The sequence below is a fragment of the Pogona vitticeps genome, chromosome 2 (assembly GCF_051106095.1).
Source record: "Pogona vitticeps strain Pit_001003342236 chromosome 2, PviZW2.1, whole genome shotgun sequence".
Taxonomy (NCBI): domain Eukaryota; kingdom Metazoa; phylum Chordata; class Lepidosauria; order Squamata; family Agamidae; genus Pogona; species Pogona vitticeps.
This window is the reverse complement of record NC_135784.1, coordinates 96447693-96519781: the sequence shown is the minus strand read 5'-3', so window position 1 is coordinate 96519781 and position 72089 is coordinate 96447693. Positions and strand designations below refer to the sequence as shown.

Here is a 72089-nt window from a genome sequence, read left to right as displayed (position 1 = left end):
TCTCCCTGGGTTGGGTGAAGTGGGGTGGGGGCGGTGAAGAGGGAGGCTGAAGGCAGCCCAGGGTAAATGAGACTCAAGTCACTGGAGCTGATGAAGGAGGTGTGTACAGGGAGGTACCTGTGAGGAACTTGAGGGACACACAACATTTCGCAATCACAATCAACTTTTAAAACTTTGACCCATGCCTATCCCCTGTCCTGCGGCCACCAAGCAAATGTGGCTGATAGCAAAGGAACTTTAAAGTTTCTCACTGGCAGTTACAATGGAAAAGTTCTTTAAAAATATGCATATAATATATATCGGTGTCGAAACCGTTTGCCCCGGTTCATTTTCCTCGTTTAATTTAAACAACAGCCGGAAAATAATACTTCAGCAGTCGCTGCCAGGTGTTTTATTCCACACATGGAATTCCAGGAACTGACTCGCTAGACTCGGATGATGCTGCCACGCGCTTTCTACTGTAAAGAGAGTTCACCCGAGGTTCCCGCTTCCCCCGTTTGGCCAGCAAAACTCTCAGGTCGGTCCTCTCCTTCCCTCCCTCCCCGCCTCCGGCGTTTCGCCCGAAGGTCCCAGGGAGCGCCCTTTCCTTTCTGCCTCGCTCCTCAGGGACTCGGAGGGAGACCGCGCGCCAGGGAAGGGAAAGGAAAACGCGGCGGCGGCGGCGGCGGGAGCCACACGTGGCGGCTGAGGCGGAGGCGTCAGGAGAGCCCCCCCCCCCCCGCCAGCCCTTCTGGGGCCGGTCGGCGCGGCGCGGAGAAGAAGTGGCGCTGGCCAAATTTTTTTTAAAAAAAAGACGAGGGAAAAAGTCCTTCGCGGGTGAAGTTGAGAAAGAGAGCCCGAAGGGGAGCCGGGCAAAGAGGGGGGTCAACAACCGGCGGCGGCGTCCGCAGCTCCCTCCTAGCAGCAGCTCCTGAGGCGCTGGCGCTGGGGGACAAGGCGGCAGGGTGCGCGCCGAGGGAAGCCTTTTCCGCCTGCCCGCCCGCCCCCTCTCCACTCCCTCAGCGTCCCCTACCTCTCTGCGGCGGGGGACTCTGCGGGGCCCCGGGGGCCAGGAGGAGCGCCCAGCAGCCGACGGCGAGGAGCGAGGCGAGGGCGGCGGGAGGACCCATGGCAGGCGGCGCGCAGCCGGAGCCCGGCTTTTGGAGCCAGCCTTAAAGTTCCCGGCAGGGGGCTCCGGCCACATTGGAGGGCAGCCGGCACCGCCCTCTCTTGCCCGGCGGCGCGGCGGGAGAAGCCCTCAGCAGCCCGGGCGCTGGTGGTGCTCCTCCTGGTCGTCGTCCTCCGCCTCCTCGCCCTGGCGCATCCACCCCGCTCTCCTCCGGCGCTCAGCAAGCGGCAGCTCTCCTCGGCGAAGGCAGCGCAGCGAGAGACTCCAGGACGCGGCGGGCTGGGAAGCGCAGGGCGTGCGGGAGGGAAGTCCGCCTGATTGACAGAGGAGGCGCCGCCGCTGCTGCCTTGGCCGCCCCTGCCGCTGCCTCGCCTGGCCTGGCCTGGCGGCTTCTTCGCCGCGGCCGCTCTCCCTGGAACTCGCCGGGCTCCCGCCGCCCTCTGGGACCAAACTCTGCAGCCGCCTCCCGTTACGGGACACTTTTCTTCAAGACGGCTTAGAGGCGGTTCCTGCGGGATCCTGACCGTCCCTGTTCCCCTCCCCCCCCCGCCGCCGTCAATCGACAAAGCGCTGCTGCTGCTTCGCCGAAGCGAGAGACCAAGAAGGGCGAGATCGCACATCGGATTGCACCAAAAAAAAGCACACGCGCAAACACAAGACACACAAACGCACCGCCTGGGTATCTTGTCAGGTTCTTCTTCTGGTGTTTCTGATGCACACTTAGAAAGAAACTTCATATAAATATTGTATACCTGAAGATCTTCCAAAGTTCAACTAGAGATGCAATCTGTTTGGCTTAATTGCCACCCTCCCCAGCAAAAAAAAAAAAAAAAAAGTATTATTTCATATGTCATTTCCTCACTCTGACCATAATGGTTTTGTTCTGTTACTAGAGTTCATGCCTGATTGGACCAAAGATTCTGGAATCCTTAGCATGTGGCTTGTAAAGGAATCCACAGCAGCAAGAAAAATCTCACCTGATTGCTTATTTCCTCTGCTTCCTGGATCCTTCCAGTTAGGGCTAGCCCTACCATTAGGGCAATGGGTCTCATGGCCTCAAGTGGCAGGTCCTGGGTGTTATAGGCAGCTTAGACCTGCTGAAACCCTGAGCAAGGAGGACCCATAATCTGGTCCTCAACCTGTCCTTGCAGGACCCTGTGGTGACAGCAGTGCTGGGCAGGCCCTAGCGGTTCATAATCGGTAGTAAGGACCATTGAATACAGGAATGCTTGTTTCTGGGTGAACTAAGGGCAGGCTGTAAGGATTTAAAAATGGGGAGGGGGGATAGGAATCAGGAGAGGGACATAGACATACATCTTATTAGATTCTTTTAAGTTTAATTCATTCTTTCTAATTTCACCATCTCCTACCAGCTCAAATCTATGTTTTAAAAAAGGACTACACATGGATCATTCCTGTGGCAGTAAAATAATTATATTAATGTGCAGCAAGGTACCCACAGAATCTCAATACTTGCACTGTAGACTAAGATTTCTCTTTAAGCTGAATTTGCCAGCATCCCTTATCAGCGTAATGGACAGCACCTTCTTTATTATAACTCGTCTTCTCCATTGTCACAAATGTTCCGGGCATGATATAGACAAGTTAAGGACCTGAACCATAGTTCGAAAGAGAGTCAAACCTGCACTTAAATTATTGACAGGGGAGGCTGGGAGAATGTAGTCATCCTAGTGCTGAAAGTGCTACCATGCATGCTACAATACAGTTGTCATATCTGCCTTCTGTGCACACTGAGCAATAAACAGTTACCTTTGGATTGAATGTACCTGATAATGATTCCTTTTAAACTTAGGCTGCATTCCTCACCAGGCATTGATATGTGGTTCCTTAGATGAGGATATAGTTTGTTGTTTTGCTTTTATTTGCATTTTTTAAAAATTCAAAGTATCTAAAGTATCTTATGTTGTAAGCCACCCCAAGTAGACATGGTCTAGAGGGGCATGGTATAAATGTAATAAATAAATAAATAAATAAATAAAAGTAGGATTTCATTTTTGAAAACACCACTTGTCTAGCATACATATATATTAGCAAACAACTATAACAAAATTCAGCGGAATATTTATTAGAGGAATCAGATTGTTTGCTTAAACTTACAATTTGGTAATGACAGCAATTATCTATCTTTATTATTATCTAAATAAATATATTATTAATATGACATGTTAACAGACAGTCGTCAAATATAATAAATAATAGATGATACATATTTATACAACATACTAATTGCTATATGTTAATGTTATACTAGATATTGATGATGATGATAATAAAATAGAGGCACTTCACATTTTTATAGAGCTTTTAATTGTTCAAAACACTTGTTGCGGTTTCTAAAGACTAATTGTTGTAATCTTTAAAATAAGCTTATACATAAAACATGTCAGTATTGTTATAATCTTCCCATACTGGAGATGGGTGTGCTGAGGGGGAGAGGCAGGCAGGCGGACAGACAGACAGACAGGAAGACAGGCAGAATAGCTTGCTGAAGGCTGCAACATGAGTTTGTGGCAGAAATGAGTTTAGACCAAAGTATTTCTAAAGGAACCAAATGTAGCCAAAGGCCTGCCTAGCACAGCATCCTATTTCCTATAGTGGCTCACAAGATATATTTTGGGAAACCCACAAGTAGGGTGTGAGGACAAAGTGTTGTCCTGCTGCTGTACTAGTACTCAGCAGCATACTTCTGCTGACAGTAGCTAGAGCTAGCGTACAGTATGATGGGTAGTCATTTAGAGGCTAGTCGTGGCCAGTTCAAGACACTCTGCTGACTGAAGCAGAAGATGGTGCTTCCATTATATACACAGTAACTGAAAGGACCTGCAGCTGAACCTTCTTTCATCACTGGCAATGAGATAGGGTCCTCCATAGCACCTGAGGCAACAGGACAGCTTGGGAAAAGCTATGATCTCAAGAGGAAAATCTGTACTGCTGTCCCCAGCACCCTCTGTCTCATGGTAGGGCTGGCCCTGTGACCAGGAAGCTAAGAATGGACAGGCTTTACCTTCAAAACCTGTCCATTTCCTCTTTTACATCCATCTGAGCTAAATTCCCTCATTCGATTTTGTGGGATCTAATTCCAGTTTCACTAAGGAATGTTTGAAGGTGCATATCTGTCCTGAATCTGTCACTGTTCAGTTTCATTTGATCATCTTGGGTTGTTGGGTTATGAGACAAGAAGAAATTCTCAGAAATGTAAAGCTCTGTAGCCTTGAACCTGAAGTCATTGAAGTACAGTAACAGAGGCAGCATATCTTGCTGTGTGACCTCCCAGAGATAGAAGATTCTGGTACCTGTGACCAATAGAGGGCAGAGTAGATTATTCAACACTCACTCAAAGCATGTTCATGTCTTAGGCAGAGCAAAAAGCAATCTAGTCAAAGCACATAGCCAGATATCCCAAGGCCAATCAAGTTATTTTGACTCCTGAGGCAGAAAACCCCATAAACACCATTCCTGGTCTCTGGTGGTAAAATAATAATCTGTATATTTTTCTTAAGATAGAAAGATTTGAAATATAATTTTATCACGGGGGCACTAGGAATTTCTTGTATTGAGAAACTGACTACTGAAGATGTACTAAAATGAATGAATAACTACCAAGAAACCATAAAACACATGAAGCACAGAAGTTCAGAATCTTTTGGCCACCTAATGAGAAATGATTATTAATAGCTGAATGAGCAGCTGTGTAAATAAATAAATAAATGAATGAATGAATGAATGAATGAATGAATGAATGAATGAATGAATGAATGAATGAAGGGGGGAAAGAACTGTAAGGAGAAAAAAATGGATTTTACTGGATAAAGAAACTTGAAGAATGGTTCCAATATAGCACAACTTCATTGCTTGGCAATGCTGTATCCAAATTCATTATGGCTGTGACAACGGTATCCAGTTCCTGGTAAGAACAAAAGAAGGCCAGAGATTTGTTGCTTTTTATGACCACAAATATATTCTACCTCACGCAGCAGCCACACTGGGTGGATTACTTAATGTGTCGAAATACTGGCAACAATCCAGAGATGAGCATGGTTAACATGTACATGAAACAGGGATGAGCAGTATGTGGCCCTTCAGAAGTTGTTGGATTGTAAAGAGCCTAACCCTTCACATGCAAGTTAGGACTGATGGGAATTGTAGTCCAGTGACATCTGAACAGATGCAGAAATTGTTCAGCTCAATACGAAGGGATCCTGGGTGTGATGTGTGGGGAGATATGGTTCCCCCTTAAGTAGTTCCATCTCAGGAGCCAATACTATTTAAAATTCTACAGTATTTGCTATGGCATTAAGGTGCCAAAGACAGATCCAGATTAACTAGATTGTGAGCTTCCCTTCCACTCCCCCCATACTTACTTGTGGAAATAAAAAAATGCTATACTTACAGCTGAACAGTATTAAAAAGCTTTGTGAGAAAAAGAAGGAGAAGAGGATCTGTTTGTCATTTTCTCTACCCTTGACATTTCCAAGCCCTTTGTCCTTTCAATCTCCTTTTTTCTTTTGATGTGAGCAAGACGCAACATTGAGATGGAACAGGCAGGTTTGCTTGGAAGGGTGTCGCAAAACCCTTGGCCCAAAAGTGGCAATGAAGAAATGGCAGTAGCACAGCCCCAGACCTTTAAAAAGTAACTCTCTTGGACTACATCTCCCAGAATCCCCCACCAGGCATGACCAGTGGCCATGCTGCCAATGTTGTAGTCTAGATTAACATTTCGAAGCCCTGCTCAGTTTTCTCATACGAATGCCCTTTCATCCTAGACTCTATAGTGATAACACCACTTATTAACAATACAGTATGTTCTGGTGGTTGCTGAGAACCAGAAGGAAATGAATATATACAGACCATCAAAGCTGATATTTCAGTGGGATCATGTACAAACATCTTGGAGGAAAACTGGTAGTCAAGGCTAAGTTCCCAGTGCTCCACAAAACCTGAAAAGAGGATGGAGAAAATGATTATAAGTGTATGATCTAAAAACTATCAGCTACCTCTCCAGAAGAGACTGTAGTCCCAAAGAATACTTGTGAAACTGCAGGAGTGCATATTTAGAGCATAATGATCTCATTGGGTAGAGAGGTTTTGTGATGATAAAATGAGAGTTGGGAGGACAATGTGTCCTGCTTGAGCTCCTTGAAGGAAAGGGTGGGGGCTATAAATATAATAAAGTAATAAAATAATGTGATGTATGTAGGACTGATACCCAGTCTGATGCACTGGATAGAGTGATGGGCCACAACTCAGGCATCCTGGGACTGAATCCCTTCTTGGCCATGGAAACTCACTGGAAGGAGTGTGTGATGGGTAAAGCCACTCCTTAAATATCTTACACACCTTGAAAGCCCTGTTACGGTCAATCTAAGTCAGTTTTGACTTGAGGGCATATAATATGTTGACTGCCCTTGATGGCAATTACAAAACATTCAAATGTGCTTGTTACAATTTTAAATGGAGTGATATAAACCTTATTTTCCACTGATCTTGTATCAGCTGCATTGCTTGCTGACCCATTTTAACTCCAGAGCTCCAGCACCTATCCTTTTAAAATTTTGGAGTTTTTTTTTAAAAAAATGAGGGCCACCTCTGTGCTATGTGTCCTTTTCATAACAACTGCCCAAACAAATGTAGAACTTTTTTAATCACCTCAAACTATAAAAGTTGCTGTTTCACAAACCTACCTCTGCTCCTTCTTTTGAAACCTGAAATCTGTGTGCCTCAGAAAAATCAATAATTTCCACAAATTGCATCTAAGAACTATAAGTTATTTTTCTAAAATTTAAAAAATGTGTAGGATGAATTATTTAATTGCTGGAATTTACCTGATGTGTCCTGTCCACAAATGATCTGGCTGTGTCCAGTTGTTGCTCATTACTAATTTTGCCCTGGAACATTCTTTGACTATTGTTGATGTTTTTTTAAACTACTAGTGTGTCTCCTGGAGGCAAACAACTGTTGGAATTTTCATGCCCATATTGTATTTGTATTTACAAAATTAGAAAGATAAAGGCTTACTGATGGAGGACATTGCAATTATTTTCATACTTGAAGGCACCACATACCAAAAACATTGTATAGCTATTCTTAAGAAATGTTTAAAAATGTTTAATATGTAGATTTTCCCCCTTTAATGTTGTTCCTTTATTATTTTGTGTGTTTTAGTTGACTTTGTTTTTTATATTTTTGTGTTTAATAACAAATAAATGTAAAAAGAAAGTTCATATAACAACCCCCACTGAACCCACACCTATTTATCTGACACCTAGTAAGTATTCCTTCATTAAAAGCTATTGTGCCTGCAAATTGCAGGCAGGCAATTCTTATCATTTTTTAAAAGTTCTACTCATTTATTCATTTGAGCCTTAATACTTATAATGCCTCAAAGGCTAAACCGTTTTTAAAATAATACTGAAATTCTGGGTAGAGTGGGTGGCATATAAATTAATTAATTAATTAATTGATTAATTAATTGTATTTCTAGCCCCTTAGAACTCTCTGAAGTGTTGAACCTCCATAATAAAACAGGATACGCTATCAGATCTGATGTGTATATCATAATTATGGATTTGATTAGACCATCAAATTATCCCAGGCTGGATTAGAATAAATGTTCACTTTGAGTAGACTTCGGTCTAGATGGGCAGGGTATAAAATGAATAAATAAAGAAATAAAATATATCTGATGTGTGCTACATCATTTGGATCTATGTACAAGGATCAGTGAGTTTGGGGCAAGAAACCACACCAAACATCAATCAGCCCTATTTAGCCTGTTCCTCCTTTTAAAAGGCAAGGGGGAGGAGAAGAAAAACATAGCAAAACAAGAGTTTCCTCTCCATGTCCCTTCCTGTCTCTCCTGCCGTGGGAGAAATATGTAAAAAAAATTAGTTATTTCTAAGTGGCGTAGTGTCAATCAACCAATTCAGAGGTAGATTTTTAAAAGGATTTAAAAAAAAAAAAACCTTTGCATCCTCTTCTGTCTCTCCCTGTGTATGTGGAGCAGGAGGAAACTTTAAATTACTTAATAAGTGGTTATATCCCATACCATGTGGTCCCCAGGATCAAACCAGCTCATTCCCAAAATGGGCCAAACCACAGGACAAAGTATTGTCTGGTCACATCCTCTATTATACTTGATGTCGGTTCTGCATTTCGGCTTTGACCCTTCCAGCCTATCACAAATAATCCATGGATCACTTCTCTGGTCAGTATCCCTAATGTGTGAGATGGGGATGCTCCTTAAGAGCTTTCCTTCCAAGGGTCTCTCTCCCAACACCTCTCCAGAAAGATACATTTAAACTCTTTCACTGCTGTCTCTACAATATTTGGATCATTTCCATGGGCCCAGGTTAATTGTCCATAGCAAATGCTTCATCTTAATTTCCTCTCCATGTTTCATCTCCCATAATAGCTCATAAAATGTAATTGTTGCCTTATCATTCGTTAGCCATCTGTATTTAATGCTAAGTATAATTGTTATTTGATGACTGATACAACTCCCTGCCCTGTATTCCCACTCAGTTCCTCATGAGCAGCAGATTTAGTGCCATGATACGCGTTTTCCAGTTCAGTGGCGTATCTTGGTATGCACTAGAAATACCTGCTTTTCCTTGCCTAAATGTTCTGATGAATTCAGCTAATTGTTGATGGAGCCCTGGATTACCTTCTTCAGGAGACATGGCTCTCTGAGCTTGTTTCTCATTTCCAGAGATGTCTTTATTTGATCAATGAAAGACAGATACCGGTAGCTAGGCATCGTTTTTTAAATAGTTTATGAAAGATTTTGAATACAAACTTGGCATCCATGGGAGTTTCCCACCCAGCCTCAGAAAACTGAACAAAGCCGAGCTTGGAGAGGCTACTTTTCTGGATGACAGCACCCATAACTCAGTAGAAAGCAAATGGGTTTTGGTAATAGTACTGTAATTGTAAAAGTAACTTTTCCAAGCTGTGGCACTGGAGTGGTTTTCATTGAGATTATGGCAGTAGGGCAGTGAAAGGTTATATATGGCTTCTGTGATGTGGCTGGAAGGCTCTACACTTAGTGCTACATTTAGAAAAATCAGGATTTATTGCTATGGGTCCGGCAAGAGTCATTTCCCCACCCCACCCCGACCACAAGAAGGGAAAACTCAGGGACAGAATTAAGTTCTGCTATGAGACAGCATCCCCTCACATACATGGAGTAGTCTGATCCCTTTTTGGGGAGTTCTAGGCAAAAGGACGCAGCATCTAAAACTTCATTTCTACTAGGACAGGTAACAATGTGTCCATGGCAGCTCTCTAATGTTGCTTCAAGGCTTAGGGGTATAAAGTTAAGGGCTTTTCCAAAGTATTTGAAACCAGCTCCAATCACAACTGCATTATATAAATGACTTCCATTTCTCACATCACTGCTGAAACTTCAGCATTGTGTTGAAAGTGTTACAGTATCATGTAATTGTTACACATTGCATGGCTCTCTTCCTCATAGCAACATTTCTCATAGGCCTTTTCCTCAGCACCTGCATTTTTAGTTCTTGAGCCTCAGCTGTAATTGTGTTTTTTGTTTGGTTTTGTCAAGAGGAAGGGAGGTGATGGAAAGTTTGCCACAGAAAGAAATAACAATGCAGCTTTCAATGACATCAAGGAGCAACATACAGTGGAGTAATATGTATTAAGCTTGGCCAGATGATGGGGACAGAGTTTGAGCCTAAAATTCAGTCCTTACAAATTAAATTATGAAAACACAGGGATGCTCAGGAGCTCATATCAAGAACAGCCATATAAAAGATATATTATTTCTATGATCTTTTGGATTGATTCATGCCACAGCATTTTTTCTAATAGTGCCAGAAGAACAACACCTAGCACAATGACAATGCTGTGTTGCGTTATTTCGAGGGGACAGAACATTTACACTTTACATTTAAAATGCATAGGAGAAGCAAATTAGTGGAGAAAAATATACGTAGTAAGTGTGAGTGGGTGGATATGGCCATAGAGGCTGTGTTATCTGAGTCATAGGTCCATTGCACACAGAAATGGCTCCTCAGTGACCTTAACCGCTTTTATTGCTGCAAAAAATAACTATCAAGTACTTCCTCAGCTGTAATACAGGAAGTGCTAGAAGAGAATCAGCCTCCCAAATCGGGCAATCTCCTCCTTCATTTCTTTGGTAAGCTTTGTCCCTGTGTCTTCCCTGGTATCCTGTACAGTGGCGCCTCGCTAGACAGTTACCCTGCATGACAATTTTTTCACTAGACATTGACTTTTTGCAATTGCTATAGCAATTCACAAAACAGTGATTCCTATGGGGGAATTTTGCTGGATAATGTTTGGTCCCTGCTTCACAAACCGATTTTCACTAGACAATGATTTTGACAGCTCCCTCCACACTCGCAAAACGGGTGTTTTTGGGACCTAAGCTTCGCAAGACAGCTATTTAAACAGCTGATCGGCGGTTCACAAAGCGGCTTTCCTATGGCCTATCTTCACTAGACAATGACAATTCTTCCCCATTGGAACGCATTAAACAGGTTTCAATGCATTCCAATGGGGAAATGCTTTTCACTAGACAATGATTTCGCTAAACAGCAATTTCAGTGGAATGGATTATCATTGTCTAGTCAGGCACTACTGTATTTCCTACTGTGGCACCTCTGCTTGTCCCTTGTTGGCTTTCAAGTACTGTAGGTTTGTATACTGAAGGACACACAGCCAGTGTCAAGACTTAGAAAGGGCATTGACCTCTCTGGACATTGTTGTTTGTTTTGTTTTGTTTTTTTGCCCTTTGTTGTTCTTTTTTAATGATGGATTAGGTAAGGGCAGAAAGCTCAGAAGGCTCAGAAATGTAGGAAGGTCAGCAATCTCAAGCTTGCTAAAGAGGGAACATGAGAAACAGAATCTTATTGGCATTAAGAGAAGGGAAATAAGGCAGGAAATCAAAAGGAACAGCAGAAATTGATCAAGGAACCTCAGACTGATCATCCCGCTGCAGGTTTCCTAATGTATGTAGACATTTTTATCTAGGATCACCGCAAGCTGATTATGTTGGAGGATATTGAAATTCTGACCTTGTCTACATAAAGGTCTGAATACACTTGCAGCCTTGCTCTTAGCAGCTGCTGGAAAGGGAAAGGAAGAGGCTTATGTGTCATCAAAGCTCAATTAACTACTGAACTACATTATTGGTTGTTGTGGAATGGTTGAAATACAGGGGCCTAAGTGGAGAGAGGGACTGCCACTTTTTGCTATGGGGATGCCCCCTTTAGCCAGCTTTTTAAAGAAGCCTAGATATAGATAAAATTGTGGAGCCCTGAGTTTCACCAAAGGCCCCTCTTATCTCTATCTCAAGCAAGCACTGGCTGGGTGGGAATCACTTGCAACAGAAAAGTTGCTTCTTTTCCTGGCATAAACTAATAGGTTTAGCACATTTTTAGACAAAGCATTCCCTCAAGTGGTAAAAGAAATTTCCTCTAGCTCATGATTTTCCTCAATGCTGAGCACACAGGAGTTGTGTGCCCTTCCCTGTTATGGGAGGTAGCACTGTGCGCTCCACTTCAGAGCTTCAGAACCAAATGACACAGTTCACTATCCAGTATGGGACCTGCAGTTGTCCTATGTTTACCGATAACAACATTCAAGTGGTAGGAAAAGTAACCTCATGTCATTTTGATGCAGAAATCCTTGTTTGAGATCCACTTCTACGTGCAATTTCACAATTTCCTTCTCTTAGGAAACAGTTCCACCTAGACCATAATCAAACACTTCAGTCCAGCCATGACATATGGGTGTGCTGCCATTCAGGTTTGTGTACACACTCTATTTCCTGACCGCTGCTCGAATGACTGTTCCTGGGGCACCACAAAACATACCCATGTCGATGGCCATGGACAGTGCATTAGAGTGAACTGCTGGTGACCCTAAACAGTGAAATCTGGGGAAGTCCCCAGCACTCCTCCTTGCCCTTCTCACTGCACTATGCACAGGAGACAAGGTAGGCAATATGGTGTGATGAAAGATGGTAAGACAGAGTGGAGGGGAGGGTCTTGGACTCTGTACATGCCTCTGTGGGGGGGCACTCCTGGAATATGACTGAAGAAAATGGAAAGGGAAGAGAAGAGAAGGTCCTTGTGAATTGCAAATCTCACTAAATTATGGGTACGCAAAGCGCACATGAAGAAAGGGTGCACCATGGGGACAGACATTACGAGTTCATTCATACCCATCTCGTGTCAAAAATTAGCAAGATTTAGTAGAATACAAGGCTAGCATGGATTCCTTCATTGCACCTTGCATTTAGCACAATTTATTTTGTAACTGGACACTGAAAAGTAAACACAAATTCATTTGCTGGTCCAATTGCTGAGGCACATAACTCTGAGAGAACCCTTTTGTGGCAGGGAAAACAGGTTACTCAGTTAAGAAATAGGTGGCTTAAAGAAACCTTATACAGTAAACATTAACTGTCACCAGCTACCTTAAGTGCTATGTTACCATTGCTACAAATTACTGTTATTTACCTCCTAAACCACTGAGATTGTGGCAAGTTTTTAATCATGTCCGGTCTTAGTTATTTTACCAACCAACATCTCCAGCGGTGGAGTGTCCTGGAAGCTGCTCTTTAGGGACTGAAAGTGTTTACAGTGGGGTCTTGACTTGAGAACTTAATCCGTATTGGAAGGCGGTTCTCGAGTCAAAAAGTCTGTAAGTCAAGTCTCCATTGACCTACAGTGCATTGAAAACCGATTAATCCCGTAACAGGCCGTTTTTGTTCCATTTTGGTTTTTTTTCTGGTCTGTAAGTCAAATCTCAGTCTGCAAGTCAAACCTAAATTTTGCCGCTAGAGAAGTCTGTAACTCAAAAAGTCTGTAAGTCAAGCCGTCTGTAAGTCAAGGGTCCACTGTATTAATATCACATATTTGCTACTTTTGCATTGCTTCAAGAAGATAGGCAGGCATTGATTAGCAACTCGTGGCCACCGTCAGTGGTCCAGCCCCACAAATAACGTTTGCCACAGAAAGAATTGAATCTTTGCAAATGGATATGGACTACTCCCTTTCATTTTATTTAGTCCTGCTCTAGAAATGTTCTCAGCTGTCAGGGACTTTGGCAGTCTTCTTCAGTTCTCAGTGGCATGACATTGACACCAGATCTCCAGCATTCCCTTTCACTCATAATAATGTTGGTTCAGCTTAAAGTTATTTCTGACGGTTCCTCAAATTTTATTTTATTTGTTTACAAAAGTGAGAACTAGAGAATAGCAGGACAATATGACTGCTTGTATGTGTGCTGCTGAACAAATTTAATCTGTTAATCATCCTGCTGCTCATCGTTATCATTTCTAATGCATGTGGTGAGATGTAAATTATGCAGCCTTGCAAGACGGGCTTAAGTGACTAGCAAACTGAACATCTGTTCTGTAGGTGAACAGAACGGGTGCTAATCTTGCATTGCCGAGAGGAGCGTGCGTGAGTGGTTGTGTGTTGGAACTTTTCATATAAGTTTTGCAGAATGATCAAAAAGATTGCATAGAGCACACAAAAATGTTTGAAGAACTACAACAGTGACTAATCTTTAAGCTTCCTTAGGTACACCAGCTGCAAACATCAAGTGATACTTGTGTCACCTAAACAAAATAAATGGATTTTAAGGCAAATAAAAGCTAGGGATGATAGTTAGACAGTGGAGTGGAGAAAGGCTTTGAGTAAGTCCAAACAGAGTTTGGGCTTGGTAGTTTTGGTAGTTGGCTATGGTAATCTTGTAAATAAGGTCATAAAAGCCATCAATGTGTAAATTTTACTAGCCTGCTAAGGAGTTATTACCATAGGGGCAATGTGTGCAAAATAATGGCCAAAATCATCTTACATGGCTTTGCAAAGGATGTAACTTTTGGAGGAAATTGGCCAAGTCATGCAACCCAGTAGGCTACAGATGATTTCTACAGTGATTTCTTCACTTGGGTCAAGTTGTCTCTAAAAGTTATGCCATTTGTTTTATGCTAGCATAACTATGGAAGATGATTTGGACCATGGTTTCTAAAAGTTGCCTGCTATCAAGAAGAAAAAGGATGGAATAATATTCTCCTATTCTACCAGGTGATTTGACTTAACTGCATAAGGTTGAAAGGTACAAGGCTGTACAAAACTACGCAAAATGCCAGCTTTGGAATTAGAAGTGGATCATGTATTTTACCTCAGGAAAACCAATGCCTTCAAAACTATGTGCCCAATCAGTCAAACTTGCAAATGAAGCTCATCTTTGCCTGTCAATGACCAGTTAACAAACAAAAGTATAACAATTTGTAAAGTATGAAGGTAGATAAATCTGCTGCCAACATTTTTATTCTTAAGGGAGCTTGACTTCTAACGATGTGCTAACTGTATTGTGTAACAAAACCAATAAAAAGGAAAGCCCATACTGTACAAACAGCATGGAAAATAAATACAGTTGGCTGACAGAGGAATTATGGAAAAAGCTTGTCTATATGGAATTTCTCCTTCATGGATTGCTGCCTTGTCGTGGCGAAGGGGCTTGAGTAACTCAGAGAAGCTATGGGCTATGCCGTGCAGGGACACCCAAGACGGACAGGACATAGTGGAGAGTTCCGACTAAACGCAATCCACCTGGAGTAGGAAATGGCAAGCCACTCCAGTATCTTTGCCAAGAACGCCCCATGATCAGAAACAAAAGGCTAAAAGATATGACGCTGGAAGATGGGCCCCTCAGGTCGGAAGGCGTCCAACATGCTACTGAGGAAGAGTGGAGGACAAGTACAAGTAGCTCCAGAGCTAATGAAGTGGTTGGGCCAAAGCCGAAAGGACGCTCAGCTGTGGACGTGCCTGGAAGTGAAAGGAAAATCCAATGCTGCAAAGAAGAATACTGCATAGGAACCTGGAATGTAAGATCTATGAACGTTGGGAAGCTGGAGGTGGTCAAACAGGAGATGGCAAGAATAAACATCGACATCCTGGGCATCAGTGAACTAAAATGGACAGGAATGGGTGAATTCAGCTCAGATGATTATCATATCTACTATTGTGGGCAAGAATCCCGTAGAAGGAATGGAGTAGCCCTCATAGTCAACAAAAGAGTGGGAAAAGCTGTAATGGGATACAATCTTAAAAATGATAGAATGATGTCAATACGAATCCAAGGCAGACCATTCAACATCACAATAATCCAAGTTTATGCACCAACCAGCATTGCTGAGGAGACTGAAATTGAACAATTCTATGAAGATTTACAACACCTTCTAGAACTGACACCAAAGAAAGATGTTCTTCTCATTCTAGGGGACTGGAATGCTAAAGTAGGGAGCCAAGAGATAAAAGGAACAACAGGGAAGTTTGGCCTTGGAGTTCAGAATGAAGCAGGACAAAGGCTAATAGAGTTTTGTCAAGAGAATAAGCTGGTCATCACAAACACTCTTTTCCAACAACACAAGAGGCGACTCTATACATGGAAATCACCAGATGGGCAATATCGAAATCAGATTGATTATATTCTCTGCAGCCAAAGATGGAGAAGCTCTATACAGTCAGCAAAAACAAGACCTGGAGCTGACTGCGGTTCTGATCATCAGCTTCTCATAGCAAAATTCAAGCTTAGACTGAAGAGATTAGGAAAAACCACTGGGCCACTCAGGTATAATCTAAACCAAATCCCTTATGAATACACAGTGGAAGTAAAGAACAGATTTAAGGAACTAGATTTGGTGGACAGAGTGCCTGAAGAACTTTGGATAGAGGCTCGTAACATTGTCCAGGAGGCAGCAACGAAAACCATCCCAAAGAAAAGGAAATGCAAGAAAGCAAAGTGGCTGTCCAACGAGGCCTTAGAAATAGCAGAGAGGAGAAGGGAAGCAAAATGCAAGGGAGATAGGGAAAGTTACAGAAACTTGAATGCAGACTTCCAAAGAATAGCAAGGAGAGACAAGAGGGCCTTCTTAAATGAACAATGCAAAGAAATAGAGGAAGATAACAGAAAAGGAAAGACCAGAGATCTGTTCAGGAAAATTGGACATATTAGAGGAACATTTTGCGCAAAGATGAACATGATAAAAGACAAAAATGGGAAGGACCTAACAGAAGCAGAAGACGTCAAGACGAGGTGGCAAGAATACACAGAGGAATTATATCAGAAAGATTTGGATATCCCGGACAACCCAGACAATGTAGTTGCTGACCTTGAGCCAGACATCCTGGAGAGCGAAGTCAAGTGGGCCTTAGAAAGCCTGGCTAACAACAAGGCCAGTGGAGGTGATGGCATTCCAGTTGAACTATTTAAAATCTTGAAAGATGATGCTGTTAAGGTGCTACATTCAATATGCCAGCAAGTTTGGAAAACTCAACAGTGGCCAGAGGATTGGAAAAGATCAGTCTACATCCCAATCCCAAAGAAAGGCAGTGCCAAAGAATGCTCCAACTACCGTACAATTGCACTCATTTCGCACGCTAGCAAGGTTACGCTCAAAATCCTCCAAGGTAGGCTTCAGCAGTATGTGGACCGAGAACTCCCAGAAGTACAAACTGGATTCCGAAGAGGCAGAGGAACTCGAGACCAAATTGCTAACTTGCGCTGGATTATGGAGAAAGCCAGAGAGTTCCAGAAAAATATCTACTTCTGCTTCATTGACTATGTGAAAGCCTTTGACTGTGTGGACCACAGCAAACTATGGCAAGTTCTTAAAGAAATGGGAGTGCCTGACCACTTTATCTGTCTCCTGAGAAACCTATATGTGGGACAGGAAGCAACAGTTAGAACTGGTCATGGAACAACTGATGGGTTCAAAATTGGGAAAGGAGTACGGCAAGGCTGTATATTGTCCCCCAGCTTATTTAACTTATATGCAGAATACATCATGCGGAAGGCTGGACTGGAAGAAACCCAAGCCGGAATTAAGATTGCCGGAAGAAATATCAACAACCTCCGATATGCAGATGATACCACTCTGATGGCAGAAAGTGAGGAGGAATTAAAGAACCTTGTAATGAGAGTGAAAGAGGAGAGTGCAAAAAACGGTCTGAAACTCAACATCAAAAAAACTAAGATCATGGCCACTGGTCCCATCACCTCCTGGGAAATAGAAGGGGAAGATATGGAGGCAGTGTCAAATTTTATCTTCCTGGGCTCCATGATCACTGCAGATGGAGACAGCAGCCCTGAAATTAAAAGGCGCCTTCTTCTTGGGAGGAAAGTGATGACAAATCTGGACAGCATCTTGAAAAGCAGAGACATCACCTTGCCAACAAAAGTCCGAATAGTCAAAGCTATGGTTTTTCCTGTCGTGATGTATGGAAGTGAGAGCTGGACCATAAAGAAAGCAGACCGCCGAAGAATTGATGCCTTTGAATTGTGGTGCTGGAGGAGACTCTTGAGAATCCCCTGGACTGCAAGGAGAACAAACCTATCAGTTCTAAAGGAAATCAACCCTGAATGCTCACTTGAAGGACAGATCCTGAAGCTGAGGCTCCAGTACTTTGGCCATCTCATGAGAAGAAAAGAGTCCTTGGAAAAAACCTTGATGTTAGGAAGGTGTGATGGCAAGAGGAGAAGGGGACGACCGAGGATGAGATGGCTGGACAGTGTCTGCGAAGCAACCAACATGAACCTGACACAACTCCGGGAGGCAGTAGAAGACAGGAGGGCCTGGCGTGCTCTGGTCCATGGGGTCACGAAGAGTCGGACACGACTAAACGACTAAACACACACACACATATGGAATTTACTTTCATCTGTGGTAACCAAGCTAATTCTTAATAAAACTTCGGTTTAAAGGTCACTGTAATGTCTATTGTGTGGCACACGAACAGATGTTACAATTAGCATATTTGCATATTGTCATCCTGCAGATCCTTTCCAAATGATGAGCGGCTTTTGCAATTCTGAACCCAGTAAGGTTGCCAGGTGTCTGGGTGTTGGCTATGTTCTCAGGGAATTGCTTTTCTTCTCTGAGTTTCCAAGTGGAGAGACAATTCTCAGCACAAGCAATGATGCCAAATGGCAAAGTCTATTTTTTATGTAAGGTGTTCTTCAAGACCAGACACCTGTATCCACCTGTTCCTTGGCAGACGATGAAGGTGGCTGGCTGCATGAGGACTGTGTTTGCACATTAAAAGAGCTGGTGGGTCCATGCAGGTGGGGGCCATCACAACATTGGGAAGAAGACTAGGGCTGAAGCCTCTCCTTGCCATTTGTGAACTTATTGTTCTGCATGAGCACTGGCAGCAGTGGCAAAGGGCCTGGGAGTGGGAATGGGGAATCTTCTCCTGGGCTGGCAGCGAGCCATCCACAAGCCCGAGCAGCAGTGCAGAGCCTGGAACAACTCTGTGTGTGTCATGGGCTGTAACAAGATTGTGCAGCATGTGAGACCAAGTGGGGAAAAGAGCAACCGCCACAGTTGCTGAGCATAATTTACTGCCTTCCCAGCCACAAATGTACAAAAAGAGTTTCTCCCTAATATAGTGGTCCCCAACCTTGGGCCTCCAGATCTTCTTAGACTTCAGCTCCCAGAAATTCTGGCCAGCACAGCTAGTGGTGAAGACATCTGGGAGTTGTAGTCCAAGAACATCTGGAGGCCCAAGGTTGGGGGACCACTGCCCTAATAAGTCTAAGTTAATTGATTTGATACAGATCCTGAGCCCACTAACTCAATTTCCTTCCTGCCTGTCTCCACAGTGAGCTGGCCCAGGAACATATAATCATAAAATCATAGGATAATGGAGCTGGAAGGGGCTTATAAGGTCATAAAGTCCACCCGCATGCTCAGTACAGTGATTCATATCAAAATTTATCTGACAGATGGATGTGTCAGTTTCTCTTGAATGCCTCCAGTATTGGAGCACTCACCACTTCCTAGTTCCATTTCACAGTTAGGAATTTTTTTTCCGGTATTCAACCAAAATCTGGCTTCTTGTAACTTGTTTCCATTATTATGCCTCCTGCGCTCTAGAATGATCAAGAAGAAACTCTGCCCCTCTTCTGTATGACAATCTTTCAAATATTTGAAAAGTGCTATCATATCTCCTCTTCTTTTCTGAAGACTAAGCATGGCCAGCTTTGCCCCTTTCCCAACCCTTGTCTGCCCACCCACAGGAGCTGCCCCATTACATTACAGGGACTTGCCCTTCGTCTCAGATTTTGGGCATGAAATCTCAAAAGCTGGGATGTGCCTAACCTGGTAAATCACACATACCATCTTCCTTCCACAACTTCAGAGCCCAAGAAATTCTTTGCTAACAAGGCTTAAAAACAAATAAATCAAACAATTACAGTGAGGCTACAATCCTAGACAAATTTTGGGACTATGACACACTGAACAGGGTGGGTCACACATCTGAGTTTAGTGTAAAAATGTTAGCACACTTTTATGAACCAATTTGTTTTGTGAACCTGAAATAGGTGTGCTGGATGCCTACGTGTCACATGGTTTCATAGAAAAGACACTGCAAAAGCCTCTTGCTTTTACATGAAAGGAACAACTCCTACTAGAAGGGAATTGTTTGCAATGTTTTATGCATAGGATCAGACAAAGTATAATTGCTCCCATTAACCTCCGCATTTCATCCAGAATGTTTTACTATTCCACAGGGAAAATGGTATTCTCACATTACCAGAGTCTGGGCTAACCTGGTTATGCCAACTGCTTTGTGAGCTGCTGGATTCATTTTCCTTACAACATCTGGACAAAATTTGTACAGAGGAAAAGGCATGGCAAATAAGCTGCAATTAATACCTTTCTTTAATCCTTTTACCTAGTCAACTTGTGTGGGCTTGGCTGAATTTTTGAAGAACGGAAACTTAAGAATTCCCATCTCATTGAAATCCCTGAAATTTGCTTTAAACATTTATCCAGGGCCAAACTGGAACAAAATTCTTAGAAATTTCTAACAGCACCATCCATATACTCACACTCCTTCCCATCAATGTATGGAAGCAGTAACTTTTGCCATTATTATGACAAAAGTTGACAGCATTACTATTAAAACATTCTTTCAATGGCATTGCTTAAGGCTTTTGCAGTGGAATATTTTAAAACCTCCAGTGCTCTTTTTTTTCTCTTAAAGAAAAGTAATTGCTGAACTACTAGCATAAGAACACCTCCCCCACAAAATATGGGTCCTCTTCTTTGTTCATGTCATAAGTAATCTGATGGTGCTTTTGGATCAGCCAACAGGGCATTATCATTGCCTGGAGATGCTCCATTTCATCCACAGTCTTCACATTTTTTAGGGAGGCTCCTTCCATGTCCCCATGTTCCATATGGCTCCAATTGTACTGCAAAACAGCCAGGTTCAACTATCCCCCCCACCTCACCTATTTCTATTAATGTGGAATCTGAAAATCCTGGTTAAGCATGATGCCAGTGTCTAGAACCGTAAAGCTTAGTGCACGGCTTACCAAAATGGCAGGCAGTCTCTTGTGAGTATGCTCTTGAAGCCTTGACAAGGCAGGAAACTGTTGTGTCACAATCTTAACACATTGGAGCTTGCCTGTAAGCCAAAGTACAGCCTGAGTGAGGAATTGCATGTCAACCTGCAATGCACATTAGTTGCAGCCATGATTGGTGGTTGTGGGAATTAGGGCAAAGTCTTTTGATACATTCCTTTGCTCTCATGTTCCCACCCCAGTGCCAACCGTCCCCCCCCCCAGCTTCTTGAATTCTTTTTATTTCTTTTCAATATTTTCTGGTGCGAATTAGTTGTATCTCAGGATGTGTCTAGTCAGGGCAAATTATCCCATCTTGGCCCAGGGCAAATAAGGCTCAAAAAGATCACTTGCCAAAAAGCAAACCAAGCCAGAGTGCTCCTACTCTTACCAGAAAAACAGTACCTCCTGGTGATGATCCAAAAAAAGGTTCAATTTAAGACAGAAAAGGGCCAGGCTGGTTTGCAACCAGCATCATGTCACATGATTATGTGAAAATAGATTCTAATTCACCAGTGAACCAAAATAGGAGATTAATAATGATGTAGCCACTCTCAGTCTGCTCGTACCCTGACTTTAAAGTAAAGCTTAATTTTCTTCTAAGAAATTCATTTCTTAGGCAAGAGCATGCAACAAACAACACAATTATGGAGCTATAATCAAAGCAGACAGATGCATGATCAGGTTGTATAGTCAGGAGTAGCTAAGCCTCTTGGCTGTTAAATAGTCACAAGAAAGTTTCAATGCCTCTCCCCCACCCTTCCCCTTGGTGTAAGGTTTTAAATAAAAAAATATATTGCCTATCTCTGTTAAATTGTCCAGGTTGTAGACCTGGGTGGGCAGACCTCAGGCTCATGGGATCTACTTCAGTTTTCACTAGAATTCCATAGTCTGTCTGTTTACCAGAGCCAAATGGGAAACAGCAGTTTGAGTTGGCAAAAATCAGACTAAAATGGTAGATGGGGTGAAGGCTATCACCATTAATATCACAAAAGAGTTGACCTCCTTATTCAAGTACACATTATGCACATTACACATACAGCATGTTATATACATTATGGTATTCTTCTCAAGCCAAGTGCAAACTATATGTATATTATGTATGTGCATCAACCATCAGATTCAGTACAAACTTCCATTCAGCTGTTCAAAAAGAGCGTGATTCTGTTCAGTCATGGTGAGGATTACGATCTGTGTCTTTGTGTCCCTCCCAATCCAAACTGTAGAACTGCAGGGCTCAGAGTCTCAGGTTTATCATGGTTTTACAAAAAGCATTCTGAAACAGGATTGACTTGGTTGCAGAGTAACTGATCAAATCCTATCAATGTGGGCTATCTCTTGGAAATAGTATCCTTCTGAACTTGTTTTCAAGAAGAGGAATAGAGGCATTTTTAAAAAGACATGACAAGATACTCGGCAAATAAGAAATATGAAACAATTCAAATATAGTCATTGCCCTTTGTTTTTATAGCATGTTTTAAATTTCCTGGGAGACAGGGAAGTTTTAGATTTCTTCTGAAATCTTCTGTCATTGAAGCAGAGTAGACTGAGTTGCCTCCGTTGCCTTCTCTCCTCTCTCCCAGATAACCAGCCAGCTAGACTCCCATTTTAGCCTCCTTCTTCCTAGCCTCACCCACAAAAGATTCGCAAGATAAACAACATATGTGTTTCCTAACATAAAATGAGCCAAATTCTGGATTTTTAATACAAATGGCAAATGCCCAAGTTTGTTACTAGGGCATATTACTTAATATACTTTCCTCCTATCTTAACAAAATAAAATGATGTCCCAAAAGGCATTGAAGAAACAGAAAAACTGATCAGACTACAACAAATATGGGGGGGGGGATTAGGCAGTACCTGACAAACAAGTGGAAATCATTCATCAAAATGTAAATTTTTTAAAATTAAAATTTCATTCCTTAAATTTTATATCTGAAAATTAGAACAGCCCACCATTAAATGATTTCTTCCTCACTATGAAGATTCAGATCAACATGATGAGATATTTTCTGAAACTAAATTGTAAAAGTTACACCCATGCTTGGATCTCTGGTTACAGAGGCAGAATGCAGGCAAGCCCCTTACTCAGAGCTGCTCCAGTGCTCCTAGAGCTGTTCATGTTTGTGTCACCGTATCCTGTAATGTCAGTGCATTTTACTGTGCTTTCAAGTATGCCTATCACTGTTGATGAAGTTGGAAACCAAGGGTCACTATATAAAAATCGTGTCATTCATTTCCTTTAACATTTTTTTCTGTCCCTATCATCCTGCTTCTTGTAAACATTGTCAGTGTGGTCTGTGAATATAAGTGTCAATTTGGAGAGCAGTTTGAGTGGGACCATCTTTCTGTCCAGATCAATGGAAGCAGATTCACAACATAATGAACAAGTTCTAAGCAGCTCAGCTTGAACTTCCATTTTCTTCCTGACTTGAAAGCAAGATATTTTTTTAGGTCTTATTTTTTGTTGACAAACTGACTTGGCTTTAATTTATTTTTAATGTTCCATCAATCTCCTTTTCCCTGTGTCTCTTTCCCTTCCTTCTTGAAATGATCAAAAGTCACTGTACTATTGCAATGTATGTTGAAAGCTGAAGCAGAAGGAAAACATGGTTAGAAGTGATGGCACACAATAAAGCAATACAAGGAAAGTTTGTTCTCTTAGACAGAAAAACAAAAACAAGCAGTAAAAGGACTGCAAAATGAGATTTTCTTGTTGCTTTCTGTCTAGTCGCTTAAACTGGCACAGCCAAAAGACAATATTTTATGTCTGAGCATGCTTACACATTAATCAATGTAAACCAGCTTATTATACCCAGTGTGATGTAGTGGATAGATTAGTAATCTAGGACTCAGGAGACCTGGGTTTGATTCCCTGGTTCTGCTATAGAAACTCACTTTGGAGAGGAAGTGGAACTGGTTAAATCACTCCTTAAATACTCACTTACCTTGAAAACCCTATCAGAGTTGCTATAAGTCAAACAAATCCATTAAACCTGACCAGTCATTAAATACACACTTTTTTCCCTTTATAGCTTGGTACTCTAAGATGAAAATTGGGAAGAGGTATCAGCATAATATAGTGTTAAGCATGATCAAAGGTGTAGAAACTGGAGCTTTTTATTCAAAGCAAATAGTAGATGGTGTGATTTGGATTGGGAGCATGAGAAGGGCAAAATCCTTTACTGTGTATTCCATCTAGAGTGCCCGCCACACACATACTATTTCTTTTTTAGAGCTATTTCCACAACTATTCATTGTGTGAGAAACATCTTGTCTAGCTTGGTCCCTAAATCAGGCACATTTGAGATATGAACTCTCTTGTTGGCCATGTTGTCCTTGATAAACTGTGAAATGGAAGTATAGTACTAGAGACCTCTCTCAAAGGTATGAGTGGAATTGAGTTTCCCAATGAACTCAACATGACAGAAATTACTGGAGAAATTATTGTGTAACTGTCTGTCTGTCTTATTTGTAGTTAGACTTACTTAGACTATAGTTACTTCATATCCACTTACTCTATTGTGCCTGAAAAACACCTTCTCCTTCCTTTCTTCCATTTCATGGATAGGATTGTGAAGCCAGGCAAAAATGACATTTGCATTCAAAGCAATGGCTTTACCATTCAAATAAATCTGATTTAGGACCAAGCTAGACAAGATTAGGCCTATAAGGGCTCTGAGGCAAAGATAACATTTCTTAGTTTGCTTGCACCAGTAGAGTGTGGACAAGATCCACTTTGAAGTTCTAGGGTAAGTCTACAAGATTCCAAACAAACCAAAGCTCTCAGGCAGTGTGGTCTCCAGATATTTTTAAACTCAGTTCCCATTAAGACTTAGCAAATGTCACGAATTGTGAGATTCATCAACACCTGGAGGGTGAGATCTTCATTGCTTCTCTTCTAAACATGTGAAGACAAGAGTATGCTGGATAGCTCAATGTGGGTTCACCTACACTTGCTTTTTTGGAGTGGTAGGTATGGGCTAAATAAGGTCACTTGGGATCAGGTGGGGGTGGGATATACCATTTAATGTAATCCTCCCATCCAAATGGTGTATCGAAGCTCAAGCGACTCTGTTCGGTCCGGCTCCTCCCAATATCATGAAGTGGCTTAATAAGCAAGTCACTTCAGGATCCCAGCAAATCAAATACTTCCTCTGCTCCTCAGCAGAGGGGCGAGAGAGTGAAATTTCTTTTAAGACTGATTGACTACTGCTGAGAAACTGCATCACTTTAAAAAGGAGGAAAATTATATTGTCTTTGGTTTCTCAAGCAGCCCTTTAGACAAACCAAAGAAAATATTTATTTTGTTCTTTAAGAACAGGGCACGAACAACCCATTCTTTAAAAAGAGGTTAAAATCCTATTAAAGCCAAGAATCCTATATATATATGCAGTCGAGTTTCTCGCATTTGGGGAAATCGCAGGGGTCAGCACACCCGGAGTGCAATGGATGAGCCTCACCCTGGGAAAACCACCTTCATGATCATGGTATCTCCCCTGCCAGGTATATATATATATAGCATTTCAAACTCCTTTCTGGCAGAAATTCTGCATGTTTGATGGCTGCCCAATAAAAAGTGATGCTTTCCCTATCCCTTCTGGTACGTTCTGGAAAAGCACCACTTGCAAGGTTTCGTCCTATCAAAGACACTGGGAACCTGACATGAAAAATATGTTGGCAACTCTTCAGAGCATTATCTGAATACGCTAAAACCTGAAGGGGTTCGTAAAATTGTATTTATGTTGTAATTGGTTAGAGTGATATCCAAAGACAAATTGTAGCTGGGTATGTCTCCCTGTAGGTATAGCTTATAGCCTTCTTTACCATTCCTACGACATACAGTAGGACAAATAAACAACATTTTATGGATGATAGCAGTTTCTTGTTTGTGTGCGTATGTGTGTCCATGCATGTGTGTGCGTGCATGAGTGCATGCACCTGCCTGTCTGCCTGCCTATTGATGTCTATATGCATTATGTAAAATTGTTTAATGACAGACGTTTATTTGATTTGATCTGATTTGATTTGATTGAACACAATCTTTACGCAGCTCTTCAGCGGACCAGTATTCTTTTAGTCTAATGATTCATATACACTTCTATCTGATGGTGTATATCTCATCAGGAAACAGCCATGCTATGGAAAAGGGGTTACACATTCTCCAGGCTCTTTAAATCAGGTGGCAGGTATCACGCTAGTGTATGAGGAAGAACTGATCCCTTTTTCATTTCCCCCATTGACGGAAATATTTCTGAACAAATGTGACATTGTGGTTTCTTTTTCTCATAAGTATGGCAGTGTTAGTTCTGGAATGCCAGCCTCTCAGAGGAAAAAAAACAAAATGTCCCATGCACCCTCCTGTGTCAAACAGATCCTCATTCTTTGGGAACAAAAGTCACTTTTTGAATTTATATTAAAATCCATCCCTGTTCTGGAGAGCAGTTTGTGCAGTTCATCTTCTAAATCAGAAAGTCATTACACAGCAGCCCCTGGCCCTGAAGGACCTTGCTTAGCTTCCAGCTCCAGTTAGCATTGGGTTTTTGATTGCGTGGACAGAGAAGTCAGTCACCAGAATAGACAAGCCTTAAAGAATCTCTAAGGTCTTTATTTCTGCAATTTCATTCTATTTGGAAATGACTTGTTTAGACAGATAGATAGATATTTCCTCTAAAGTGGTTCAAGAGCTCACTGATGTGCAAACCCATCTAATTCAGAAGCAACAGCAAAGAAAATGTTAGCTGCTCGTCATTAGGAATTGCTTCCATGGTAATTAGATACATGCTTACTGTTTCTTTAGAAGTTTGATGTAACTTGAACAAATTTAACAGGAATCTCCAGAGCTAATAAACATCCTGTCTAATTTGCAGTCACGAATGTCAGCTGGCATTCCTGAAATCCCACTGAACCATTGTTTAATTGCTATTGTTCACTAGTCAGTTCTTCTAAAAACCTTTGGCTAATGAATGTGGGTTGTTGTACTTCTGTATCCACAATTCAGCAACACCAGGAAATGGCCTGATAGTGGCACACAATATCATGCCCACATTGCCAGCAGGAAAAAGGATGCCAAGCTTCACCTAGCAAAAGGCAGCCTGAATGTTGACGACATTGATGTCAGCAGCCCAGATGGTCTCCAGCAGTGGTTCTTAACGTGGGCGATAATGCCCCCCAGGGGGCGATTTCATTTTTCAGTGGGGCGGTAGAATGAAAAGGGGCGGCGTGGGGGCACTGGAGCAGGAGGGGGCGGTAGGGGGGCACTGGAGCAAGCCAAACCTGTGAAGATGGCTGCAGCCTTTTTACAGTGTGCATGAATATATATTTTCCTCCAATTTTAATTTAGTTTCAGACTTTTTGTCTTGAAATTTTTAGTTCCTGCATTGGTTTTTATGACCTTTTTATATTTCTTTTTGCGTCTTAAAATTCACTTGCAACTGAATCATTAAATGTTACTTTTGGGGGGGCATTTCATTTTCTTGGAATTTAATTTTGTTTTCAGGGGTCATTGGATTTAAGTGTAATAAATAAGTAAGTAAGTAAGTAAGTAAGTAAGTAAGTAAGTAAGTAAGTAAGTAAGTAAGTAAATCAATCAATCAATCAATCAATCAATCAATCATCAAGGGGAGGGGGGCGATGATAACTTCCTCAATGGCTCAAGGGGGCGTTTCTTTCAAAAAGGTTAAGAACCACTGGTCTACAGAATACCCTCTTGTGCTCACTCCCGTTCACAAAGAGAATCCAAGCAAGGGGAAATCCCAGGGCCTGACTCCTTATTTCATTAGCTAACCACACAAATAAAGCAATTTATTCAACTTGTTCTCTAGGCATCTATTGACTGGAGTCACAAACTAATCAAAATGCCTAGAAGAAATGTATTTGTCAGATCAACTGTACACACTCAAGTACATGTCTGTGCAGCCGGAAGGTACTGGACTATTAACCCCCAAGGAATTTACATTAATTTGGAATGCTTCTGCCCCACCTTCAAACCTGGTACAGTTGATTTCTAGCCATCTGTATTGAAAACGAAGTCCCAGCCATGATCCATCAGGGCCCGTTTTCTTTCATGCTCAAGAGTAGATCACAACGCCTCCACCTAAAGGAAAGTTATGGATATTTGTTGCAAAACCTCATTTTAAATCATTCTCTGACATGTGAAAAGTGGATCCTTCTTTGCAAAATGATGCTTACTCGGTATTTTGAACCTTTGGGAGGAAAGTGAAATGGCTTAAATTAGGGCATTTGATTGGCTGTATCTTTTGGACTGAAAAAAATTATGTTCAATCAAGTTCAGGATTGCCTCCACCTATCTGTATGTGCTGAGTTGCTGCTCTACATCAAGGTGAATGGAGCAGCAAATATTGTCAATCTTTCTCTCAGCCTTGTCTTTAATACCAGAATTTATGATTTGTGTTTCAAACATTGGCAGTACCTCAGATTCAAAAGCAAAATCAGCAGTACCAAACTTGTTCAGCTGATACCATCCTTCAGCAAAGAAAAGGAAGTTCTTGATGCAGATGACAAGAAAGTATTATATTCTCTCAATCTGCAAAATCCAAGATCTGAAATGTGAAGTCAAAGCCACTTCTCTCCACATACATTTGCAATCAGTTCAAGGGCCAATTTACTTATTAGTATGACTGAACATCTGGATGAATAAGCCCCTGTCAATTGTCCCCCAAAGCAGTGGTTTAATCACAGCCCTTGATTATCAGCCTTATTTTCCAAGCAACAGATACTCAGAAACTTTGCTGAAAAATAGCCCTGACAATTGTTTCGTGCTTGGGTGAGAAGTGGTTAGCTGATGACATAAGGAGTCAGGCCCTGGGATTTTCCCTTGTTTGGAGTCTCCTTGTGAATGGTAGTGAGCACCAAAGAGTATTCTGTAGACCATTCTGACTGCTGACATCAGTGGTGTAAACATACAATCTGCCCTTACTTAGGTAAAGCTTGGCATCTTTTTTCCTCATGGCATTTTGAAATATGGATACAGAAGCACAATATCCCACATTTATACACTGAAAGTTTTTTTTAAAAGAATTGAATTTCCTGGTTGTTAAAATGGAAGTTTAAGTATACATACACTACACACAAATTTCAAACGCATGATCCCTCATGCAGAATAAGCTAGAAGATTCCAGAAAATGATCATGTGATCAGAATCTAGAGGGCAGAATCTAGAACAGCTAATATGGGCCTGAAGTCCCTTTGTGTCAAAATACTGTACTTTGAAGGGTTGTTTTGGACTTAACAAAATGATGAGGCAGATGTGGGAGGGAGTGCAAGATGTACAAAGAAGAGGCAAACACATCTTTTAACCTGTCAGGTAATGTAGCTACACTCTAATTTCCACCATTTTCTTTGGAGTAGGCAATCTGAAAAAATATATAGGCCCAAAAGGTCTAGTAACTTGCTATCTCTATGTTTTCCAAAATATGTCCTAACTAGAGGGTCTATAAACTTTCCTTTTAAAATAAAAAAGGCCAACAAAAGGCCAAATAAGTTGGTGTAGAAACTTGTCTTTTAAAATACTGTAAAAAGATTGGCAAACCGGAGGTTAACAACGGTTTTTTATATAAAATTATAAATCCAAGAAGACCAGGAGTTCTATTATAACCTCCCTTAGGAAGAGAATATATATCATATATAATATAAACATGAAAATAATAGAATAAAAATAATAGAGAAAAGAATAAAAATATCATTTGCAAGCTCTGCCCAGTGTGCAGACATGCCACAGACAAGGAAAAAAATGGCAACAGCTTTGTTACATTATTCCTCATTGAACCCCCAACCACAAAACAAAAGAATTGGACTGTCTGAATTTCTCAAGTTAAACAAGCTAGCTTCCAAATATTTTCTCTATAGTCTTTTTGGGTGTTCTCCACAACTAGACACAGCATCGCCTTGCAAGCATGAATCCTAAACAGCCCTTTTGGCCAGGAAAGAGTTAAAAATTTCACCTCTTGGCTGACAGTTGGGTCCTGATTGACAGGTTCAGTGTTTAGATTTCCCCAGACAGGGAGCCAATTTCCTATTTGGAAAGGAGTCCTATGAAATTCAGTAAGCAAATAAGAAAGCAAATGGAGAGAAGAAAAAATAAGACTGGGGTGGGGAATTTCTCAACAATTTCCAATAAGAACTCTAAGAACCTTTTGTCTGGAAAGCTACAGCTTGCAAACTGCATAAGGTGAAAAGAAAGACAGCACATGGGAGGAAGAGAAAGGCATGAGAAAGCAAGAAGCAGATAATGTATCGAACAAAAAGCAACTCAATAGAGTGAGTACAAAGGGAGAGGGAAAGAGAGACAGACAGAAACCTGCTGGTGGTTCCTGAGCTGCACTCTTTTCAAAAGAATAATAACAGGGAGGGGAGGGGTGGACGGAGAGAGACAGTGGTTGCTACGTACATCTTGCAAAAGGAAAGGAATAGGGAGAGTAAGTAAGCTTTATCTGTAGCCATGGAAGGGGAGAGAGAAACAAAGACAGAGATAGTTTCACAATCCCTTGCCAGCTGTCAAAATGGTAAGCCAGAAACTTGCTCTGGGACTGCACCCTTTCTGGAGGACTGCTCCTTTATTTAAACTAAGCTCAGTTTTGACACTAGTTTCTTTTAGTTTGGGCTGTATCATTTGCAGCTCTTCTGATATTTCCATTGCCCAGCCACCTCCTCCCAGCATGAGTTTTTGCTGAAGCCAGGGGTCTTCCTCGCAAGCCTATACCACAAATCACTGTTTATCCCATTTGAAAAGTCTTGTTTGAGGACCAGTATTTCAGCCTCCATAGTCTTGGTTCTTTCCAAATTAAAAAAAATAAGTGGAGGGGCAAAAATTCTCTTTCAAATGTTTACAAATCTTTACAAACATGTAGGAAGGACTCCCTCGTATAACCCAAATACCCCATCCAAACCAGTTTGCCCTAGACAATCCAATGGTTCAAAGGAAAGCTATAAAAATGCTGTATTTTATTCTCCCCCTATTTTACAACTAGTACACAATTAATTATCTGTTGTATACTTTGCATTTTGTATATTTTAGCTATATAACATGTTTTATGAACTGGTTGTACACTTTTTAAATTGCATTTTGTATATTTTGGCCATGGATATGTTTTGTGGGCAGGTCACTCGATTGTAATAAGTAAATTCAATTCTCTTTCAAGAAATGCCAGATTGGTCTTTCTGATTTATGTGAGATGAGGTAAATCTGGAGTAGCAGGGAGTTGCCTATTTCTACATAGGGGAGTAAAACACTTTTACTTTTAAAAACCCATAACTACAAAACCTTTTGTCCAAACATCCCCAAGTTCTAGGTAGAACAAGAGCAGACTGTCTGCTACAACTATGCCAAATTTGGTGCTGATCCAATGGACAGATTAAAAGATATGATGTTTTTTTACTTGTGCTGCCCCTTTTTTAGAATTGGTGTAGAATGTTGATTTGATCTGCCACACAATATTGCCACTGTATTCTTGTGTGCCTCTCATTGGTTATGTTGTATTTCTGTTTATGTGCCATCAAGTAGAAAGCAACTTATATCAACCCTTCATAGGGCTTACAAGATAAGTGAAATATCTAAAGAGTGATTTTACCAGTTCCAAACCTCCTTTGAGTGTATTAATAGGCTACTTTTATATCCTGCCTTTCATCCATTAAATTTATGGGGACATATCTAACTTTCATCCTCTCCACTTTATCATAAGAATAACCCTGTGAGGTAGGTAGATCAGGCTGAGAAAAAAGAGCTGGCTTCACATCACCCACTGAGTTTCATGACATAATGGTGTGCTAAACTTGGTTCTCCATGTCCAACACTCTAACCACTACACCGTACAAGTGTTTCAAGGGCACTAACACACCAAGAGGAAATGCAGCCACAGCCTTGTGCATCCACTGTGCTACCCATTACACTTTTCATGGCACTTAGTTTTGAAGGGGAAAGAAGGAAGAGAAGGACCACACTGGAAAGGGAGACAGGCAGACCTCAGCTCCATCTTGTGTTGCTGTGTCACCTGGCATACTTAAACCCTATTCAGAAGTTCCCAAGTGTAGTCACTCAACATGCAAGAAGAGGGGTACTCTAGTCCTGTCCCTTCCATCATAACTTTGCTCATACAAAAAGTGGTGAGCTAGGAGAATTGAGACCCCACTGTTTGTGGAGACTGTATGCAAGACAGATGACTAAGCATGCCTGAACAGTGCTTTGGTTTATTCTGAGAAGAACTGTTTCAAAAAACAGGAGGTCTGTGTGCCAGTTCCCTTGGGGAAGTTACACAGTTACTGGCTAGCATCTGCCCAGGCTTTTTGGAGTCTGGGATCCTGTAGGGCTCTTTTCAGTTCAGGAAACTGGCTACTAGAATGATGTCTGTGTGCCTAGACTTGTCTCCTCTGTAACAGGGACTTGTTGTGGGCTGCCTGAAATCTCATTCACGTGAGGTCCATCTAAAAGTTTCAACAAATATAAAACAACAAAAGACGTTAGAAAAGAGGACCAGGTCTATGATAAAGCCAACAAAAGGGCCACTCACTATGCCCATTGCTATTCTATGAAGGTTGCCTAAGAACATTCTATATCAAAATGGGCACCGTTGCCATCTTATCAAGCTGAACACAGCTGAACAGCTAAATATGTGTTGTTGTAATTTGTTCTTTGTTTACCTGTCAGATGTTTGAGTTCTGCATGTCTAGCTCCTTGCAAGCAGTGAAAACAGAAGTTTTAAGAAGCCTTCATGGATTTTCATCCTTCCTTCCTTCTTTCTTTTTCTTCATGGGTTAACACATACAGTACTAGACTAAACCTAGGTGGTATCGTTTAGTGCAGGGGAATCTTTGGCCCTCCAGATGTTTTACCCCACAAATCATAAAATCTCTTAATACTGGTCACACTTGCCAAAGACTGAGTTGTAAGCCAAGGCATCTAAAAAGCCAAAGGTTGCCTAACCATAGTTTAGCAGATCATTTCGCATTAGCTGGTTTTCAGATGAAACCTAACCACATTTTACAACTGGGGAGGTGGGCTTATTTTTCTTCATTTGTTACAGAATCAGCAACAGAGCAACAGCTAGGCTGTCAATGTCTTGCCTTAGAAAAGAGATTCCTGACTTAGAAGACATGCTCTCTTTGAGGGTCAGCCCACTCTGAGTCTGATTTGAAGATACAGAATCATAAGAAGGGAGATCAAGGGTTCTGAAGTTGCCCATCATCTTTTAATATCTGGGCAGCAGACTTAGAATATTCACCTGGCCGCAGCATTCCCACTATGATAAAATATGTTCGTATTTCTGTTTATCTGATTTCTATTCATCTAATTATCATTTCTAAACTTTCATTTACACATATAGATCAGCAGATGCTAATTTTTTAAAGAATCCCCCTCTTTCTTGGCAAAGCCTAAGCAGCCCTGGCAATTCTGGCACTGCCACTATTCTGCCTAGTCAAAAGCTGTCCTTGAATTTGATTTCCACAAATTGTTTTCCATGAAGAAGGCAATCAGTGTCTTGAATTCACTAGTCACTTTTGTTCCTCTCTATTGTGATCCAAAGTTAAGAATCCCCTAGCCTCTTATAGCACACTAATTAACATAAAGGGCAACATAGCTGAAGGAAAAAGCTGCTAGCTGTCTCTTCACTCACAAAGTGAACTCTGTCCCTGCTTATTAAAGTCATAGGTTGGCGGGGGGGGGGACCAAGTGAATGACTGGAAGTTAAATATCTTCATGTAAGTGATCTTGTGGAAATGATAAAAAGTACTGTAATTAGAAACATCCAGCTACTTCCCTTTGAGGGTACCCAACAGCCTACTGCATGAATATTCATTCTTCCACAAGAATCTGTTTGTGCTGAATGCCAAGTTTTTGGGTTCAAATAACTTATTAGACATCCCTGTTTGTTTGTTTTTTAAAGTCTATCAATGTGTGCATTATTCGCAGCAACATGCCCCATCCTTCAACTTCATCCTTACTTAATGCACCAATTTATATTCCTGCTTAAAAGACACAGTGGATGAAATCCTATTGCGCAGTTATGCGAAGAGCATAACTGTTAAAAGTAAATTACTGTAAATTAAGAAATCTCCACAGAGGTTATCAGTTACATATCAAGTTACACATCTCAGTGTGCAACAGATGATGACTATTGAGATTCCATAACCTACAGCAATTTGCATCTAGACGTTACGGCATTTGCATAACTGCACAACAGGATTACAGCCAGTTATGCATAACCAAGTCAAGCAAGTTTGACTAAGGGAATTCACTGCTAATTGTGATGGTCCCCACCAGCTTTTGCCTACTCCTGAACAGCTGAAGTAACTTCTGTGTCACATTGCAATGCTGTGCGTCTGCTTCATTTGGATTGTGGATACCAAACCAAATCATCATGATTCGACCTGCATCATGACAAGCCCAAAGCAGACCAGCCTGATCTGGTTAAAGAGCAGAAGGACTGTGGACTACATCAAGATTCAGGCTGTTAAAACTGCAGAAAAGAATCCAAAAAAGAGATGGAGTGTCTCGAAATGACCTTATTAGGAGATCACTGACGGTCCAGGGGGAGCGTGCGGAAGGACAGGAACTCATTTTGTGGACCAACAGGCCTGTTTTCCAGTCTTGGTAAAAACTCTCTCAACCCAGACTCTCCAAAACCAGACTGTCCAATCAGACCAGATTTGGAGAGGGTGTATGTGCAATAAATATTTGCTTGCAAGCAATGTTTCTGTTTCAATGACTTCTGGCATCTGGGCAGCAAGCTGCATATAAACACTAGTCACCTGGCCAGGGCCTTTCCACTATGCTGAAATATGTTGAAGCAATGCTGAAACAACTAGGTTAGTTTATTCCTGGCCTGTTCAAAGAAAATTATTTTCAGTTTCTGTCTGAAAAACAGTAGGAAGACCTAAAGGAATATGGGAAAGACCTCTCTTCTAGGGCCAATTATATGCCAGTGGAGGATTACACAGTTGGGATAACAGCAATCTTACATGCACTAACACTGAGTATCAGTCTAATGTGATTTTCCTTTGCCATTAACTTAAAAGTTGTTTTCCCACCTCTGATATTTGAAGCAAGCCTCTGCCCCCTCTTCCTGTTTGTTTGTTTGTTTGTTTGCTTGCTTGCTTGCTCCCACTGTCTGTTTCTGCCGATAGCCTCTCTTCTTCTCTATGGCCATCATCTAAGCAACAAGCATGCAAGGTTTTCCACATGCTGGAGACTCCATTTTAACCCTTTTTCCTTCTGACTGTAAGTACAGATGGTAACTGTAAGTAAATATATCTTTTTCTACCTTAAACATTTCTAGAATGATTTTATCATACAAAGTCTAGCTTGTACGCAAAAGAAAACAAGTCGGAGCTTGGGTGATGATGAGACTGAATTGATCTCTCCAACTTTTTGTGTCATTGTTTTCTGCCTCATATCCTACCAAAAGAAATAACCAACATTCCCCAATATACACCCCACCAAGCAAGAGGTAATATTAAAGCCGTTTTTTCTATTAGAACCAGAGAAGGGGAGGGAAGTCCTAAACTCTCCTCTCCACCTGATGTGACCCTGATAATTATCAGTAGGAGGAGGATTTCAATGACGTCGTTTTTTTTCCTGCAACCTATGTTTGAGCTTATGGGTGGGTTTGAACATGTTTATGAGTACTCTGAGACCAGGAGGACAGTGTCTTTTATAGCAAAGGACCAGTAGTTTAAAGTAACTCAAAGTAAGTACTGCATTACTTTTGGGAATTATAAAAGTAAAGATTTACTTTTAAAAACATAACTGTGGGCAGTATCCTGTTGGGGGATTTCAAACTGTGATGCCTCTGCAATTTCATTGCTCTGTAAGATCTCCAGCTTGGAAATGTATAAGCCAGAGATCACTCCATTCAAAGCAATGGGGCTTTCTGCTTGCACAAAGGGATAGCGAATGCCCTCATATTCAAACAGCAGAAAAGCTACAGGCACATACAAAGCACACCATTAAATACACAGTAAAACAAGCAGAATGCTAGCCTATAACATTCACTAACTAATTACTTTTGGGAGCCTTTATACTATAACTGTATCTAATTACTGTTTAACAATAAGTTTCCAAGCTCTGGATGCTTTCTAGAGCAGAATCAAGCAATGAAACGCCTGCTTAGTTTTGAACTGAGTGAATGCTCTGTAGAGATGTGCTTAATTTTTTAAAAAATGAGGAATGTTATGAAGAGTGCCAGGTCAATAGACATAGATATGGTACTTGCAAACCCACTCAGAACAGGTAATTCATATTTCATTATATTATAAGTCCAGGACATCTTTTCACAACTTCTAACAACTATGTCAGGGGAAAGAGTTCAATAGGGAATTCATCTAGCAGTAATTAAAAATAACTTATCAATGATGAAGTTCACTTCTTCAGTCCTTTAGGTCAGGACACGTAAACCATGGGGTGCAAGAAACTAGGTTGTAAATATCTTCCTCGAACAAATGCAACAAACTCTTGTTGAATGTTCCAAAGACTGCAGTGACCTGTTTCAGTACACAAGGTCTTCCCAACCACAGTGGCTTGTCAGGCTCCAGTCTCTAAGAAAAGGATTAGTGCAGTTATGAAATAACCGAAGACTTAAATCCAAGTATGTGTGTCCCAGAGGACTAAAGAGCTGTGTGCACTTTTTCGTTCTGAAGAATCATCTGTGTGGTATTATGGTGTGAGGGTCATACAAGGCTGTAGGTACAATTTCCATTTAATCGCCTATGCATTGCTTAAGCAGAGCGGATTTGAAAAATTCCTAAAAGGCTCAGAATATCCATCTGTATTTCACTCCTCACAGTTTTTGTAACAGTTTGCATACAAAGTACCTGAGTAAGCACAGTCAGAAATCACCTACATCAATTAAGGTACACACTGGTAAAGAAAGAAAAAAGGAAATGGTGCTTAAGACCTTGAAAACAAGGCAATCCATAACATATAGATCTGTGGTCTTATTCCAGAGCTGGACCAGGTTCTAATAATCCAGACAATTACAATGATTACATTCTTCCTCCCTTTTTCATGTCATACAAATAAATAATGCCATTTTTAACAAGAGGCATATAACAAGGGTGATAGTCTTGTAGTGTTCATGGACATTCTGTCACTTTTTTCCAGCTTTACTGAAAATGTGACTGTATTGTAATACAACACAACACAATACGATATGATATGATATGATATAATAAACAAAGTTTAGTATGGGGTGCCCACATACCAGTAGTTAGGATTATGCTCTTATTTGTCAATACAATAGCAACTGACAAAAATTAGTGAAAACCAACAGGTTATTCATACATCTAAGTGCAAAAAAAGAAAAACCTCTCAATGTACTTTCTTCACCTTCTTGAGAAAGACTCCCAAAATTTAAAAGGGTTTCCAGCTGCAACTCATCCTAAAACAACTATTAGCAATGTCCTTCTGCTTTTATATGAAAGAAAAGCAGACCACTTCCAATGCAAGAAGGTAAACACACAAAATTCAACGCAAGAAATATCACTGTTCAGAAAACAGATGGAGAACATTTCAACCTGTCAAGTCACTCTGATTTTAAAGAGGCCACCCTGAAACAAAAGGATGTCAAATTTTTAGAACTTTTGAAAATTCCTTTTTTGGACCATGGCAGTCAGAATCCTCCAGACAGAATCCTCTGATTATAGTGTGAAACTGAAGAACTGAAATGTATATCAAAGAATTCCATTCTGTTTGTCTTGAACAGAGGCAATGGCTTCCTGTCACTCTACAGGTGTTAATTTACTCAGTAATATTAAGATAACTGTGTATTCATCAGCAATTACTGCTACTCTGAAATGTTATTTTACATACGTCTGCTCTCCTAAATTGCCACAGACTATATCCTTTGCATCCTCATACCACAAATGTGTGTGGACGAACAAAAAGAGATGAGGAACCACTGACTGTCCAAAGGTTTCAAATTCAAGTCTCATAATCTTCTCATATTGACATCTTGTTTGGGACCTCTAGGGGTTGTTCACAAACAGATGGAGGGCTCTAGGTTTCACTCATGCCCTAACAATTCATGGCTATATCCATTCTCCTTGCTACATTTCCATTACAACATCCACCCAAGTTTTGTCTACTTACAGCAAAAACTACAGATGTTTCCATTTTATAAACAGGAGAATACCGTATCACAGATAAGTTTAAGATATTGGACCACAATCCAAGACATCTGCTTTTCATTCCCAGCTTTGCTCCATATGCATTCTGCAGCCTAGAAAAACCAACTGCAAACTCGAGTTCACAATATTATTTTTTGCCACCATTTTCCTTCATTCTGTTTCTGTTCTCAAAGGATGTATCCTATGTCAAAGAAAAAAATAATAAGAAAAGCATTATTTCTCTTACAAATGTAACATTCTTAAGGATGAAATTTAAGCAACCTTGAATTTATTGTCTGGGTCATGACATTTTGGCACATTTCAAAAAATATATAAAGCTCCACCTTCTTCCACTTTCACATGGAAATGAACATGTCTCTGCACATATTGAGTCACTGCTGTTTCTGCTGTGATGGTTAAGCGTGATTAGTCCAATTATCATTTTCCCAGATAAATTAGGGCATAGCAAGATGTTCATTATTTAGGCTGTGCTTCAAAATATTCACAAGATAGCAAGACCCATTAATGAATATCTGAGTAAACATACACAGTATTGGTCTGTAACATTACAATCCTGTACTCGATTTTCTGGCAGTGAGCCACACTCAGCAACATCCAGTGGCACTGAAGTATTCTTTTCCTCCCTGCTATAAAATGTTCTGTTCCTGCATTCTCCTTGGCATATCTACTTGTCAAACTATACTTTATAACAGATTAAGCAAAGAGAGCTTTCAAGGTGCTTGTTTTTTCATGAAAGGAGAGATTGACACCCTCCATCGTTTTCAGCTAACTTGCTTTGCTTTCTGATTCTTCACTGGGAAGTAAACACAAGCTTTGTTTGAAAGTCTGATTGCTCCCCCATGAAAATCTGCTTAAATTACATTTCTAGAAAACAAATTTGATTTAGCTTCAAATGGCATGCTATCAGAAATATGTAATCTGATTTGATGACACTAGTTAGCTTCAATAGGTCTCTCAGTCCTCTAGAGCAACACTGGAGGTATGAAATCTGCATGTGGCCTGGGAAATCAATTCTGCCAAGTGTGTCCATTCTGCTGCTGGATGGACACCACTGAATAGAACTCCCCAAGATCAAAGGGACTCAGTCACAGCTGTTTGTGTGTATCCATGTACCCCAAAATATATATTCTATGGAGAGCTTGCTACAGGTACTTGAGTGCATGGTGGACGGGGGAGAAATGATTCAAAGACAAACTTAAGACAACTATGAAGGAATTTAACATTGATCCTGTCAATTAAAATGCTGACCGGATCAAGACCGAAATCTCTGGCAAAAGGGTGTCAAACAAGGGGCTGAAATTTTTGAAATAAAAAGAATCAAGGATCTACAAAGAAATGAGAAAGCAGGGGTGTAGCATTCCAACAAGTTCAGGATGAGCTTACCTGCCCCCACTGTTCCTGTATCTTCAAAGCTCGTATCGAGCCAACTGGTCATCCATGCGTCCATCAGTGTGCCAGTGCTCAACCTCAACTGCTGTTAAGGGGCATTACATTAGAATCAACTTATAGTGACCCTAATAGGGTATTCAAACTAAGTGAAACATTTAAGGAGTGATTTTTCTAGTTCCATGCCCCCAGTGAATTTCCATGACTGAGCAGGAATTTGAACCCAGGCCTCCTGAGTGTTAATCCCTCACTGTATCCAATATACTAGGTATCAACCTTTACTACTTATTCATCTCTTACCTCCTAAATGATAAATGAAAATGGTCTTCTCTGAAAATGAGGAACAAACTGTATTTCTGTTAGTAGGTTTACAGCTTTTGGGTTAAACGCCACACTATGTAAAACATTTATGACAAAGTTCAGACCTATATTTCTTGTTCTTTCATTTTATCTGTGTATGATTCTGATCCAGATTAGCATCAATGCATGCAGTTGAGGGAGGTATACATCCTGTTCCCCTTCAATCTAGTTTCTGTTTCAAAATTCACACATCAAATGAGACCTTCATATACATTCAGAGTTAGAGAAAAAGAAAATATTGCACTACCACCAGTCAGTGGCAAGAAGAGATAGATTTTTCTGAAAAACTGTGGAATGGATGGGTGCTTCCAAACACAGCTTTTATCATGGTGCTTCATTTACCATTTTGGCAGTAGGACTGATAAAATACTGTCTTCATTTCTAATTTCCTCTGCTTCCCCACCATTTTTTCCATTTTCTCAGTCTTTTATTTTTCATTTCAGAAACAAAATCAGAAATAAACTATTCAGGAGGAAAGGACAAAAATAAGTGTACCATTTCTTTTAACTGGTAGAGATAGAAGCCTTCCAGATTCTACTGGAAGCAACCTCAGGTCAGCAGAACTCTCGCATGAATATGAAAGCTTGACCAAAATCTTCTTCTTCTTCTTCTTCTTCTTCTTCTTCTTCTTCTTCTTCTTCTTCTTCTTCTTCTTCTTCTTCTTCTTCTTCTTCTTCTTCTTCTTCTTCTTCTTCTTCTTCTTCTTCTTCGACTCTTAGAACTGCAGAGCTGGAAGGGACCCTCTGGATCATCAAGTCCATCAAGGAGGCAAGTAGGGAATCGAACTCTCAGCCTCTGGCTCTACTATCAGATACTAAACTACTGTGCTGTCCAACAGTTATTCTCCTCCTCCTCCTCCAGTTTTTATTGCTATTCTAACAGTAAACTGGGGGGGAAATGTTTTCCTCCCATCATCTCTCAACTAACTTTGTTCGTTTGTTTGTTCGTTCGTTTGTTCATTCATTCATTCATTCATTCATTCATTCATTCATTCATTCATTCATTCATTCATTCATTCATTGTGGAGTTGCTTATTACTTTGCTTGGGCACCAGGCCTCACTATTAGCATTAATGTCATTCAGGGAAGTAATCTGCTATGTTGCCCATTGGTAATGGTCCACCATTATTGTTACATTATGCTGTTAAAAAATTCAGGAAAATACTCTGCAGTTCACCTACAAAAATCGCTCAGGCACCTCTCCCCATCTCTAACAGTAAGCATTACAAATACAATATTAGCAACAGTAACAAAATGTCATAATGTCCCATTCTAAGAATTCTACTTCTGCTGGAAGCTTTTGAGGCTGAAATAGGCCTAACTCTGCCTAGCTTCCTGTTCAGAAAAAAAGCTCCCAGCTAGCACTGGGGCAGGAACAGGATGTTTTGGGAAAGATAGGCCTAGCTTAGCCTCAAAGCCTTGCCATTAAGGCTTGTCTCTCAAGTGAGCCACATGTAGGTAACTTCAAAGTGTACATCTGTCAGGTAGAACTACCAGAAGGGAGGATTATGAGATCTGTAGTCTAAGAAATCCAAACATTGCATCCCTAATTTTTTTTATCAAAAAAAAATCTGCCCAAATCATGTTTCTGGAACACTAATGGATTCCAGCTTTTAATGATGGTTGTCTGTAATTTTCCGTTTGGTCCTGAGTTCTTTCATCATTTCTAGTACTGTGATTTCATTTCCTTTTGCTAGTTGTTCTCTGAGAAGTGGTGATGAAGTGACAATGACACGAAGATTTGGGCAAGAAGCCTGTTTGGAGAAACCACACACACAAGGTTAATTACACAAGCAGTTTCCTCACTTTGGGAGAGAGTATCAGTCACATGACTGTTTTCACAACCAGTGGGCAAGCAGTCATGGCCCAGACATCCAGCCAAAGGGAACCATTAATGTGACTATTCCTGTATGCGTGATATGTTCTAACAGGATTCTGGCTGACAGCACCTTCCAAACAGCCCACTGGAAAGGCAGCAGTGAAAGTCCATAGTGTTTTCATGCTGTCATTTTCCTTCAAGGAGTTAGGCCTATTTAGGTAGAATCTGAGTCCAGAGCTCACCTCATAAAAAGACAGCAGGTCTTGTTTCAAAGGCAGTATGTTCTGGCGAACAAAATAAAGAACAGCAAACTGCAGCAGTGACCAAGAACATGGCTGTAACCAACTCCATTCTCTCACCAGTGTACCCTGACTCAATAGAAGAAAATTCAGGAGGTAGCTGAACGTCACATAAACACTAACAGTTGCTAATTAAAGAAAGATTTGAGATACACCTAGTGAAGAGTCAGATACATTTAACAAGGATAAAAATCCTGGCATAAGCCTTTGTGGACTGTAGCTGTGGGTTTGCAGCAGGCTACACTCCCTGGAGGCTTATGTCCAAACTTAAAATGTGATTGTTTTTCTGCAACTGACCGAGACAGCTCCACTTTTGCAAATTTTAACAGTAACAGTCACACCAAAAAGATGGGTGTGGCATTGCTAAATTAGCTGTGCTTATAGACAAGCTTATTCCTCTTGGACACAACCTAATAAAGAAATAATCCAAGAACTTCCAGACCCTTCCAGAGAAAAGCACTCTTAATAATTTATCTTTGAAAACATTCTGTTTTGCTCTAAATGCATTCCTGTCTTCTGCCACACAGTTCTAGGCCTGCCTTCAATCAGCCTTTGCAGGAATGGAAGAAGGTTCTCTTTCTAGCCATCTGCCTTACATGTGCTTAATTCCTGGGTATGAGCACCCAGGATGACGGCCCTTACCAAGTAGCCTTTCTCCTCATAATACAAGTCTTGTTAAAACTAGGCAACCTTTCTGAAAGCCTCTTTAAGCTGCAACATTTCCCCGCTCTCTCCGTTTCAGTTTCCCAGCAACAGCATGCACACTCAATCCACAGGTCAACACACAGCACCAGAGTCAGCAAGCAATTGGATGCTACAACTTAAAGCTTGAGAAGCAGAATAGCAATACAAGTGAGCAAAGGTTAAGCCTTTGCCTTGGCTTGATTACTTCTGGGGGGTGAGGGGAAATAAGACATGCACAAGGGTTCTAACAATATGCACATGGACTGGCCTCATCTCTTTACTTGCTAATGTTTTGAACCTGGTGATAATGAACCACCTCAATTGATTTGTACTGAGCTATCCCTGCTGGAGGTTAAATCTTTCAAATTGCTTAGAAAACGAATATATATACTTATTTAGACAGACAGACAGACAGACAGACAGACAGATAGATAGATAGATAGATAGATAGATAGATAGATAGATAGATAGATAGATAGATAGATAGATAGATAGATAGATAGATAGATAGATAGATAGATAGATAGATAGATAGATAGATAGATAGATAGATAGATAGATATCTGTGGCAGTATTGCCCACTGAATCAAGGCTAAAAGGCCCAGAATTTTGTAAGATCCAGGCCTTTTATGGCATGTCACACAATATTCAGTGTCCAACACAAACATTGTACATTCTCTGGGTATTGTTTTCTTCCTCCTCTCCACAATGTTCAAAACAGAAATGTACGCCAAAGTCTCTTGTTGTTACATGAGAAGTACTACCCCAGGCTGAAAAATTGGATTTATTAAGAGATTCTTTTCCATTAAATATTTCCACAGTTTCAAAATCTTGCTGGCTGGAGTTGCAATTCAAAAAAGCAAAATTCCCAGGCTCTGTTGTTTCTGTGAGGTCCTTGTTCATATTGGCTCTCATTTTGTTCTCCTTCTGGTTGTCTGCTAGGAGAATTCCTTGAAAGATATGCTTTAAGAGGGTTGTATCATGAATTACATTTTAGAAAATACATTTATAGTGTGATCCCGAGTATGTTTACTCAGAAATATAAGTTTCAGTGGCTTCAAATGTGTTTTGGCAAATCACAGGGCATCTCTAAATTTTTGAAGCCTTTTCAGTTTGTCTTTTGACTACATGATATCTGAGCACTGGACATGATACCTGGGGAGTGTTGACAGTAGACCAAAACATTGGGAAACCACCAGATGAGGAAAAGCTGTTGTCTATTATCATTGTGTATTAACTGGCTCTGTGATTTTACTAGATAACAGTCCAGTCCTAGGCACATCTCCTTGGGAGGAAGCGCTGTTGAACAGAGCAGCAATTACATCTGAAAAGCATGCACAAGACTAGGAGAAGGCTAGAGCGCATACGGAGGTGGAACCCGACAGAAAATAATCAAATAGCTGTCAGGATCGCGACTCACCTCTACCAATCTAAGGTAAAGGCTGCTAGACGATCTTACTTCGCTGTTCGGATAAGTGAAGCTTCCAACCAGCAGGCAGAACTTTTCCATATAGTTCGCGATCTATCCAGAGTTGGTCATGGTGACTGGCCTCCCATTAGCATCTCACCTGACCAATTTGCAGCCTTTTAAAAATCAAAAGTGGAGGCCATTTCCAGATAGTGCAGATTAGAGAGAGTTTCTTGGCCCTGTGGAGCCTCAATTGTGGGGTTCCGCAGGGCTCGATTATCTCTCCAATGCTGTTTAACATCTATACGAGGCCGCTGGGAGGGGTCATCAGGGGATGCCGGGCCTTCGTGTCATCAGTACACTGATGATACTCAGCTCTACATCTCCTTTTTTCCGACAACAGTGGAGCGCTGCCTGGGGTCTTTTCAGCAATGGATGCAGGTGAATGGACTGAAGCTGAATACAGGCAAGACGGAGGTCCTGAGGGTGGGTACCCCAGACATCAGTGGTCTGGGAAATTCCCTTTCCTTTGGGCGGGGTAACTCTTACCACCAAGAGTGAGGTTCACAGCTTGGGTGTACATCTGGACCTGGCGCTCACCATGGAGACCCAGGTGTCATCAGTGGTCCGTTCTGCACATTTCCACCTTTGGTGGATCGCCCAGCCATGTCCCTATCTTGATATGGGGGGGGGCGCACCACTTTGGTCCATGTACTTGTAGTCTCAACATTAGACTACTTTAATGCATTCTACATGGGGCTGCCTTTGAGACTGATGCGGAAACTTCAGATGGTACAAAATGCAGCAGCCAGACTTCTTACAGGGGTGAAAAGGTACCAACATATTTCCCCCACGCTGGCCACCTTGCATTGGCTGTCCATTCATTTCCATGTTATTTCAAAGTTTTTACGATTATATACAAATGGTTTAGGACCTCAATATCTGGCAGAGTGCCTCCTCCCACCCAGTTCTGCCAGAGTCACTCATTCCAGCCAGGCCGGGCAGCTGAGGGGCCTAATGCCGAGAGAGGTCTAGAAGGAAAGAATGAGGAACCGGGCCCTTTCGGCAGTAGCCCCTCGCCTCTGGAACAACTTGCCCATGGAGATCTGCCTGGCTCCCTATCTGGGTGGCTTCAGAAGCAAACTCAAGACTGGCTATTTGTGCAGGCTTTTCCTCCTGCTGTATCTGAAATTCACATCTTACCATCTTGGATTTATAGTGCATGTTTATTGGTTTAACTGTTTTTAAATTTGTAATGCTGCCCAGAGTAGACTTTTGTTCTGGATAAGTGGGGTAGAAATCTAATTAACTAACTAACTAACTAACTAACTAACTAACTAAATAAATAAATAAATAAATAAATAAATAAATAAATAAATAAATAAATAAATAAATAAAATGCTGAAATACTACTGATAAATTATTGTTGTACTGCTATTGTGAGATAATTTTGTGTTTTGCTTGGCAAGCTGTTTCCCTTGGATATGCTATTGTTAGCTGCTTTGGGAAAAATAGGGTGCAAACTTGAAAAGTCAGGGAAACTTTAATACACATCCAATAGAGATAGGGGTATTCGTATTCATACACAAATACAAATATCCGCGCATAGGTGGAAATAACGAGGGTTTTTGCTGCTTCTGCCGGCTCTGTGGAGGCTTCCTATTGCACCGTTGTCTACAGTCGATTACCCAGTCCTGGTAGGAGGCAGGATGACAAGCCTCTCTGCTAGGTTGCAGAATAGCTAATCCATTGAGGAGAACGGCACAATAGGAAGCCTCTGCAGAGCCGGCAGCAGCGGCAAAATCATGAGTGGACAGTCCAACCCTCATTATTTCCACCTGTGCAGGGGATATTCATATATGAATACCCCCCCCCATCTATAACATCCAATAAAGGAAAATGAATTCAAATCACATTTATATTAAGCTAAGCTGGTGCAGGGAAGCTGCATTCCCCCCCCCCAGTACACCATTTTAAAGGGGGATAAAGTAGAGAGAATATCCTGATTTATATGAAGCCTTTTGTTGCCCCAAAGAGACATTTTAAAATATTAAATCCTAATACAAAAGGTTCCGAATTCCAATAATTATGATAACCTGTGGAGTGTTTGTGTTAAATATTAACATGTTTGGTACATATTAATTTCAATTCTGTTTGCTTTTCTAAATTACTTCTGAGGATTCCCAGGGTTCTTTGAAGAGAATCATGCCCACGACAACTGAAATATTCTTCTCCCTTGAATTGGATTCGCGCATGGATTCGCGCATCAGAGGAAGCCCTTTCAGAGCTCCAAGGGCGCCGATCGCGGGGGCAGGGACCCCCAAGGAGGTCTCCCATTGTGGCGGACAAGCCCTGGGAGACCTCCCTGGGGGTCCCCGCCGCCGCGATCGGCGCCTTCAGAGGTCTCAAAGGGCTTTCCCCCTGACATCGGAGGAAGCCCTTTGAGAGATCTGATGGCAAAAAGGCAGGAAGAAAGGGCGGGAAATTCAAATTTCCTGCCCTTTCTCCCTGCCTTTTTGGCTTCAGGGCTCTCAAAGGGCTTCCTCCAATATCGGGGGGAAAGCCCTTTGAGACTTCCAAAGGTAATTTTTTGAAATGCTGGAACAGATTAAATTCATTCCCATGCATTTCAATGGAAAATGGTACTTCGACTTACGAACTTTTCGATGTACGAACACCTTTCCAAAACGGATTAAGTTCGTAAGTTGAGATACCACTGTACCTGAAAAAAAGCTTTTTTGTTGCTTTTAACTCATTCTTAGCTTTTGCCTTCCTAACACCACCCCTGCAATCCCTCATGCCAGCACTACCTTTATAACCAGTTGTTCATGCAGAGTATTTCCCTTCCCCTTCCCCTTCCTCTTCTGAATACTGGTAGGATGGATGAGAAGACTCTCAGGGTCCCCAATGTCCTTGTATTTATTTCCCAGAGTTTCAAAGTCTGATGGGATGTCTTTGTAGTTCCTCTTGACTGGGACATTTGTTCTCACGTGGATGAGAAGAAAGGGATAGGCATCCATGGATTTTATAAGTGGTGGTAATCCTTCCATCACATATCTAATCTGTCCTCCAAGGAGACAGCATACCTGGTGGACCCATGGATCTTCCTGGCATATTTTACTTTCAATCCCCCGCAGGAGGAAGTTTTCCAGTACAACTACTTTTTTCTTCTTTTTGTAATGTGTGGTTTCGGTGACTCTGCTTGGCTGAGTTTCACCCTCTCTCATTTCTCCCTGCTGGGTCTCTTGTATATCTTCCTCTACATGCCATCTGCCAGACTCCTTTTCAAGAATCTGAAGACACTTTTGCAGTTCCACTAGCGAAGAGTATCTTCTTCTTTTACTCATAAATGTGACTGTTCTTCCTTCCTCAGTGCCTCTCTTGAGTTCTATCTATGTACTCTTCATCTTCATTTATAGCCTTAAGTGTGGCCATTCACTGCTCCAGTTCTATCCCTTTTTCTTCCAACAGAGCAGCTAGTTTGCACTTGCTACATATGTATGCAGTGTTGTTTGCAGGCCCAAAGAAAAACATTGCACACTTTGCAAGTCATCACCACAGAAGTGTCTTTTCATTCCATGTTGCCTTTTTACTTCTGTTTGTCTATGAGTGCTCTTTGCATTGTCTTTTCTGCCTTGAAGGACGCAGGAAAGTCCACTAATATATAATTCTATGCCTTTGTTTCTTTAAATCCATTTTCTTTTGTGTCTTCCTGCACTGGACCCTTTCCTTACTACTACTCCAAATTCCTGGTCGCCCATCCCTTGGGGTCTGTCTCAGTTTTATTCCTCTGCTGTGCTCTGTTAGGAGTCAGTAAACAGGAAAAAAAAATCATATAGCTGCCTCTATATTGACATTCAGACTGGCCAAGAGATCATCTAGTCATTTAAAATGTAGTAGACATTACTTGTAAACAATGGCCTGACCATGGAGTGTTTTGCCTTCTCCTTCGTGATGCTTTGCCCCCTTATGCTCAGATGATTGGCTGCCACCAGTAGGCCAGATGTTCGGTTTAGATTTGGAAGACTCAAATGGAAAGCCTTACATTGCCATGAAGCTCACTGGGTAGTCTTGAGACAGTTATCAACTGTCAACCTAACCTACTTTATAGTATTATTGTGGAAATAATATAAGCTGTGCTATGCTTCCTGGAAGATGGGTCAGTTATGAAGTGATGGATAAATTTGGGGATTCAGAGGTCTGACAGCAAAGCAGGTGTTTATCTTTTTAACGTAACACAAAGAAAAGGATTAGTCTCAATAAGCCTCAGTGGCACTAGTACTGTACTGTATATACATGTTTTCTTTGTAGAGGTGTGCCTAAGAATACTAGCAAAACAATGTATTCTCAAATGCTTTCACAGCCAGGATCTGGTGGTTGTTGTGGGTTTTCCAGGCTGTTTGGCCATGCCCTTAAGGTTTTTCTTCCTAACGTTTCACAAGTCTCTGTGGCCGGCATCCTCAGAAGACAGGAGTCAGAACTCTGTCTGTGCTCTGTTGCAGTTTGTTGGATAGTTGAGTATTTATAGCTGTGGCATCAGCTTTTGTCCTTTTCAGGAGATTGGGTGATTATGGTGATCAGTGTGTTTTTGTTGTGGGTGTAGTGTTGTGATAAGGGGGGAAAAGATTATCTGTCACTGTGATTGATGGATGTCGTTAGCTGGTCTTTTGTGTGCAGTAATCACTGGTTCTGGTGGCTGGGTAGAGTTCATCAACCATTTGCAGGTTTTATTTTTCAGTGCTGGGAGCCAGGCTTTGTTGAGTCCTTTGTTGATCCCACAGCTATAAATACTCAACTATTCAACAAATTGCAACAGAGCACAGACAGAGTTCTGAATCCCGTCCTCTGAAGATGCCGGCCACAGAGACTGGTGAAAGGGTAGGAAGAAAAATCTTAAGAACATGGCCAAACAGCCCGGAAAACCCACAACAACCACTAGCAAAACAGTTTAATTTTAAAAATCTCTGTTCTTATCAACACAACATTTTGCAGATGTTGGTATGTGTTAAAAGGCAAATACTGTGGTTTATTAAGATTCACTCAATGGTATAAAAAGTGTCTTAACTGCCAAGTCTATTTATTTCTGTAAACACCTCTGAAGAACAACATACCTTGAGAACTGGATCCAAGTTATATAAAAGGCTCAGAAGAAGCAGATTAGACTTCACGGAACCAATGGCTTGAATCTTGGCACATTTTATTTAATCCTTCAGATTTCATCACTAGGAGTATCATTTAGCAATGTGTCTTTGTTTGACCATAACCATAAATGCTTTCAATAAGTGCACATGTGAGGGAGAAAGAATCTGACTGCCATAATCACCAGCCAAAAATTCTAAATTGTCTTCTTTTTGGATTTAAAAAAGAACAGGGAGTACAAAGCAAATTCCCCACTATAAAGAAAATCACTGAAGTCATAAATTTTCCCCTAATGGAATTAGAACCAATATTCATTATTTTACTGTCTTCTTGCACATACCAAATCCAAGGCAAGCAATATATCAGTAAACAGACATGGATTGTTCATATTCATATTAGATAAAAAGTTCAGCACCACAGGTGGTGAGGGTTCCATTCCCCTACCCCACCCTGGGCCAGCCAGACTGCTAACTGGGCTCTGCACATCGCTGGAATCCTTTGGTGGCAGTGGCACACCAATCTGGGCAGAAGCCCGTGGCCAGCCTGGCTTTCCTGCCTCCCCAGGCACCTGACCATTCCGGCATCACTCAAAGGCTGTGCAGCAGCAATACCTGCCCCACCTCCTTGTCTCAGTGGGCAGCTGCTGGAGGAGGCAGAGAAGCAAAATCCATGATCCTGCTGCAACTAGACAGTCAAGCGAAGAACAGGAGAGGAGCCGTGCACATGCACTGGTGAAGGAGGGAGCTGGCTGGAGGAGTGGGTGAAGGGAATGTGTGGCACCTGTGATGCTGCGCTGATATGGAATGAAGCGAATTGTGCCCATCTCTATTTCAGACCATGTTGAGACACATTACAAAGCCTGGAATTGTTAAGTCAGGAGATTAGTGCATAACGCTGTTGATGACAGCTGACTGTCACGTTCCCAGGGGCTTCAGCAGGCAAAAGTCCAATAAGCCAGTCCAAGGTCAGAAGTCCGGGAGATACAAAACAGATGCCAAATTGTCAAAGCCTAAACACAAACCGTAGCCAGAAGTCAGAGTCCAAAAGCCAAGGGTCAAGAGAGCAAAGTTCAAGACAAGCAGGAGCATGGATGCAATCCAGGGAATTGACTTGTTGCTTCCACAAGCTTCCAAGCCTCTGAGTACAAATTATATAGCAGCAACAATCATCTAATTCCTAGAAACATTCCATCCTGTTAAAACTCTGGACTGGTCGACCTGATGTTCCTGTGAGAAGCATTCATGCGAGCCTCAGACCTCTGTGTTGTAAGTCTCTGCTCAAGCTTACCTCTCACTCTGGCTAATGAGGGAGGAGAATCTGGTGGTGATTCAGCTGTCTGTGATACTAACTGCCCAGCATTTTCCTCAGCTGTAATTAACCCCTGTGGTTCCAAGCTTTCTTTGGCTGAACTCATGACACTAACCCAGTTCAGATGATGATCACTTAAATCATGGGGCTTGTAGCTGGCCCTACTGTTAGACCAAGAGAGACAGCATAACTATCATGAAATAGCACTGCATTGTTATGTGCGTGTGCTGTGTATTTTACTTTGGTGGAAAGTTTGAAGAAACTGAGAAGTGGAAGATGAAATCCATCCTAGAATCAGACCTCTGAGTGTGTTCAAGAAAATGAAATCTAGATTTGATGATCAAAATTTTGCTCACCAACAGAGATGAGAATACCTGTCTACTACCTCATGAGAAGATGCCTCCAAGATCAGCCCGTGCAGGCTAGACAAAGACCACTCTCATTAGAAGAAGTGATGTCAGCTGTGGAAGGAAGGGAGCTAGAATCTGTTCTAGCTTCAGGGGAAAGGCAGCCTGATTAGTTGTTAGCCTGGAATAATCTAGGGTTGGGACTTTAGGGTATATAATGTAGCTTAGACATTACAGTACTTTAGTTGGTTTAGCTTATTGTCCGGAGAATGTTAGGCTCAGATGTTGATTTGCTATGCTGTTCTAATAGAGCTGCATTCTAAGTATGCTCTGAGACTATGCTGTCCTCTACACCAGGGGTGTGGCCTGGTGCCAGTCCGTGGGCTTGCTGGAACTGGGCCATGGATACGGATCTCCATCACCCCCGCACACATATGCGCTGGGTGTGTCATGCTCGTGGTGGGGTGTGTCATGCTTGAGGTGGGCGTGTCAGTGCCCCCTCCCCTCGTGCATGGAGCTTGCTCCCCACGACTGGTCCATGGCCCGAAAAGGTTGGCGACTGCTGCTCTATACCGATAGTAACTATTGGCCGAAATCCTGTTTCTTAGTGTAGTGAATTATGGTAGAGTGGGCTTATTGAATCAATGGAGATTTGGTGACTTACTTAAGCATAATAGGTCACAGAGGAGGCTCATTTGAATCAGGAGAATGTATGGAGGAGTTAACACACCAAACCCTATTAATTCTAGTGCAACTATTTTGCTTTTTTGCCTTTTTGCTTTTCTCCACATAAAGGCCTGGTATTGAATTGGGGGTTTGTGACATCAACCTAAAACTTTTCTCTTCAATCATTTACCAGGAATTTTGGTTAACATGTGCATGGCGACCACTTTTCTATCTTACAGGCCTGTTGCGTGAGGCAAAGTATACAGTTTTGTGGTTTTCATAGTCCTGGATGCTGCAGCCAAGTCATGCTTGTGTGCTGGGAGCTGAAGTTTCCGTAAATGCTTGCACGCAGGGCTGCAGTCTGCCTCCCTGAATCTTAGGGGAGACAGGGTAGCATGGTGGAGTAGCTAGAACAAACCTGGGGGGTACTATCACAGAATGTTGCTGCTGTTCCCTCTCAGGCATCAAAATGTATTGGGCCAGGCACACTCATGAAAAAGCAATAAAAGCATTTGTATTCACTGTATTTATTTCCCACAGTAATATCTGTTTAAAAGCACAGAGAAAAGCATAAAAAGTTCTAATACAAAAACACAAACAGATTTTTTATTGCTGTATAAATGAATTAAAAGCTATTCGAAGACACATGTATAGAAAAGTCTATTCCCCATCTGCTAGAAGCCCCTTCCCTAGAAAGCAATCAGGGGCCAAAATCGTGCCTAAATAAATAAATAGACCTTTTGCCGAATGTGGCAGGAGGACAACAGGCAGAGGGATCGTCTACTCTTTTCTGCAAGGAGTTCTACAGCCCGGGAGCACAGTGATCTTACATAAATATTAGAACCATTTGTATATTTCTATAGAAAGGCAATGGACTGGGTATTGTCATGGACTCTGTGAAGAGTAATTGACAGGTATGGAAGACGATATTTGCCTTTGAATAGAGACTAGCTGGAAAAGTAAGAATTACTGTACGTGCTTTTGGGAATAGTGTGATGTGAATGGTATGGCCATTGGCCAAATAGTGAAATCCCATTAATTTCTTCTATAGTTGGATTTAGGTTGTTGGTATATGTAAGAATGATAGTAAAATGATGTTGGTTATAATTTCATTAGAGGAGGATCTATTGAATTGACTTTCTTTTTCTAACAGTGAGGGATTTGCTTTGTACTTCATGTTCTTTTTTGAATTCAAGAAGAAAGACTTCTGTCAGTTTATTGTGGTTGTGATGGTGATCTTTTCTCCCTCACATGTGCACTTATTGGAAGGACAAGAGCATGCAGTGAAATGCTTATAGGAGGCAAGAAAATCTGGGTGGCCCTGCTGGGCTCTCAACATCTAGTTAGATTGGCCTGTGTTAGACCTTTAAAGACATATCTCCACAGAAATTCAATTGCTGGAGGGGGATGGGTAATTGTGAGAAATATGCATTTCACTTAATGTTTTCTTTCACTCAATGAGAAATCTCAGCTATAAGTTATTACTCTCACATTAGTAGCCATAGGAGAAAATATGGGGCCAAGAAAAACAACAAATTTTCATTAACTCATGATGGGGAAAGAGAAAGGGGCTTATTTCTCTCGTAGCTAAAGGCTAAATCCACTCCTTAATCTCAAATAAAATAGCATCAATATGACTTATGTAATGTACATGTTGATTTAAGAAGTCTCATTTATTCAGTGGGTCTACTCTGTAGTTGGAACAAACAACTTTAAATTTCTGCCCCTCTTCATGCATTTTGGCTCTTTTGTTCTCCACAGAGTAAAAACTGATCATTCTGGGTTTCTTGGGGATGCCTACACTCTATTTTTTAATTGAGGCTGCCAAGGACTTGCAGTCTTCCACTATCCCCTCATGCAAAGGCTCTCCGTGCTACTTTGCTGCTTCCGTCTGCAACTCCCCTTGGTGAAATGAAGGAAACACCTTTAAAAGGACTAATCCTCTCCAGTTTGCTTGACCAGTTGTCTCCTTTCTCTTCCAGCTGTAGCTCTTAGTTCCTGAGGTGAGGAGAACACTGGCCAAGGGAGGGAAGGGTTACTCTTTGGAACAGCTTGAGGTATGTTTGGACGCAAGGGGCAGCTGGTCTACCCACCAGATCAAGCAGTACATCACTATGCAGCTTCTCCAAAGAATCTGTGTATCTTTGAACTTACAAGGATTTTCCTCTCTCCATTTTATGTTTTCTTCTACTAGTAGCTAGGGCTTGCCTACTTTTTGAAGAAAATAGAAACTGGGGAGCGGGGAGGGGAAGAGTTGTGCCTCTGGCCCTGACTCTTGTTGACATACGGATTCTGAAAGATTACCCCATTGTGCCTGCCTGTCTTGGAAGAGCTAAACAGCGAACCAACCCTAGCAGAAATAAATGCGGCCTTGGATTCCCTCGCCTCCGGCAAGGCACCGGGAAGGGACAACATCCCTGTTGAAGTGCTGAAATGCTGTAAAGAGATCATCACCACCGAACTGTATGAAGTCTTTCGTCTCTGCTGGAGGGAAGGTGGAGTACCACAGGACATGAAGGATGCAAACATCGTCACATTGTACAAGAACAAAGGAGACAGGGGTGACTGCAATAACTACCGTGGCATCTCTCTTCTTAGCGTGGTAGGGAAGCTACTTGCCCGCGTTGTGCTGAAGAGGCTCCAGGTGCTTGCAGACAGAGTCTATCCAGAATCACAGTGTGGATTTCGAGCCAATAGATCCACCACTGACATGGTATTCTCCCTCAGACAGCTGCAGGAGAAATGCAGGGAACACCAACAGCCACTCCTTGTGGCCTTCATAGACCTTACAAAAGCATTTGATCTGGTTAGCAGGGATGGCCTTTTTAAAATACTTCCCAAGATTGGATGTCCACCTCGTCTCCTCAACATCATCAGATCTTTCCATGAGGGAATGAAAGGCACTGTAGTTTTTGACGGCTCAACATCAGACCCCTTTGACATTCGAAGCAGAGTGAAACAGGGCTGTGTCCTCGCACCAACACTTTTTGGGATTTTTTTTGCTGTCATGCTGAAGCATGCCTTTGGAACTGCAACCGAGGGCGTCTATCTCCGGACTAGATCAGACGGAAAGCTCTTTAATCTCTCCAGATTGAGAGCAAAGACCAAAGTCCAACTGAAATGCATGCGGGACTTCCTCTTCGCAGATGATGCAGCCATTGTTGCCCACTCTGCCAAAGACCTCCAACAACTCATGAATCGTTTCAGCAAGGCCTGCCAAGACTTTGGACTAACAATCAGCCTGAAGAAAACACAAGTCATGGGCCAGGGCGTGGACTCACCCCCTTCTATTACCATCTCCGCAAAAGAATTGGAGGTTGTTCATGACTTTGTGTACCTCGGCTCAACCATCTCTGACACCCTCTCTCTAGATGTTGAGTTGGATAAACGCATTGGCAAAGCAGCCACCATGTTCTCTAGACTCAGAAAGAGAGTATGGCTCAATAAGAAGCTGATGACACATACGAAGATTCAGGTCTATAGAGCACGTGTCCTAAGCACACTCCTGTACTGCAGTGAGTCCTGGACCCTTCGTGCACAGCAGGAGAGGAAGCTGAACACCTTCCACATGCGTTGCCTCCGACGGATTCTTGGTATCACCTGGCAGGACAAAGTTCCAAACAGTGTAGTCCTAGAACGAGCTGGAATTTTCAGCATGAATACATTACTGAAGCAGCGACGTCTACGTTGGCTCGGGCACGTCGTGAGAATGGCTGATGGTCGGATTCCAAAGGATCTCCTGTATGGAGAATTAGTGCAGGGAAACCGCCCCAGAGGGAGACCCCAACTGCGATACAAGGACATCTGCAAGCGGGATCTGAAGGCCTTAGGAATAGACCTCAACAGATGGGAAAACCTGACATCTGAGCGTTCAGCCTGGAGGCAGGCACTGCATCACGGCCTCTCCCAATTCGAAGAGATCCTTGTCCAGCAGGCCGAGGCAAAGAGGAAGTCACAAAAGCAGCAAAATCAGGGAGCCGGACAGGGGACAGATTGGATTTGTCTTCAGTGTGGAAGGGACTGTCACTCTCGAATTGGCCTTCTCAGCCACACTAGACGCTGTTCCAAGTTCTCCATACAGAGCACATTACCATAGTCTCTCGAGACTGAAGGATGCCTACTGAACCCCTGTTGGAAGTATCTGGGTGCAATCCAGTTCATGCTCAAGATGACGGATACCTTTCCATGAGGAAGAAGAGGGAAAAAGAGCCTCCTCAGGTTTTTAGACTGCACTTTACCTGCTCTGACCTGTGTTCACCTTCCTTGAACCTGTGATTGCTGTCCTTAGGGTTGCTGATATCACTTCCTTCCTCCTCACACCTATTTCTTGTCCCTCCAACGAGGAGACAACTTGAATTTGTTCTCTAGGGATAAAAGGCACAACCATGTCTTCTGGCTTCTTTAACTTTGTTAACTAAAGCTAGAACTATCCCCTTTCTTGTTACAAGTGTACTTCTCTAATAAACATAAGCTTTCATATCTTAGAGAGAAGTGTGGGTGTGGCTCCTTTACAAAAGGAGGAGTGTGCTCAGGTAATCATTTTGTTTCAAAGGGTTGGACCTGTGAGTCAACACTGCTTATTTTCCAACAACCTCTAAGGGAATATGCTCCTCAAAGAGGAAAAGGTAAGTGTTTCTCAATCTCTAAGGTGGGCCCTGGAAAAAAGATGATGAATGTCTGACCCACCTTCAGATACAGCCACACATTCTCTACTCTGGCCTAACAGTTGCTTATGTTTTTTGGTACCATATTTACTGATCCTTTTGGTATTGTATACTCATTGTTACTATTCTTGAATACTGTCTTCTAATTGTTTTAAACTATCTTGGGTCCTTTTTAAGGAGAAAGTTGGGTTAAAAATATTTTAAATGAAATAAATAAAGAATAAAAGGAAATTGGAACAAAAACCTGAGTGACTCACAGTACATTCCTATGCCTGTCTATGCAGAAGTAAGTCCTAGTTAGTTTAATGAGACTTAAACTAACAGTATTGCAAGTCTCTGTGAGTTCTCACACATGAAAAAGCCCAAAGGGACCTTTGTTTCACCCAACAATAGATGAGATCATCTACAAATGAAAGATGATGTTAGAAAGAGAGGAGACAAAACATCTGTATTTTCTTTTCTTTGACAGTATGACAAAAAGCAAAATGTTGAAATTTCCTGGGATGTAGATTTATGCCTAACAATAGGATATAGTTCCTCACTGCCAGGATGAGCATAGTTGGGGAACAATCTATCTAGAAAAGATATAGAAATCTTGTTTTATGGCAATTTGAAAGACTATATTAGGTGAATATCTGAATAGACTTTTTTTGGTATTGAGTGTCTTGCTAGCTCCAGACAGGGCATTTGTCTCACTGCTTTGCTGAGTTCCAAGGAAGCCTTTTAATTCACCCAGACTTCTTTAGAAGTCAGAAAAACAGTGAGTCAACAGGAAGGCTCTCTTGCACTGTTTGGCCAAATGCTGTCTAAACCACCGTCCTCCAACCAGCTGCCCTTTAGATGTGTGGGACAACAACTCCTATCATCACCAGCCCAAGTATGTAGTCTCAGCTATCAGGAGGGCATTGAACTGGATAAAAATCATGATGGCAGAAGACCTATGTAACTTTAATGTTGACAATAAAAAAATTGAAATATTTAAAGATTTTGCATGCCTTGGCTCAGTCATCAGTCCAAATGGAAATTGCAGCCAAGAAATCAGAAGATATCTGAGACTTGAAAGGACAACTATGAAGAAACCGGAAAAGATAATCAAATTAGTGTCACTGAAGACCAAGGCATAGGTCATTCACATGATTGTATTCCCCATTGCTATGTACTGACGTGAAAGCTGGTGAGTGAAGAAAGCTGGCAGGAAAAACTGATTTATTCAGAATATGGCTGCTGAGGAAAGTTTTAAGGATACTGTGGACCATCAGAAAGACAAACTCTCTCTGGAAGTAAAAGTGATGAAATGTTGGGCACATCATGAGAAGGCAATTTCTTCTGGACAAGACAGATTTAGATTAGATAGACCAGGCATCCTTCTGTTTCGAGAGACTATGGTAACATGCTATGAATAGAGGACTTGGAGCACCATCTAGTGTAGCTGAGAAGGCCAATTCAAGAGTGACAATCCCTTCCACATTGAAGACAAATACAGTCTGTCCCCTGTCCAGCTCCCTGCTTTTGCTGGTTTTGGGACAGCCTCTTCGCCTCATCCTGCTGAACAAGTGTCTCCTCAAAATGGGAGAGGCCATAATGCCTGCCTCCAGGATGAATGCTCAGATGTCAGAGTTTCCCATCTGTTGAGGCCCATTCCTAAGGCCTTCAGATCCCGCTTGCAGATATCCTTGCCCCGCAGCTTTGGTCTCCCTCTGGGGCAGCTTCCTTGCAGTAATTCTCCATACAGGAGATCTTCTAGAAGCTGACCATCAGCCATTCTCACGAGATGCCCAAGCCAATGTAGACGTCGCTGTTTCAGTAATGTATACATTCCAGCTCATTCTAGGACTACTTTATTTGGAACTTTGTCCTGCCAGGTGATACCAAAAATGTGTCGGAGACAACGCATATGGAACGTGTTCAGCTTCCTTTCTTGCCATGCACTAAAAAATCTTAGAGATTGGTTTGGATACAACACAACATCACTGCTTAGAGAGTTATATCCAAATTGGCTTAGCCATGATGTTGTCTGTTGTCTGGTGGAAGAAAAAGAAGAAGAGGAAGCTACTACATCACATCCTGATTCTACCCATCCAATATGTAGAATTTCTCATTGAAGTCAGAAAATATCCCACAATTCAGTCAATGTCAGTTTTTTGAAAAAAAATAATCTTAGTATATTACATCTGCCATTCAAATTAGTAGGTATCACTACATCTTATGATATGGAACTCCACACTCTAATTCTGTGCTGTTCCTGAAGAAGTTGCTTCCTTTCATCTTTCTTGAATCTCCTCCTATCCAGCTTCACTGCAGAGTCTTTGAATTCTAGCACCCTGTGGTCTATCAACTTTTTCCATATTAAGTATTATTGCATCCACCTCTATCACGGCTCCCCTTACTTTTTTTTTAAAAAGCCAAGTGGCCCACTGGGTCTTCATGTTCCTCATCCAGAAGCCAAAATTATGAATAGTAAACTGTGATGATTAAGGAACCAGAGTAAGCAAATCCCAGTGATGGTGGTAGAGTGAACAAGCTTTTACCTCCCTAGTATGATAAACAAGGCTAGAAATTTTATGCAAACTAATTAAGACTGGAAAATAGAAACAAGACAGAAAATCATAATTATGTCTTGTTTAAACAAAAAAAAACCCCTCATTCCAGTAAAACTAGACCAGTCACTCACTAACAATGTGAAGTATCTAATTAAGGATGGCTTCACATATTATGCGGTGACAAAACCCAGCATAACACAAACATTGCAAAATAGTTGTCAGCTGCTTTCATGAGTCACATTTTATATATGCATACAATACAAATTAAACTTGCAGCAACCAACACCATCTTGGTACCCTCTAAATGTATTGGGATGCAATCTCCAACATCCTCGGTTAGCAGAGCTTCTAATCAGTAGGATTTCTCCATTATGAATGAACTGCTGGTTTCACAACAGAATGCCATGAAGGAAGGAGAGGGTCGTATCTCACCTTAAGTTCTGGTTGCACCGTGAAAATCAGCATTTACAATGTGAAGCTGGGCAGAAGCTTTGTGGGATGACAAGGAAGCCTTAAGAAGCCAATGCTTGACAGACCATTATAGCTGTGACTATGCAAGAAGTGGTAATTATTTCTGTTTCAGTTCAGAGGCAACCAGATCTTGTCAGGAACCATATCAGCCTAAGCCAGGAATGAGGGATCAGAAGTTTTAACTTCCCACCTCTAAAGCTGATTTCGAGCCATTTTTCTAAGAAATGCATCTTCTTCCTCCTTATGGAATTGTTCCATAAACAAACTCTTCGTACTTCTGTGATAGCCAAGTCTACCTGCCTTATCACCCTGCTAGAATTAATTACTTAACACCTTAATAGTCCCGTTCCTGTATTAATGAACCATTATCTGGGCATGAATGTCACACTCAGCACCATGGAATAAATGAAGAAGTAGTTTTTGATCTGTGGAGATTCATACTGAAATAAGACTGTTAGTCTTTAAAGCACTACAATATCCCCCATCCCCCAAGAATGTTTTCTTATAATTATGCTCTTCTTGTTTTCATTTTGTAAATTGATTTGGAAATAACTAGAGATTGTTTCTTCCTTTCTTCATTGTACCAAAACACATAGAAATGTTTTTTTTTTCCCAATTAGAAAATGAGAACTCTGCATTTGCTCATTTAGGCTGCAACTACGCTGGCAGGCCAAATCAGAGCTATTTGGCTTTGCTGCCACTTGATTCACCACCTATTTTATGCTTCTTTTCGGATCAGATGAACACAGTGAGACTGCGATTGTTTCAGTGCTAGTTGCCACTTGCCCTCAATCTGATGCTGTTTGATCTGTGCCTCAGCCCATCTTCCTTTGATCCCACCCTCTGCCAAACACTGGCTCTCTTTTTTATGGATAAAGCCAGCAGGCAGTAGGGAAAGGGGGCAGTTTTCCAAAGTTCTCCATAACATAGCAATATATACACACATGGTGTGGAAACATAGTAATCAGCTGTAGTTCCTTAGAGCTATTTCTATTTCATATCAATTTTATTTTATTTACTTTTTGTCAGTGATATAGTGCTATGCTCAGTACTGTAGTTTGTTTTAAGAAAATAAAAATCTTCGGGGTGTCTAGGGAGAAAGATCACAGGGGTGGGTGTTCCCACTGTTCAAAACATCATGCTCAGTACATTGATACATCACCAGAATACTATCCACAGTCATATCCTCCATTCTTTTGGAGAACAAAACGACTGATCATATGGGAAGAAAATCATTTGACTCCCTCCTGCTTGAAAAAAAAACTCCACTTAAGAAGCAAAAGGGGCCTGGCTGATTCAAATTGGCCTTTGCAGCATTGTAAAGGTAAAAAATTTAACACTTGAACAAAACATCAGAACATTATAGAACTTTATACCATCCTTTGGTAGTCTGTGGTGGTTCATCATAGCTAACAGTTATCCCTCAAAGGATTAAATACCAGGGCAAACCAGATATTCACAACATCCATATCAAAGTTCACCTAGGTATCAAGGAATAAGTCATTCACTTCCTTTTGCATGGTTGACCAGAAATGTACAAATTTGCTCCATCTCTCCTCAAAGGATGAGACTATATCACTGTTTTCAGTCATGGTGAAATAAATAGAAAAAACTATTCCAGGCAACACTTGCTTATCTAATTCTATAAGTTTTATTAATTGATTCTATGTTCCCTAAGCATAATGATACTTCAGAGTTGTTGAAAACATGTAATTTTGTAAATAAGTAAAAATCAATAAAGCTAGAAATACATGTCTTAGCTTTTTGGCATATTTGAACACAGACATGGAAAAATAATATATTTTCTAAGTGCTCATCCAGCCACCTGCCAGTTAAAATCAACAGAGGAAAATTCATTATTTCTGTTTGTTGCCTCTGTGCTTTCATCTCTGCAGCTACTATCGTTTTCCTCCCCCTGGCTTCTCAGTTTGGCTTTGCTCCATTGTGACTCAGCTAGCTTCACTGATGCTAGGCTGGCTGGCATCTTGCTTATATTACTCCATCTCTTTCATAGCAATAGATGTTTATATGTCTTCCCATTCTTTTACATTTTCCTCATTTCCCAGCAGATTCCAGGACTAGTTAGTTAATATTCTCCTAGCCTAGCAGACTCAACGTATTTTTTATTGAGCCTGCCATAGCAGCAAACTCCATGCATTCTCTATAGGAGTTGCTACAGGTGAGACTCAACTCACTTTTCCACTCTGCTACTCATGTAATAGATTAAATAAGAACGTGTGTGTGTGTGTGTGTGTGTGTGTGTGTGTGTGTGTGTGTGTGTGTGTGTAATAACTCTGCAGTAACTTCCAATGAGAATTCAGTACATTGCTACTTAAATAGTTACTTTTCTCTCTCTCTTTTCTTCATTTTCAAGGTTGCATCTGTTTGTCCTGAAATAACCTCGACCTGACACTTCATTACTGTTAGAGCCTCCATATTATAATCACTTTTCACATTCCCAGGATTACAATTCTTACATCCTTACTCGTGGATTTATTTTATTTATAGAAAATATCAAAATTTTGACTATCCCCTGGACAAATGAGTGTGGGAAAGGACTGTTGCTAAGTAGTCCAGTTTAACTATCTTGACATCATGTGATCAGTTTGGAAAAAAATTAAATGGATCTGATTTACTTTCTCAGAAAATCCTATACTATTTACCCATGTAGTTGCAGCCTTAATCTCTTTAGGACATGCTCAGTGATTCCTTTGGTCTTTTAAAAAGCGATTACTTGGGGTTAAGGTCTGAGCCCACTAAGGAGTAACAATTTCAGTTGAGATTTTATAAAGCAAATATTTATTTTGCCATTTCTTAAAAGTAACTAAAATAACTAAAATAGTAACTCCTTAGCTCCTTTTTTACAATCTGAATGCTTTTAATTTACCAGCATGATGCATAGTACAAAATAGTGCTTGAAATAGTATTTTCTTCATCATATAGTTAGATTATGTTCCCATAACTAAAGAAGTAATTATAATGTCATTATTATACAAAAGAAACAAAGTTTTAATTTGTTAAGTTATGATCATAAGGTAATTTAGTTACAGCTTTATTACTGAGAAAAAGAAATGTATTACAGCTAGTATTTGTCCAAGCTCAAAAAAGTTATTTCTCCCAGGAAGAGGGAAGGGAATAGTGAGCACCAGTTGTGCTTTGATCCGGCTCCAAATCCTACTAAATTTCTGTTTGTTGGCCCAGGGACCCTACACTCCCTAATTATTTTTTAAAACGAAAGCCTCTGTAGGGCACAAGGAAACCTTTCCAGTAAAAAGACAGTTCTTGTAAGAAAGAACTAGGGGATGAGGGTTGTGGGAATGGATGTAGCCCTCAAAGGCCCAGAAACAGGGTGAATGGTTTGAATGAAGCCTCTGAAGATTGCCCATTCCTGTGTTAGACTCTGACAAAGTCCAACACAACAAGCTATACAAAGGTTTTCATTTAAGAGATACAGTGGGGTCTCTACTTAAGAACTTAATCCGTATTGGAAGGTGGTTCTCAAGTGGAAAAGTTCTTATGTAGAATCTGCATTTCCCATAGGAATGCATTGAAAACCATTTAATCTGTATCTGCTCTTTTCCGTCCATAGAAACTAAGGGGAAGCTGCTTTTCCGCCTTCGACCACTAGAGGGGGATATTTTTTCTTTTTTTTCCCCCTTAGGTCAGGGAACAGTGTTAAAAGCACTTCTGACGAAGCTAATTTTGAAGCAATGGACTGAAAACCAATTAATCTGTTCTGGCTGTTTTTTTGTTATGTAGAGGTGCGTTCGTACATTGAAGCATTAGTTCCCATAGGAACTAATGCAAAGCTGGTTAATACGTACTCTACCACTAGGGGGAGAACTTTTTTTAACCTAAGATGACCCAAGGTTAAAAAAAGAGCAGGAAAGTTTTTTTTCCTGTTCTTATCTTGGATTTTTGTTCTCAAGTAGAAGCAAAATTTAGCAAATGGAGCTGTTCTTAAGTGGAATTGTTCTTAAGTAGGGACGTTCTTAAGTACAGACCCCACTGTATTCATATAATGGGCAACCAAATGTACTGTTCTCTGCCATCTCATTGGTTTCAATTTAAGAACCAACTCTATGAATTAATAAGCTCGAAAATGTCTAGTCATTAATTAGCTGCCTTGTGTGGGTCTTTCACACTTAAGGCTGTGGCTTCTTTTGTTGAATCAATCTGTCTCATACTTGGTCTCCTGTGGTTTTTTTTTTTTACTGCCTTTCTATTTTCCATCATTATTGTCATTCCAGTAAATATTGTATTCTCATGAATGTCCCAATAATCTGTAATGAGAAACAAAAAGCTGCAGTTAATGCTGAAGTTTAGATCCTACGGCTCACTTCTTCATATACGGATGGGCTGTCCTCAAGTCTTGTTCTTCTGGAGAAAAGTAGTTGCGTCTCTAACAGTGATTACTGGGCAAAAAATCAAATATGGTGAGCAACTGCTCGGCGCTGTTGTTTGTACGGACTAATGTAATCCTGTTGCATAGGGATTTGATAAACATAGTGGAGGAACCATTTGTGTTCTACAGCTGTCTCTGAAAAATTCTCATTGAATGAGAAACAGGTTGGAAACGAGAGACAAGTTTATGAATACAGTACATGTAAATGGACATGCATCAAATGGTCCTCCACTTGAAATATGTTTTCTAGTGTGCCATAAGTTCAAGTGTTTTGATGTGGAGGGAGGAAATTTCCTTTTAATTATTAGTGCTGAATATTGCTTTTAAACAGTGTGTGCGCTGGTCCTTAAGATAATGACTGAAGTTTTTAGTGACTGATTTCTTAAACCTCCTCAGTTATTACTTCGTGTGTGAGAAGAAAGTGCAAGATCAGGGCTATAGAAAGAGTTAACATTATGGTTAAGGCTGGGTAAGAGTGCATCTATAATCACTTTGAATCATGTTGTTCACAAGTATATCATTGGCAGATCTCTGCCCATAAACAACTTTCATTTGCCCATAAGTTTCAGCAGGAATTATTTTTATGTAGTTAAAAATTCTATAACAGTATACTGTTTAATGCATGTTGACATACCTTCCAAAATAGAACTCAGTGTAATAGCTGCTAGCCAAATTTGTTTTATGATATTGAATTTCAGTGTTGCATATGCAGAAGGCAAAGAAGGGTTGGTGCATAACAATATGCAGATCTGCGAGGCATTTGCTTTTCAGCTGCTAAAATTAAGCAGGCAAAACTTTTCAGCCAACCCTTATATGTGTGGTATGTAGTGTCATACGTCATACTGAAGCATGTTCTACCATGTGACAAGTCTAGTTATTAATCCCCCCCCCCCAAAAAAAATGTTCAGATGGCCATAGGGATACAGAGTGTGACAGAGGTATATATTACCACCACTGCTTTTCAATTTATACTTTGAGAATATCTTAAGATTAGTACTTGATGTAAATAACAGTGCCATTATCAATAGCGACATCATCAATATTTGAATGATACAATATGACTAGCTTATAGTTTAGGCCAGTGGTTCTTAACCTTTGTTACTCGGATGCTTTTGAACTGCAACTCCCAGAAACCCCAGTCAGGACAGCTGGTGGTGAAGGCTTCTGGGAGTTGCAGTCCAAAACTCCTGAGTAACCCAAGGTTAAGAACCAGTGGTTTAGGCAATCAACAAAGTTTATTAAGTAAAATCAATGCAGTAATTAATGAACACAGTAAAAAGTGAATGAATAATAACCAAGATACCATAGAACACAAAAAAATGTAGAAACCTAAGGACCGTAAATATTGCTACAAAATCAGTGAGGAAATATGTATTGGAAGGAGAAGTATGTCTTGGCTGAAAAACTTTGAATGTAAAATAATACCATTCTTTACAGCTACCACATTCTGGTTTAGAGCAGGCAGAATGGTCATCTGGCAGGAGGGGAAGAAGAAGACGAGGAACCCAATAAGTATTAAGCAAGGGTTCTCCTTTATATAAAAAACCCCACAATCGCCATGAGAGGGCAGTGCACTGCCCCATTGTTTTTCTTCTGCCTCTCTGTTCCTACCCTGAAGATGTGGTACCTGGTTATACTGCTATTTATGTGTCTCCTGCCTGAAGTGGTATATTCAGATATGAGTCTTTCATACTGATCCAAGATGTCTGGGGAAAAAAGATCTAAAAGATACAGGTGTGTATCTGCAATATTGGAGAAATGGAGGCCAATAGTATTCCCTGTAAATATGCATATGTAGCAACCAAAGCACTGAAAAGTCTGCCTCATTATACACAGCTTCCACTTCTCTGCCACACACTGTTGAGGAAATCATCTGCAGTGGGCTTTAAATAGCAACAAGCATACAGACACAGGGTAAATGAGTGGTTTCTGGAGCCACCTACTTATACATAGCCTGCAGCTGTAAAATTTTAAGTGCCGCGTAATGTTCTTCTGGCAGCCATTCATTCTTTTACAGTACACTAGAGCATGGCAAAGTAAGGATCTCTTTCATTCACTCTGTAGTACAGCAACCAAGTCTAATGTATACAGATATATAATAGATTCAGGAAAATTAAAAGTGACATCTCCACTCTACTCTTGTTAAGATGCTTTCAAGTGGCCAAAGTTGACCTTCGAATCAGTTTGCCAAAAACACCAGCTCAGTACTCAGCAGAGATGTAAGTACACTTCAGTATTTCTCCCGCCCGTGAAACACATTTCCTCTCAGCACTGGGATGCCCAGAGCTAGTTTGGAACATCTTGATTTCCTTCAAATTAGAAAGCATTTGTGGAATCCCAGAATGTGGAGGAAGTCTACAGTGAAGTGCAGAACAATAAAATGACTGTCAGGATATGGTTGGGGGTGGGGTGTGGCTCCATAGCCCTATTCTGCAGGGAATTCATCATCATACAATTACATTACATTACACCAATAACAAAACAAAAGCAACTACATTTGCCAGCCAAACAGGGACCAAGAAAAGCTCATGCTGAAATTGGGGTGCACTGCTTCTAAATGTGGAATCACCATGTTATCTAATGAGGTCCTAAAGAGACAGAGACACACAATTTATTCTGAAGTAAAATCCATTTGCTGAGGTAATTTCCAATATTGCCACAACCACAGCTGATGCTAGTCATAGCAAACAACGCTGGCAAACATGGATGAATACTCTCAGCAACTTCTCGTTGAATCCTTACCATTCCTTCTTCTTATATTTAAGCCATAAAAATGATGAGGGACACCAACTTGATTTTTGAAAAATGGGATCAGTACTTATTTAACAAAAAGTTAACATTGGACGATTGAGTATAGGCAATCTAAAATTTAGGTGTAGGCCTCCTTGGTGCATGGAGATTTGTCTTTCGGAATTATAAACCCTCAAATACCTATAGATAGCTACCTGGAGAGCTCTCAGAGTTGTAGTCCAAAATCAGAAATCTGCATATCTCTAGTAGAATCTAAGGCGTGCAGAAATTAGATGCCTTTTCCTATTCACTGGATCAGTATAAGGATTAAAGTTCAGCCTGTCCCAGCTCTTGAATCTATGATTAATCCATTGATGGATTCTAGGTTTATAAAATGAAAGCAGCATCTTCAAAGCATTTTAGAACTGGTTGATGGTGCAATATACACCCCAAAGAAGTAATTTTGTCCATTACTTTCTATTCCCCCATTTTAGGCACTTAATATGCATGCCTCCTTAAGTCTTCACCCTCCCTCATGCTCCACAACTGATAAAATCTAACTCCAGAAGAAAGGAACAGACAAGATTTGCATAATTATATAAATGTTCAGCTTTACCTCTATACAGATTAGCACAAATTCGCAACTTCATTCAACAATCTAAATCCCTCTGTAAACCTGGACCTCCCCAAAAGGTCACTGAAGAAGAAATATCTTTTGACATCATTTGCTAAGATTACACATCAACAGAAGCCAATCTTTGTTCAAGGTGTGTCTGTCAATCCCATTCCTTCATGTCCGTGTCACACTGTGTTTTACCAACATTGATGATTGATTGTGATCTGAAATTTTTTGTAGGCTTGATAAAGTTACTTTTTTGGACAGACTCTTCCACCAATGGTCATACTACAAGGGGTGTTCTGGGAGCTGTAATCCCAGAAAATGTAGCTTTTCAAAGTTCTGTGCTTAACATATGCTTAAAACCCATGGTATGCACAACTATCTTGCCTCTCTGGTGATCTCCTATTGCTCACAGAGCATTCCAGAGCCAGCCCCTGCCTGAATGTCTGGCTTCAAAGAACCAGGAATGTGTGGAGTAGCTTCAGGCAGTAGCAAAAGCTACAACTTCTTTCTCTCATCTTTCTTCACAGACAGCAAGTACTACCATGTCCTCTATTTTGGCCATTTATTCTATTCTTGAAAAGGGGTAAATTCCAGTATGAAACCAGATAACCATTTTCAATCATATCAATGTTCATCTGGGTGTCAAGGTAAAAGTTGCTTAATTGTTGCAATAATTCCCGGCAACATCAGCTTGTCCATTTCTGCAAGCTTTGCTTGCTTTTATGCATACAAACCCAAGAATATCGAAAACATATGAAACTGAAGCTATGAAAAACTATAGGAACAAAATTTTAAAATATTAGATTTTAGGCATCCTTCAATCTCGAGAGACTATGGTAACGCGCTCTGAATGGAGGACTTGGAACAGCGTCTAGTGTGGCTGAGAAGGCCAATTCGAGAGTGACAATCCCTTCCACACTGAAGACAAATAAAGTCTGTCCCCTGTCCAGCTCCCTGATTTTGCTACTTTCGTGACTGCCTCTTTGCCTCGGCCTGCTGGACAAGTGTCTCTTCAAAATGGGAGAGGCCATGCTGCACAGCCTGCCTCCAGGCTGAAAACTCAGATGTCAGGGTTTCCCATCTGTTGAGATCCATTCCTAAGGCCTTCAGATTCCGCTTCCAGATATCCTTGCCCCGCAGCTTTGGTCTCCCTCTGGGGCGATTTCCCTGCACTAATTCTTCATACAGGAGATCTTTTGGAATCCAACCATCAGCCATTCTCACAACATGCCCATGCCAACGTAGACATCGCTGTTTCAGTAATGTATACATGCTAAAAATTCCAGCTCAATCTAGGACTACTCTATTGGAACTTTGTCCTGCCAGGTGATACCAAAAATGCATCAGAGACAACGTATATGGAACATATTCAGCTTCCTCTCCTGCCGTTCACAAAGTGTACAGGACTCACTGCAGTACAGGAGTGTACTCAGGACACAGGCTCTATAGACATGGATCTTGGTATATGCCGTCAGCTTCTTATTAAGCCATACTCTCTTTGTGAGTCTAGATAATATGGTAGCTGCTTTGCCAATGCGTTTATCCAGCTTGACATCTAGGGAGAGTGTGTCAGAGATCGTTGAGCCAAGGTACACAAAGTCATGAACAACCTCCAATTCTTGTGTGGAGATGGTAATAGAGGGAGGTGAGTCCATGCCCTGGCCCATAACTTGTGTTTCCTTCAGGCTGATTGTTAATCCAAAGTCTTGGCAGGCCTTGCTAAAGTGGTTCATGAGTTGTTGGAGGTTTTCAGCAGAATGGGCAACAACAGCTGCACCATCAGCGAAGAGGAACTCCTGCATGCATTTCAGTTAGACTTTGGTCTTTGCTCTCAATCTAGAGAGATTAAAGAGCTTTCCATATGATATAGTCTGGAGATAGACACCTCCTGTTGCAGTTCCAAAAGCGTGCTTCAGCATGACAGCAAAAAAGATCCCAAACAGGGTTGGCGTGAGGACACAGCCCTGTTTCACTCCACTTTAGATATCAAAGGGATCTGATGTTGAGCCATCAAAAACTACAGTGCCCTTCATTTCCTCATGAAAGGACTTGATGATGTTAAGGAGTTGAGGTGGACATCCAATCCTGGGAAGTATTTTAGAAAGGCCGTCCCTGCTAACCAAATCAAAGGCCTTTGTAAGATCTATGAAGGCCACAAAGAGTGGCTGTCGTTGTTCCCTACATTTCTCCTGCAACTGTCTGAGGGAAAATACCATGTCAGTGGTGGATATCTTAGCTCGAAATCCACACTGTGATTCTGGATAGACTCTGTCCGCAAGCACCTGGAGCCTCTTCAGCACAACACGGGCAAGCAGCTTCCTTACAACGCTGAGAAGAGAGATGCCACAGTAGTTATTGCAGTCGCCCCTGTCTCCTTTGTTCTTATACAATATGACGATGTTTGCATCCTTCATGTCCTGTGGTACTCCACCTTCCCTCCAGCAAAGACAAAATAATTCATACAGCTTGGTGGTGGTGATCTCTTTATGCACTTTACAGAACTTCAGCAGGGATGTTATCCTTCCCAGGTACCTTGCCGGAAGCGAGGGAATCAAAGGCTGCTTTTATTTCTGCTAAAGTTGGTTCACTGTCCAACTCTTCCAATACAGGTAGGCACTCAATGTTATTTAGTGCCTCTTCAGTTACTACATTCTCTCTGGAATATAGCTCGGAGTAGTGCTGCACCCAGCGATCCATCTGCTGTGCTCGGTCCTGGATGATCATGCCTATAGCAGACTTCAAGGGAGCTGATTTCTTCTGTATTAGACCTAAAGCCTGCTTGATACCCTCATACATTCCCTTGATGTTACCTGTGTTCGCTGCTATCTATATCTGACAGCAGAGCTGAAGCCAATAATTATTGGAACATCTCCTGGCAGCCTGTTGGACTTTGTTATAAGGAAGTCAAAGCACCTGCAAGTTGTACTCACTAGGACAGGCTTTGTATGCTGCTAGAGTTCTCCTCTCTAGACTGTTGAATTAAGATTGCCAGAAGAAATATCAACAATCTCAGATATGCAGATGATACCACTCTGATGGCAGAAAGTGAGGAGGAATTAAAGAACCTTGTAATGAGGGTGAAAGAGGAGAGTGCAAAAAATGGTCTGAAACTCAACATCAAAAAAACTAAGATCATGGCCACTGGTCCCATCACCTCCTGGGAAATAGAAGGGAAAGATATGGAGGCAGTGACAGATTTTACTTTCTTGGGCTCTATGATCACTGCAGATGGAGACAGCAGCCACGAATTTAAAAGACACCTGCTTCTTGGGAGGAAAGTGATGACAAACCTTGACAGCATCTTAAAAAGCAGAGACATCACCTTGCCAACAAAAGTCCGCATAGTAAAAGCTATGGTTTTTCCTGTCATGATGTATGGAAGTGAGAGCTGGACCATAAAGAAAGCTGACCGCCGAAGAATTGATGCCTTTGAATTGTGGTGCTGGAGGAGGCTCTTGAGAGTCTCCTGGACTGCAAGGAGAACAAACCTATCAATTCTAAAGGAAATCAAACCAGAGTGCTCACTGGAAGGACAGATCCTGAAGCTGAGGCTCCAGTACTTTGGCCATCTCATGAGAAGAGAAGACTCCTTGGAAAAGACCTTGATGTTGGGAAAGTGTGAAGGCAAGAGGAGAAGGGGACGACAGAGGATGAGATGGTTGGACAGTGTCATCGCAGCAACCAAGGTGAATTTGACACAACTACGGGAGGCAGTGGAAGACAGGAGGGCCTGGCGTGCTCTGATCCATGGGGTAATGAAGAGTCGGACATGACTAAACGACTAGACAACGATGAGAGCTCTCTTCTTATCCTTGATGGCTGGCATCAACTCCTCCGAATGGGCTTCGAAGCAGTCAGCCTTCTCTTTGGTCTTCTTGCCAAATGTGGACAGGACAGTGTTATAAACAGTGTTCTTGAAATGTTCCCATCATTCAGGTGCATTTGCATCAGGCGGGCCTGGAAGGGTTTCCTCAAGAACTTGGGCAAATTCCTCCACTTTTCTTGTGGTCTTCCTTCCTTTTTCGTGTGATACAATATCTTTGTTCACAGTTTTACTCTACTACACACCAGGGAGTGATAAGTATCGCAATCAGCACTCTGACCACTGTGTGTGATCGTAATACTAGAAAGGCTAGTGAGGATCAAATCGAGCTGATGCCAATGATTCAATCTTGGATGTCTCCAGGAAACTCTGTGTTGAAGTTTTGTAACAAAGAACTTATTGATGACACAAAGAGTATAATAACAGCAAAACTCCAGCAAGCGTTGGCCATTTTCGTTCATCTTTCCAATGCCAAAACGGCCTAGACAAGTGGGCCAAGAATTGTGATCAGCACCAACTCTAGCGTTATAGTCTCCAAGAATGAACAGCGGCTCTCTCTCATGGATTTTTTAATAGTAGCTGCCAGATTGTTGTAGAAATTGTCTTTGACTTCTGTTGTAGATGACAGTATTGGTGCATATGCACTAATGAGGGTGACCAGTCCCACTGATGAGTTAAGCTGCAGATACAGGATTCTTTCACTTCCCATGGTAGGTGGAACAATGGATCTCAGCAGAGTATTTCTGACCACAAAGCCAACACCATATTCCCTGGTCTCATTCAATGGTTTTCCCTGCCAGAAGAATGAATTTTTTTTCTTTGACAGATTCCATGTCTGGCAATCTTGTCTCTTTCAGGGCAACAATGTTCATCTGCAGCCTACTCAATTCCATGTTGATTACAGCTGTCTTACGCATGTCATCTATTTCCTGAAGGTCATCAGAAAAGCCAGGGGTTATTATCCAAACATTCCAGGTGCCCAACTTTAGGGCAGAAGTTTTCTTATGATTGTTGCATAGTACAGGGTTATCGATCTGCTTGTCGGCTTTCATCCTAAACCTCATGCACCCCATGAAGTTAACAGACCATGGCGAGGTAACACCTTACTGGCTGGGGGCTGCCCAGGTTAAGACAGGCAATACCTACCTAGTGAAGTGCAATGAGCTCTCCCACCGTCAGAAGTAGCCCTGGCATCATGCTCTACACCAATCAAGCAAAGACTTATAAGTAGTAACTGCTACTTCCCATGTTATTTCGACACTGTAGGTGAAGCTGGAGTTTCCTCTTCAGACCACGAAGCCTGGGTAAAATAATATGGAGGACAGGCTGTTACCCAAGCAGCAAATCCCCCTTTTCCACGTCGCTGAAATAGTCCAGTGGAAAGGCAAGAGCCAATACAACTGGTTCCAGCGATGTCGCAGGAGTTGCCAAAATGACACGAACTGCCTCCAGGACTTCATCTCTGGATTTTGCCTCGAAGTTAACTCCCAAAACCTTTCCCGTCAGTGGATATAGCCACAAGGCAGTGAAGGTTTGAAATCAAAGTTTTTCTTCTCTTAGATGGGCTGCCTTCCAAGGCTAATGAGCCCCACCTACCCAGCATCATTAGGTAAAAGAATTACATTTTAACTGGAGCAATGACTACTGAATTCCCTTTCCTACAGGGAAGCTTTCCATTACAATTACAATTGAAATTAACTTATCTCAAAATATTAAAGCAATATTTTACATCACTATTTTA

At 41.4% G+C, this 72089-nt stretch overlaps 1 protein-coding gene and 1 pseudogene across 2 annotated transcripts in view; both read right to left on the bottom strand.

The window, feature by feature from the left end:
* The window catches only part of ADAMTS2 (ADAM metallopeptidase with thrombospondin type 1 motif 2), a 330178-nt gene extending 328921 nt beyond the window's left edge, over nt 1-1257 (bottom strand). For both annotated transcript variants that reach the window (XM_020782724.3, XM_072990085.2), the window contains exon 1: nt 1013-1257. In XM_020782724.3, the coding sequence (XP_020638383.3) occupies nt 1013-1109 (97 nt within the window). In that variant the 5' untranslated portion in view covers nt 1110-1257. The remainder of the gene's footprint in view (nt 1-1012) is intronic.
* A 23666-nt stretch (nt 1258-24923) lies between these two features.
* LOC140705055 (U1 spliceosomal RNA) lies at nt 24924-25053 on the bottom strand (annotated as a pseudogene).
* Nucleotides 25054-72089: the final 47036 nt, after the last annotated feature.